Source organism: Solanum dulcamara, chromosome 9 (assembly GCF_947179165.1).
Source record: "Solanum dulcamara chromosome 9, daSolDulc1.2, whole genome shotgun sequence".
In the NCBI taxonomy this organism is placed as follows: domain Eukaryota; kingdom Viridiplantae; phylum Streptophyta; class Magnoliopsida; order Solanales; family Solanaceae; genus Solanum; species Solanum dulcamara.
Window position 1 is genome coordinate 73,309,099 of NC_077245.1, and position 56,537 is coordinate 73,365,635.

At 34.5% G+C, this 56,537-nt stretch overlaps 3 protein-coding genes, 1 long non-coding RNA gene and 1 pseudogene across 9 annotated transcripts in view; 3 read left to right on the top strand and 2 right to left on the bottom strand.

Moving 5' to 3' along the window:
- The window catches only part of LOC129902647 (putative disease resistance protein At3g14460), a 14,974-nt gene extending 8,613 nt beyond the window's left edge, over positions 1-6,361 (top strand). For 3 of the 6 annotated variants that reach the window (XM_055977986.1, XM_055977985.1, XM_055977984.1), the window contains exons 5-7: positions 786-848; positions 1,455-2,907; positions 6,104-6,361. The gene's annotated coding sequence lies outside the window, so the exon portion shown is untranslated. Of the gene's footprint in view, positions 1-731; positions 849-1,454; positions 2,908-6,103 lie in introns of all 6 variants that reach the window. The other 3 variants (XM_055977987.1, XM_055977989.1, XM_055977991.1) reach the window with 3 other exon arrangements.
- A 1,038-nt stretch (positions 6,362-7,399) lies between these two features.
- Positions 7,400-8,800, bottom strand: LOC129902649 (uncharacterized). The gene is made up of 3 exons (XR_008770134.1): positions 8,765-8,800; positions 8,491-8,634; positions 7,400-7,836 (listed from the first exon to the last, which is right to left on the bottom strand). It is a non-coding gene; the product is annotated as an uncharacterized LOC129902649 (long non-coding RNA).
- Positions 8,801-9,344: 544 nt separating this feature from the next.
- LOC129903783 (uncharacterized) lies at positions 9,345-20,883 on the top strand. The gene is made up of 5 exons (XM_055979308.1): positions 9,345-9,422; positions 9,510-12,629; positions 14,697-14,876; positions 15,909-19,858; positions 20,598-20,883. Exons 2-4 carry the CDS (start codon positions 9,519-9,521, stop codon positions 19,827-19,829), a joined length of 7,212 nt encoding a protein of 2,403 aa, XP_055835283.1. The 5' UTR covers positions 9,345-9,422; positions 9,510-9,518; the 3' UTR covers positions 19,830-19,858; positions 20,598-20,883.
- Positions 20,884-31,979: 11,096 nt separating this feature from the next.
- Positions 31,980-44,578, bottom strand: LOC129903785 (carotenoid 9,10(9',10')-cleavage dioxygenase 1-like; annotated as a pseudogene).
- Positions 44,579-50,450: 5,872 nt separating this feature from the next.
- On the top strand, positions 50,451-54,742 carry LOC129902572 (uncharacterized). Its single transcript, XM_055977891.1, has 4 exons — positions 50,451-50,712; positions 52,445-52,558; positions 52,659-52,729; positions 54,310-54,742. Exons 1-4 carry the CDS (start codon positions 50,533-50,535, stop codon positions 54,569-54,571), a joined length of 627 nt encoding a protein of 208 aa, XP_055833866.1. The 5' UTR covers positions 50,451-50,532; the 3' UTR covers positions 54,572-54,742.
- The last annotated feature ends 1,795 nt before the right edge of the window (positions 54,743-56,537 follow it).

A 56,537-nucleotide genomic window follows, 5' to 3' on the forward strand; every position in this document is an offset into this window, starting at 1 on the left:
CTTGGCTCCGGATCCATTTTTGGTGGCATAGCAGTTGACTCATTTGGGAAAAGATTTTTGGTACCGTTGTATTCTAGTTGGGAAGTAGAATATTTGGCATCATGGGATAAGTTATCTGTGAGCATCCGAGTATCCAGTCCCGGCCTCCATTCTGAATTATCGGGGAGCATTCGGGTACCCAGCCCCGACCTCCGCTGACTTGCTAGTATGATAAGCATCCGGGTATCCAGTCCTGGCCTCGATCATATTGATGTGTTACGGTGAGCATCCTGGTACCAGTCCAGGCCTCGATCGCATTGATGTAATATGGCGAGCATCCGGGTACCCAATCCCGACCTTGGCCACTTTGAACATTCAAGCGAGCATTTGGGTCCCAGTCCCAACCTCGACCCCTAAGTCACCACTAGATTGATTGACTCTTAGAGATTCTGGATTTGGAAATGATATAGTACTTCGGCTCCTAACATCTTAGATTCTTGGTTCCTAGCCTTGGTAGTTGTAGCTATTCTGTGTACTCGGCGGGCTTATGGGGGTTCGTCCGGGTTTTTATTTAACTTGCGCACGAGTGTCCTGACTGGGCTTATGGGGACCCAGTTGGGTATAGTTAGTTGTAGTTCTCATAGGTAGTACTCTTTCCCCCTTTTATGCTTATGTTGACTCCTATTTAGGCTATTCCTCTTTTTTATATTGTTTTTACCTTTTTTGCTCAGTCGGCCTATGATGTCTACTAGGTACCTGTTATCTTGGTACTCATACTACACTCTGCATCTACTATCGTGATGCAGGACCGAGCACCAGCTATCGACATGGATAAATTGAGCCTGTTGCAGTCAACTTCGGAGACTAGGGTGAGTGCTTGGCGTTTTTGGATCATTCCTGTCTCCTTCAGCATGGATGACCCGTCTTTTACCTTCTGAGACTAGCCAGTTATATATATATTCAGTCCACTTTCGGGATTTGTACTCGTATTTTATTTTGTAGCAGCTTTGTACTGTGACTTTCAGGTTCTGGGAGGGATCTTTAGTTGTTTAAAACATGTTGTGGTTTACTTCTGCTTATTCATTTTGTTTACATTTATAATTCGATGCTTTTATTTAGTTTCTGACCTCAAACCCATTACTTGAAGTTCCGGGTTGACGAGTTGGCATACCTACTAGAGGATTATAGTAGGTGTCATCATGACCTAAGGAATTGGGTCGTGACGGTTATAGTAGGTGTCATAATGACCTAAGGAATTGGGTCATGACAAGTTGGTATCAGAGCGTCAGGTACATTGGTCTCACTTGTACATAGCTAACGTCTAGTAGAGTCTTGCGGATAGGTGCGGAGACGTCCGTAACTTATCTTCGGGAGGCTACAGGATATCATTAGGAACATTCTCTATGTTGTATCATTTTGTGCAGTGTTGTGTCTTATTGATTTCGTGAAATCTCATTTGTTCCACTTTTTCACAGAAATGGTTCGTACGTGCGGTACCATCGATCGTGATAACGCACCAAGGCTTGGCATGCCTAGAGGTCATCCTCGTGGGACAGGTAGGGGAGCAGCACCAGCTCCCAACCCGGAGATAGAGCCGGAGCTGGTAGAGGAGCATCTGGACGATCTTATTCCTACTCAGCCAGAGGGACCACCACCACCAGCACAGCCTCCAGCTGCACCAGTTATGACCCCAACACTACAGGCAGCGATTGTGCAGCTCCTCACGGCTATTGGAGTTGTACCACAAGCCCCGACCCCAGTATCGAACATACTAGCACCGCAGGATCCGCTCGTTCAACCGGCACCTGAGGTTCAACTGCCTCCACCAATTTTTGTACCCCCTCCAGCAGTTCCAGAAGGTATGATGTCATTACAGGATCAGAAGATATTAGGGGTATTTCAGAGGCTATCGCCCCCGATATTTTCTAGAGCCACTGGCGAGGATGCCATGGAGTTCTTGTCTACCTGTCAAGAGCAGCTCTATTCCTTGGGTCTTGTGGAGTCCAGAGGCGCCGACTTCACTGCTCACCAGTTCAGAGGGGCAGCCAGACAGTGGTGGCGCTCTTATTTGCAGTCCAGACCAACTGAGTCACCACCATTGACATGGGCCTAGTTCTCAGAGGCTTACTTGGCTCGATACATCCCTAGGAGTGTTCGGGACCGACTTTGGGATCAGTTTACTTGGTTGGAGTAGGGCCACATGATGATTGCAGAGTACGAGGCTAGATTTCATCTGCTTTCCCGACATGCCACTATGATTCTACCAACTGAGGAGGAGCGGGTACGATGTTTTGTGCACGGATTGAGACCTTACTTGAGGTTGGGGATCGAGCACCTTGTTTCTGTGGGCCGCTCTTTTCTGGATGTAGTGGATCATGCCCGCACGATCGAAATTATTCATCGCCAGGCCCAAGGAGGCTGCGATAAGAGACTCAGGCATCAGGGTAGCTTCAGTGGGTCCCATTCTAGAGGCCATGATAGTTATGACAGGCCCCGCCAATGATTCTAGTTGGATAGGTACCAACAGGGTCAATCCAACCGGCCGATTCAGGCCGCCTGCCAGCAGTTGAGGGTAGTCAGCCTCATTCGGGGGGTTCCACCGGAGGGCAAAGCTCAAGGGGATTAGGTCCGCTTTTTTCCTACCGTGGACGAGTTATCACGGGTCACTCAGCTTTAGGATATTTTGATTGTGGCTCACTGGAGCACTTGTCTAGGGAGTGTCCCATCCGGGCTAGACCGTTGGTAGTAGCACCACCTCCACCAGGAGGTATAGATCGGGGTCACGGATGAGGCGATGGTCAGTAGGGTATTCGGGGAGGTTCCCGAGGAGGCAGGTCAGGTGGTAGGGTAAATGTTCGTGGGGGAGGCCGACAGGGCCACTTGCTCCGGCGAGGGCAGAGGCTGAGGCATCAGATGATGTTATCACAGGTACTATCCTTATTTGTCAGCAGACTGCTTCAGCTTTATTTGATCTAGGTTCCACATATTCCTATGTGTCTATATATTTTGCTCCATGTTTGGGTATTCCTTATGAGTCACTTGAGGTCCCGTTACATGTTTCGACCCCGGTAAGGGATTCTTTAGTAGTGGATCAGGTTTGTAGATCCTGTGCGGTGACTATTCAGGGGCATGAGACTTGGGCAGATCTTATTTTACTTGATATGCTGGACTTCGATGTTATTCTGGGCATGGATTGGCTATCCCCTCATCATGCGGTTTTGGACTGTTATGCCAAGACCGTTACATTAGCCATGCCTGGTATTCCCCCGATCTTGTGGCAGGGTGTTTATAGTCGCTCACCGACTGGGATCATATCCTTTATGCGGGCCCGACGGCTAGTTGCATCCGGGTGCTTAGCGTACTTAGCTTATGTCCGTGATGTGTCCAGCGAGGCCCCTACTATTGATTCAGTTCCTGTGTTTAGGGAATATACTGATGTCTTCCCTACTGACCTACCTTGTCTACCCCCAGAGAGAGATATTGACTTTGCCATAGATTTAGAGCCGGGAACTAAGCCTATTTCTATACCACCTTATCGTATGGCCCCTGCAGAGCTCAAAGAGCTCAGCGTGTAGCTTGAGGATCTTCTAGGTAAGGGATTTATTCGCCCGAGTGTGTGTCACCGTGGGGTGCGCCCGTCTTATTTGTTAAGAAGAAAGATGGGACTATGCGGATGTGTGTTGATTACAGGCAGTTGAATAAGGTGACGGTGAAAAACCGTTATCCCATGCCCCGTATCGATGATCTGTTCTTGATCAGCGGATATTGATAGACTCGTGCAGGTCCCTTTCAATACCACGGAAAGCATCCCTATTAATCAGGTAAACCTAGGCTAACACTCTTAACTTTAAAACCTACTCTTAACTTTAAAACCTACATAATGCTTTCGGAAACATCAAATCAGTCAAAGACAAATAAAAAGAGCAAAATCAGTCCAAGAAGAATTATGTGCACCGGTAATGATCATAAGCATTGATTGAACTTGTAGTACAATCAAAAAACAAGAGAAGGTGGACAACGACATAAAGCTGATTGCTAAGAAAGTAGGACAAGTGTGTAATTTAACACAACAATCTACAACCAAAACTGCAGGAAGCCAGCTAATATGTTCTCAGCAAGTGAAAAATGCAAGAAACGGGAGGAGAGTAGACATCAACATTTTTATGGATTTCTGTACAATACCATTCTCTCCATCAAATTCAAAACTCAGATAAATCCATTCCTTATTAAGTTTTCAGATCACCCTTTAAAAAAAAAAAACTTGACCTCTTCAAGATTAGACACTAAAAAGTTTCGTTTTTTTGGGATAAGTTGGAAACAACTTGTATTTTGAGGAAAAAAGTTTTTTTTTGGGGTGGATAATATAATAGAGGAGAACTGGCTATATATAATGAAACGAAAGGAGCTACAAAGATTCATTTTATTTTTTTTTGGAAATCTAAGTTAAATGACTATTTATTCATAATACACCTGAAAAAGACAACTCTCTATTACCTCCTTATTGCTAAAGCATCCATTCAGTTTCAGAAGAGGACAATTCTCAACCCCAAAACAAAAATCAAATTTTCCCATTAACCAAAATCCAAATCTAGAAAACACCAAAAAGCATAAGGGTACAAAAAGATAGCACCCCAAGATCTGCAACCACATTTTCTTTTCTTCATTCATGGATAATTTGCAAAGGATAGGTATAAGCTTGCAGCCTAATTTTTTGAATTACATAAAAGAGTTATAAATTCTATTTTGTATCATTATTCATTAGTGACCAGCTTCCTAACAAAGTTGTTGGCGCCACATCTCTGTAGACCCTCTCAAAGCGAGCTTATGAAATATCAGCAAGTTCTTGACACATGCTTGCAGTACATCCACTTCATTTAAAGTACGAATTCAAAACTTTCATCATTAACCGAAAATCCAAATATACAATAGCGCAAGTAAGAAGTATCAAGTGTAAATGAACCACTGAAAGTTTCAGGGTGGCCTCTGTAGGCCAACATTCTACACCACTACACATATCTGCGATAGAGCTATAAATAGGGGGGTCAAAATATGGGTAATCCGTCCAAACTTTTATGGATAGGACTCAAGATAATTTGTATTGAGTTCAATATCAACTCATTCAAGCCCTAACCCATTTTAAAAGAATATTCAATTGAACCCAATTAATCTCCAATTTCAAGCTGTTTTAAGGCTCTTTATTTGCATTGGTGTAAATGTATGTTCTTATATTAAAGGTATGAATTAATATCTAATTTATATTTTTTAGGATTAATCTATCTATTTGTAAATTTTTATTTTTATTTTTTTGAGTTGAAATTTAAATTGTGGTTATAAAAGGTAAATAATAATATGTTAAAATTATTGAGATTAAGCGGGTCAAATTGGGCGGGTCATGACCCAACCCGAATTTTAGCCCAATTGAGCCCAACCCTTTTGGTCCACGTAATGTTGTGAGGTTTTTTATGCATTTAATTATTGTGGTTTGAATGGTTGATATGTTGTTGTGATTGGTATGCAATCCTAAGATCGTGAAATCCATAATCTTGAATTTGCCTTATAAAAAATTGTGCCTTGAATAAAGAAGGCTTGATGAAATATTGTTAATGAAGTGGAATGTAATAATAAAGAATGATAAATTAATTATTTTTGGATCGGGTGTCACGAGTCGACACGGTATATTTGGATCGGGTGTAACGAGCCTACACGGTATATTTGGATCGGATGTCACAAGCTGACACGATATATTTAGATCGGGTGTCAAGAGACGACACAATATTATTGGATCGGGTGTCACGTTCCGTCACGATAATATTAAAGAAAAATAAATTAAATAACTTAATATTATCCAATCTCAAATAACTTATTTCCCAAAAGACTGTGGTGTGCAGGCTTGAATCCTCATGTATACTCTTGATATTATTGACTGATTACGTAATTGTTTCATTGTGTTGTCACTTGATCTTGATCTTGTTGTTTGCCACCTGTTAAGTACTATAGTGGATTTTCTGTTATTAATTTATGCATATTGACTTCTATTTCGAGTCGGCCGATGATACCTACTCAGTACATGTTGCCCTGTACTAACCCCTACATGTATTTTCTTTGTTTTATTTGTGGAGTGCAGCGAGTATTCCATCGACTTCTACTCGACTTCAGATATAGCCGGTGTCCAGCACATCAGGTTCCAGGTTGAGCTATTCGTTCTAGCTCGTGTTGGATTCTCTCAATCATGACATGATGTTCTTAGTTTTTGGACACAAACTGTGTTATTTATTTTATTCTAGCGTTCGATACTTTCAGATTTAGTATTTTTGGATTAGATGTTCTTGATGTGATGACTTTCAGATTTTGGGGAATGATATATAATAGATTTTATTGGCTTTTTTTACTTTCTACTTTATAAGTTTGAGCTTCGCATTATTATCATTGTAGACACGTAATTTTTGACCGAATTTGAGATGTTACACAATTTTTAGTTCTTAAATATTTTTTTTATATCTAAATTAAATGTTTTTGTTTTTTTATCTTATTTTAGTAAGTTTATCCTATACAAAAAAAAAAAAGGAATTTAAAAACTACAAAAATAGAGTCACATTTTAGTGTAAGTTTTATTTATTTTTATTTTTTAAAAATTTTCAAAAGAAAAGAAAGTTTTAAAAATATATATGTTTTATTTAAATTTAGGTTTAATAAATAAGCTGGTTATTTTAATATTTTTTTTGTTTGTCACATTTTTATTTTTGGACTAGTCAGAAGTTAAATTCCAAAGGACATGACTATTCAGAAAGAGTGGTCTATTATTCAAGATAACTGGTAATAGACTTGTTGTATCCCAAAAGAGCACTATCTGTTAGTCCCAAAAGTCAGGCAATCACTCTATTATCTTTTGAGAAAGTAACAATATCACGCCTGTTTAACAAAACTTTGTTAGCAAACCGGAAAAATAGTTACCTAAACTAAAAACACTCTGGAGCAAACACTTCACAGCCTTTCCCTTTGAACACACTAGGATTGCCCTGCTCGCTGAAGCAATTAGTCAAGTTCTAAGCATGTTTCAGATAGCTGGAAATCCTATGTAGTAGATGGATTATAAGACGGGTTGGTTCTTTTGACTACCCAGCTTAATTTCCACATCCACTGCATTCACAGAAAGCTACTTCCATTTTCTCCCGAATTGCAGTTGGGAGGACCACAAAAAAAGAGTGAACAAAAATCATTGCCCACGGGGTAAGTTAGACCAGCCTTTAGCTAGTTCGACATACCACGCATTATAGGAGTCCATTCTCGCAGCAATATATGAAGATTAAAAACACATTTCTGGATATGCAGGAGCCCAAGAAGGTAGTTATTCAACAGCATAAAAGTGCAACCAAACAAATGTGAAATGCTTTAAAAAGAGTAACAACACAACTAGAATATGCTTTAACGGAACAATTTCATAGTTGACCACAGTTTTTCCAACTGATTAGGACTTCTCCATTTTAAAACATAGAACGGAAGATTACATGGGCTATGGAAATTATATAATGTTTCACAAAAAAAAAGAGTTTTAAAAGGTCAAGCTCTGGTACAAAATAACAAAAATGTGACGACAGAAAAGTCACAGAGCCCCCTTACTTTGAACAAACACAAGGGTACAGAACATAACTTACAATCAAGAAAGAAAAGAATCGACCATCTTTCAACTCTCCAATATATCAAATTGGTAAACAAAAAAATAATTAAAAAAAATAAAAAGGAAAACAACTGGATGCAGAAAATTTTCACCAGCTAAGCTCCAGAGTGGGAGACAGGAGTAGTCACGAAGCGTCCGTCCTTGTATTCATGAGCATACTGCTGTGGCAAAGCATGCTCACCCTACAACAGTGTGCATACGTTAAAGCTTTAACTAGTTTCATCTAAAACATGAAATCTGATACTTGAAGTTCACCTTTTTGCTTCATAAGATACAGTTTAATCTCTATTTAAAGAAAGTGAAGAGGCACCGAAAACCATGATCATTTTCCCAGGTTGAAAAGCTAGTCTTGCTTGCTTACGTGAAATCCATTAGGATAAAGCACAAAGGCAAAAATAAAAGGAAAGGAAAATGCGACAAGAATACCATGCATTTTCAGATGGTCAACAGAAACAAACTCTCTACCTTCACAAGGAAGGGTAAGGTTGCGTACACGCCACCCTCCCCAGACCCCACTTGTGGGATTATACTGGGTATGTTGTTATTGTAAAGAATGCATGATCACTTTTAAACTGTAGCTTAGCTTTACCATACAATTGTAGATGGTGTAGTTTCTTTAAAGAACAACACTCAAAACAGAACATAATTATCAGAGATAACAAGCCCCAACAATATACCTACACATGTAACCATTTCTTACAAAATATAAATTCATTTTCACAAGCAGACATGTAAGGAATATTGGCGACATCTGACTTAATGCAAAGCTTCATCCACACTAACAATTAAAATAAAACTGAGGGGGAAAGAGAGAGAGAAAGAGAAGACAAAATTACCCAATCATCATCAGGCCCATCACCAGGAACCAAAACATTGATTTCACTCGACTTAGCTGTGGTAAGAGAACCCTCTAAAGAATCTTTGTTCAAGTATAACTGGCATCCATTTGTATTGTCGATTGAAATTGTAGGAGCCGAACCCTAGCATCCCACATAAAAGGAGGGTTAACATAAGTCTCATGAAAACATAATTATATAATTGTTAATACTCAAATTTTATTCACTTTTCTAGACCATTACGTATAAAGTTTTGAACAATAAATTTTGATACCTGACATTGCACCTCTACACCGTTGCAATTGACAACGGTTCATGTGAACCCATGTATTATTCTTTTTTTATAAAATTTGATGTTTGTTACATTCCGGTTTAATTATGGTAAACAACTACTAGGGAAAACTTTTATCATTTCACCGTAGCTCCTGGTGTTATCAAATTTCCAATTTCTTGACATGTTTCAAGTCTTAAAAAAATCATAGTATTAAAGTATCAAGAAATGAAAATAAAACATTATGAAGAGAAATTCTTCTTGTTGGGTGAAAAGTCATACTCATGGGGAGGAGAAAACAGAATAGTTATGAATATTTTGGTCAAACTTTTAGGTATGTATTTTCAATCTTACATATTGAGGAGGTATCCACTTCAACTTTTGTTGCCTAATTTTCAATGTCCTAAAACCTGGTCCCCGCCCCCCCCCCCCTTTCTACACCCTAAGTACACTTCCTCTCTTGCTTCAATTATTGAATTGAGAAAGTAATGAATGGTCAAGAAACCAGACTCCATTATTGTTTTGTTGGGAAAAAGGACAGTTTTGCTACTTTTTTTTTTCTATAGCTGTCAGCTGTGGACTGTACAATTACAAGTAAGATCACTAGCAAAAGAGAGAGAGAAATCATTCTTCATCACATACTACTCTTAGCATTCAACAGGTAAAATAAAGAAGTTGTTAGTAATTGAAGGAACAAACATTTATCTTCTCAAAAAATCACTTTGTGTTTCCTTGTTTTGATTTGCAGATTTCAAAAATGGATATTGGCTTAGCAGTTGGTGGTTCATTTCTCTCTTCAGCTTTAAATGTTCTCTTTGATAGGCTTGCTCCTAACGGTGATCTGCTCAACATGTTTCAGAAGCATACGAATGATGTTCGGATCTTAGAGAAGCTGAAAATGACTTTGCTTGGTCTTCAAGCTGTGCTAAGTGATGCAGAGAATAAGCAGACATCAAATCAATTTGTGAGACAGTGGCTTAATGAGCTTCGAGATGCTGTGGACTCTGCCGAAAACTTAATTGAAGAAGTCAACTATGAAGCTTTGAGACTTAAGGTGGAAGGTCAACATCAAAATCTTGCAGAAACAAGCAACCAGCAAGTAAGTGACCTCAACCTGTGCTTGAGTGATGATTTCTTTCTTAACATAAAGGAGAAGTTGGAAGACACCATGGAAACATTGGAGGATTTGGAAAAGCAAATTGGCCGCCTTGGCTTAAAAGAGCATTTCGGTTCGACTAAACAAGAAACTAGAACACCTTCAACTTGTTTGGTTGATGATTCTGATATCTTTGGAAGGCAGAATGATATAGAGGAATTGATTGACCGTTTAATGTCTGAAGATGCAAATGGAAAAAATCTGAGTGTAGTTCCTATTGTTGGAATGGGCGGCCTGGGTAAGACAACACTTGCTAAAGCCGTTTACAATCATGAGAAGGTGAAGGAGCATTTTGGTTTGAAAGCTTGGTTTTGTGTTTCTGAGGCATATGATGCTTTCAGAATAACAAAAGGGTTACTTCAAGAAATTGGCTCATTTGACTTAAAGGTTGATGACAATCTTAATCAGCTACAAGTCAAATTGAAGGAAAGCTTAAAAGGAAAAAGATTTCTTGTTGTTCTGGATGATGTGTGGAATGACAACTACAACGAGTGGGATGACTTGAGAAATCTTTTTGTACAAGGAGATATAGGAAGTAAGATCATTGTGACGACACGTAAAGAGAGTGTTGCCTTGATGATGGGAAATGAGCAAATTAGCATGGACAATTTGTCAATTGAAGAATCTTGGTCTTTATTTAAAAGACATGCATTTGAAAACATGGATCCTATGGGACATCCAGAACTTGAAGAGGTCGGAAAACAAATTGCAGCTAAATGCAAAGGACTGCCCTTAGCTCTGAAGACGCTCGCTGGCATGTTACGCTCTAAATCAGAGGTCAAATGGTGGAAACGTATTTTGAGAAGTGAAATATGGGAGCTGCCAGACAACGACATATTGCCTGCGTTGACGTTGAGCTACAATGATCTTCCCTCTCATTTAAAACGATGTTTTTCTTATTGTGCAATATTTCCTAAAGATTATCCATTTAGGAAAGAACAAGTTATTCATCTGTGGATTGCTAATGGTCTCGTACCACATGAAGATGAAATAATTCAAGATTCAGGCAACCAATACTTTCTTGAGTTGAGATCAAGATCATTATTCGAAAGGGTCCCAAATCCTTCTGAAGGGAACATAGGGAAATTCTTGATGCATGACCTTGTCAACGATTTAGCCCAAATTGCATCTTCAAAACTTTGTATCAGGTTGGAAGAGAGCCAAGGATCTCATATGTTGGAAAAAAGTCGGCACTTATCATATTCAATGGGAGATTGTGGTGACTTTGAGAAATTGACACCCCTCTACAAATTGGAGCAGCTGAGGACATTGCTTCCAATCAGTTTCCAATATCCTGGTGCTCCACTTAGCAAGAGGGTGCTGCATAACATACTGCCAAGACTAAGATCTTTGAGGGCATTATCGTTGTCTCATTACTCGATTAGGGAGTTGCCGGATGACTTGTTTATCAAATTAAAGCTCCTCAGATTTTTGGACCTTTCTCGAACATGTATTAAAAAGTTGCCTGATTCCATTTGTGTATTGTATAACTTAGAGACACTTCTCCTGTCATCTTGTGCTGATCTTAAGGAGCTACCTCTGCAGATGGAGAAGTTGATCAATTTGCATCACCTCGACATTAGCAACACTTCTCTCTTGAAGATGCCGCTACATCTAAGCAAGTTGAAAAGTCTCCATGTGCTAGTGGGAGCCAAGTTTCTTCTAAGTGGTTTGAGAATGGAAGATTTGGGTGAAGTAGAGAACTTGTATGGATCTCTATCAGTTCTGGAGTTGCAAAATGTAGTTGATAGAAGGGAAGCTCTGAAGGCAAAGATGAAGGAGAAGAATCATGTTGAGAAGTTGTCTTTGGAGTGGAGTGAAAGTAGTGCCGACAATTCACAAACTGAAAGAGACATACTTGATGAGCTACACCCACACACAAACATAAAAGAACTCCAAATCACCGGATATAGAGGAACAAAATTTCCAAATTGGCTAGCTGATCATTCGTTTCTTAAGCTAGTACAATTGTCTCTTAGCATGTGCATGGACTGTGATTCCTTGCCAGCACTAGGACAGCTTCCTTCTTTGAAAATCCTTTCCATCAGAGAGATGCATCGAATAACAGAGGTGACGGAAGAATTCTATGGCAATTCGTCCTCCAAAAAGCCTTTTAACTCTCTTCAGACGCTTCAATTTGCCGATATGCCAGAGTGGAAGCAATGGCACGCACTCGACTTCCCTAAACTTGAGAACCTTTCAATTGAAAATTGTCCGAAGTTGATGGGGAAGTTGCCTGAAAATCTTTGTTCTCTGATAGAATTAAGTATTTGGAGATGTCGTGAACTCAATTTGGAGACACCTAAACTGTTTACATCCCAACTTGAGAAATTATATATTTTTAGTTGTAACTCTCTTACCTCCTTACCTTTTAGCATACTGCCGAGTAGCTTGACGACAATATGGATATCTGGTTGCCAGAAATTGAAATTGGATGCGCCAGTTGGTGAAATGAGTTATTGTAAGGATGTGTTTCTCCAGGAATTGGAACTGGCAGGATGTGATTCTATAGATGATATATCACTTGAGTTGCTCCCAAGAGCATGCTCTTTGAGGGTAAAGAGTTGCCAGAACCTTACGAGGTTTTTCATTCCTACTGCGACTGAAAGACTTTCTATTCATAATTGTAAGAATGTTGAAATACTTTCGGTGGCATGTGGGGGGACCCAGATGACGTCTTTGATTATTAAGGATTGTTCAAAGCTGAGAGAGGTGAGGTAATATTGATATTGAAGAAACAGTAAATACTGCATCATGGAGAAAGACAAGTAAGAGCACAACTGAATAGCCCATGTTTAGCTTCAAACACTTCCTAAGTATGCAATCAATAAGGTATTCAAATATATATATAGGCACATATTTGCTTGACTAAGTAACCAGAAGATAACAAAAATATAAACATGAAAAACAGAGCCACTCCTGATAAAGAGAAGAAAACAAATATGAAAAACAGAGCGAATCATGATAAACAGAAGGAAACAAAATAACCTGTCAACGATGTCTTTGTCGGAGGCAGAGGGAAGGAAAATAGATTAATGGGATAAAGACATGCTATTGGAGACATTTATATAGATCAGTGAAGAATGTGAAAAGGTTTTGGAAAAACTTAAGAAGATGCGGAAGCATGTTTAAATAAAAGTTTTGAGTTCCCATAAACTCAGAAAAATAATCTAATCATCAAACTTAACATACAGAAATATCCTAGGAACTGAAAGTCACCGTACCAAAATTCTAAAACTAATAAGTCTAGAAAATGGAGTGCAATCCTCAAAGAAATTATTAAAAGTTAACAAATGTTTGAACACCCAAGTCCCGAACGAAGGACTATGATAAATGAGAGAGTCCACGACAACGTGAAAGAATGGCTCACCCTTGGACTCGAACAAGATTACTCCTCTAGGCGAGGTCTCTCCGCAGCCGGCTGAATGTACCCTGCACTCAACAAAGACAGAGAAAGTGTAGTATTAGTACACAAAATCAATCGTGTACTGGTAGGATCACGCGGCTAGACAGTAAGCGGACCATGGACAAGTAAACTCGACATAATAAGCACATGTATACAGAATAACTTAACCAGTGTCATCTCAAACAATGTTCAGCAAGATCACAGTTCAACAATCTCAAAATCATATAACTTCACATAAAGGTCCTTTCATGGGACCTACAACCACTTAACTTGTGTTGGAACGTGACACCCGATCTAAGATTTGTGTCAGAACGTGACACCCGATTCAAATATGTGTCGGAACGTGACACCCGAATCAATTTATGTGTCGAAACTGACACCCGATCTCAATATACAAAACAGCCACAATTACATTCAATATTCAACATCGTGTTACCAAGAACAATTTTATCATAAAACAGACCAGCAAGTGATTATTTCACATAAAATCTAGCATGTTTCCCTATTCATATACACATATGCATACCATGAAGGAATTTAACAAGTACATGAAACACATATGGAAAACAAAACCATCACCTACCTCGAATTCGAGCTTCAACACCTTAAAGTGCAAGAGCTTTCCCTTTCCGGGTTCGTTCCTCTTGTTCTTGGTGTAAAAACAGTAAATATGTACAAAGGATCAACAAAATGACCTAACTTTCATGAAAATAACACAATTTTCATCCTATGCCAAGCCCATGATCCTAATCCCACCCTAGGGCTATTTTCCACCTTTACCCATAGACCAAACCCTCCCACAATGATGACCCATCCTATTTAATAAGTATTAAGAATCGAAGAATGAGTTTAGGGAGTAAACCGTTTCTGGGTTTTTCTTGTCTAAATTCGGGACTGTCCCTCTCTGGCGGGACCCATCTCGCCCTAACAGCCCTGCTCTAGCAGGATATGCAGAAACAGTGAGCTCGTATTTTGATCTCCAAGACTCCATTTCACAACACACCCCCTTCCAAAGACGTATTGAAATATACCCTTTACGCTAAGTCCAATTCCAAGAGTTTTACTCGCCCGAATGCGATTTCGTGAAGCCGTAAATGCTCCGTATCGTCTTGGATATCAGCTTACCCAATAAAATTAGAGATTATATACCCACCATTCACAAGGTCACCCTATGACTCACCTGACTCAGAATTCGTCCAAGTCTGGCCTAGGCTAATTTTTTTCAAAGTTACTACCCCAAGCTTTCTGGCTTAAAATCCTTTCTCATTGGCCTATTCATAACGACGAGGACAGATCATTATAATAGATACCAATTTGCCGATCACTTGTCCCCGAGTGACTAACTAGGGAAAAAAAGGCTAAGGTAGATATAGAATAGTACCTGTTTTGACGAACAGTTGAGTATACTTGTCTCGCATGTCCTTCTCAGTCTCCCAAGTAGCCTCCTCCACCGAACAATGTTTCCATTGCACTTTAACCATATTGATCTCTTTAGTCCTCAACTTCCGGACATCACGATCAAAGATTGCAACTGGCTCTTACTCATAGTGAAGGTGCTTGTCTAACAACTTCCGGACATCACGATTAGGTTCTTGTTGTTTGAGTTATATGTTTTTTAAAATACTCTTCATTTGTGTCTTTCTTCACTAAAACATGTGCTTCAGTTTGCTCTTTCTTCTCCTTTTGCCTTTTAAGACTGATCTGTAATATGTAATATGCCTACATGAACATTTTATGGGAGTAATCGTCTTCGTCATAATGGAAGGCACCTTTCCTCTCGTGCTCTGCTATCCTGTGAAAATTGATATATGTATGTGTGTTGCAACTTATCAATTAGCAATTATAGAGATTGTTGACGATAATTGATCTGAGAATCTACTGCTTCGTTATTGGTGGTTCAATTTCTTCGAGAGTTGTCATATTACCCTCTTTTTTTTCTAAAAAGATTTTTGGTTTTCTCTGCTTCTTACATGTTATGTGTTCTTCTGGAACCAATCATCCTCATTTTACACTTTCTGCAATTTCTTGTTAGTTTGTTTTGCTGTCGTGGAGAACATGTATTTTGATATCTATGTTATTTTTCTTGATTTTAAAGAACAATAAAACGGTGGATCTAAATAGGGACCTTCAACATAGAAAAATAGAAACAGATCTTGTTACTATTTTATAGGATATAAAAGTTGTTTAGGATATACTCTCTCTCAAGTAAAGATAGAAAAAATAATACTTTAGAGAAAAGGAAAACAGAACACATTCCAATTCTAAAAATTCTAAAATGTATTCATGATATGTTATGCCCAATTAAGCACTACATAAAGCAAAAGTAATGAATAGACATAAAGCAAAAGATACCTTCCTCTATTGCCTCAATTATTCAATTAGTCGTTGTTTATTCGAGTCAATACTTTTTGAAAAGAGAAAAGAGGACAGCTTTGCTTCTTGTAGACTCTAGCTAAAACATAATTGTTATTCTTGTTTGCAAATTACTCTTAGCATTCAACAGGTAAAGTAAAGTTGTTAGTAATTGAAGATAGAAACATTCATCTTCTCATAATCATTTTGGGTTTCCTTGTTTTGCTCTGCAGATTTCAGAAATGGAGATTGGCTTAGCAGTTGGTGGTGCATTTCTCTCTTCAGCTTTGAATGTTCTCTTTGATAGGCTTGCTCCTAAGGGTGATCTGCTCAACATGTTTCAGAAGCATACGAATGATGTTCGGATCTTAAAGAAGCTGAGAATGACTTTGCTTGGTCTTCAAGCTGTGCTAAGTGATGCAGAGTATAAGCAGACATCAAATCAATTTGTGAGACAGTGGCTTAATGAGCTTCGAGATGCTGTGGACTCTGCTGAAAACTTAATTGAAGAAGTCAACTATGAAGCTTTGAGACTTAAGGTGGAAGGTCAGCATCAAAATCTTGCAGAAACAAGCATCCAGCAAGTAAGTGACCTCAACCTGTGCTTGGGTGATGATTTCTATCTTAACATAAAGGAGAAGTTGGAAGACACTATTGAAACATTGAAGGATTTGCAAGAGCAAATTGGTCACCTTGGCTTAAAGATGCATTTTGGTTCGACTAAACAAGAAACTAGGACACCTTCAACTTCTTTGGTTGATGAATTTGATATATTTGGTAGGCAGAGAGAAATAGAGGATTTGATTGACCGTTTACTGTCTGAAGATGCAAATGGAAAAAATCTGAGTGTAGTTCCTATTGTTGGAATGGGGGGCGTGGGTAAGACAACACTTGCTAAAGCCGTTTACAATGATGAGAAGGTGATGGACCATTTTGATTTGAAAGCTTGGTTTTGTGTTTCTGAGGCATATGATGCTTTCAGAATAACAAAAGGGTTACTTCAAGAAATTGGCTCATTTGACTTAAAGGATGACAACAATCTTAATAAGCTACAGGTCAAATTGAAGGAAAGCCTGAAGGGAAAGAAGTTTCTTGTTGTCCTTGATGATGTGTGGAATGACAACTACAACGAGTGGGATGACTTGAGAAATCTTTTTGTACAAGGAGATATAGGAAGTAAGATCATTGTGACGACACGTAAAGAGAGTGTTGCCCTGATGATGGGTAATGAGCAAATTAGCATGGACAATTTGTCAATTGAAGAATCTTGGTCTTTATTTAAAAGACATGCATTTGAAAACATGGATCCTATGGGACATCCAGAACTTGAAGAGGTCGGAAAACAAATTGCAGCTAAATGCAAAGGACTGCCCTTAGCTCTGAAGACGCTGGCTGGCATGTTACGCTCTAAAACAGAGGTCAAATGGTGGAAACGTATTTTGAGAAGTGAAATATGGGAGCTGCCAGACAACGACATATTGCCAGCGTTGACGTTGAGCTACAATGATCTTCCCTCTCATTTAAAACGATGTTTTTCTTATTGTGCAATATTTCCTAAAGATTATCCATTCAGGAAAGAACAAGTTATTCATCTGTGGATTGCTAATGGTCTCGTACCACAGGAAGATGAAATAATTCAAGATTCAGGCAACCAATACTTTCTCGAGTTGAGATCAAGATCATTATTCGAAAGGGTCCCAAATCCTTCTAAAGGGAACATAGAGAAATTCTTGATGCATGACCTTGTCAACGATTTAGCCCAAATTGCATCTTCAAAACTTTGTATCAGGTTGGAAGAGAGCCAAGGACCTCATATGTTGGAAAAAAGTCGGCACTTATCATATTCAATGGGATACTGCGGTGACTTTGAGAAATTGACACCCCTCTACAAATTGGGGCAGCTGAGGACATTGCTTCCAATCCGTTTCCAATATCCTTGTCCACTTAGCAAGAGGGTGCTGCATAACATACTGCCAAGACTAAGATCCTTGAGGGCATTATCGTTGTCTCATTACAAGATTAGGGAGTTGCCGGATGACTTGTTTATCAAATTAAAGCTCCTCAGATTTTTGGACCTTTCTCAGACAAGGATTGAAAAGTTGCCTAATTCCATTTGTGTATTGTATAACTTAGAGACACTTCTCCTGTCATCGTGTGGCTATCTTGAGGAGCTACCTCTGCAGATGGAGAAGTTGATCAACTTGCATCACCTCGACATTAGCGACACTCATCGCTTGAAGATGCCGCTATATCTGAGCAAGTTGAAAAGCCTCCAAGTACTAGTGGGAGCTAAGTTTCTTCTAAGTGGTTTGAGAATGGAAGATTTGGGTGAAGTAGAGCACTTGAATGGATCTCTATCACTTCTGGAGTTGCAAAATGTAGTTGATAGAAGGGAAGCTCTGAAGGCAAAGATGAAGGAGAAGAATCATGTTGAGAAGTTGTCTTTGGAGTGGAGTGAAAGTAGTGCCGACAATTCACAAACTGAAAGAGACATACTTGATGAGCTACACCCACACACAAACATAAAAGAACTCCAAATCACCGGATATAGAGGAACAAAATTTCCAAATTGGCTAGCTGATCATTCGTTTCTTAAGCTAGTACAATTGTCTCTTAGAAAGTGCATGGACTGTGATTCCTTGCCAGCACTAGGACAGCTTCCTTCTTTGAAAATCCTTTCCATCAGAAGGATGCATCGAATAACAGAGGTGACGGAAGAATTCTACGGCAGTTCATTCTCCAGAAAGCCTTTTAAGTCTCTTGAGAAGCTTGAATTTGAAGATATGCCGGAGTGGAAGCAATGGCACGCACTCGACTTCCCTAAACTTGAGAACCTTTCAATTGACAATTGTCCGAAGTTGATGGGGAAGTTGCCTGAAAATCTTTGTTCTCTGATACAATTAAGAATTTCAAGATGTCCTGAACTCAATTTGGAGACACCTAAACTGTTTACATCCCAACTTGAGAAATTATCTATTTTTAATTGTAACTCTCTTACCTCCTTACCTTTTAGCATACTGCCGAGTAGCTTGAAGAGAATAAGGATATCTGGTTGCCAGAAATTGAAATTGGATGCGCCAGTTGGTGAGATGAGTTATTGTAAGGATGTGTTTCTCCAGGAATTGGAACTGGAAGGATGTGATTCTATAGATGATATATCACTTGAGTTGCTCCCAAGAGCACGCGAATTGACTGTACGTTGCCAGAACCTTACTAGGTTTTTGATTCCTACTGCGACTGAAGAACTTTCTATTTGTAATTGTAAGAATGTTGAAATACTTTCGGTGGCATGTGGTGGGACCCAGATAACGTCTTTGTATGTTCAGGGTTGTTCAACGCTGAAGTGGCTGCCAGAACGTATGCAGGAACTCCTTCCATCTCTTAAAACACTGCGTCTTTGGAATTGTCCAGAAATAGAGTCCTTTCCTGAAGAAGGATTGCCCTGCAATTTACAAGCTCTTACTATCAGGAATTGCAAGAAACTGGTGAACGGCCGAAAGCAGTGGCGTTTACAAAGACTCTCCTGTCTCAAAAAGTTAGAAATCAATCATAATGGCAGTGACGAAGAGATTCTTGCTGGTGAGAATTGGGAGTTGCCTTCCTCTATTCAAAGCTTAACCATAGACAATCTGAAAACATTTAGCATCCAAGTTCTCAAAAGCCTCACCTCTCTTGAATATCTATGTATTCATTCCCCGCACCTCACTTTGCTTCAAAGTTTCCAGTCACTTTCCGAATCAGCACTGCCTTCCTCCCTCTCTAAGCTGACCATTGTAAATTGCCCTAATCTCCAATCACTTTCCGAATTAGCACTGCCTTCCTCCCTCTCTCAGCTCACCATTGTAAATTGCCCTAATCTCCAATCACTTTTAGAATCAGCACAGCCCTCCTCCCTCTCTAAGCTGATCATTGAGGATTGCCCTAATCTCCGATCACTTTCTGAATCAGCACTGCCCTCTTCCCTCTCTCAGCTGACCATCCGTAGTTGCCCTAATCTCCAATCCCTTCCAGTAAAAGGGATGCCCTCTTCCCTCTCTCAATTATGTATTTTCAACTGCCCATTGCTCAAACCACTACTAGAATATGAAAAGGGGGAATACTGGCCAAATATTGCTCAAATTCCCACCATACTGATCGATTGGGTATACATGTGATGATTAAAATGAATGGCTCTCCAACAGATGTAAGTTATTCTTTTCCATCATAAGCTTTTTATTTTTGCTTACTTCACTTTGCGTTTTTGTAAATTCTTTTCCTTTAAAAAATCTTAAAATTATCTGAACCTGATTTATCTTTATTGTAATTGTTTTGTATTTTTCCTTAAAACCTAGAACCTGAATTTAGTTATAGCTAAAAAACTAAATTACAATATAGCTGCAAAAAATAGTTTTAATTTTTTTTTATATTTTTTCATTCACATTTTTTTTATTTCTCATATATTTACACTAAAGAATGAAAAAATAAAAATAACATATGAATTAGAAATCAAATAATGATAATTAAAAAAATTCACATGTATGGATATATATTTTTTTACTTTCTCAAAAAAAAAATCCCCATACATGAATTTTTTTAAAAATAAAAAATTTAAAAATTATTTTTTTCACTTCCTTAAGTTGAAAAGGTATATATATATATGTGAGCTATTTTTATAATGGTGGGGGTATATGTGAACAATTTTTATAACGGTGGAGGTATGTGTGACTCATTTGCGTAGCGGCAAGAGTATTTATGAGTCACTTTATAACGGGGTATATTAGGCCCTTTTCCCTTTTATCTATTTATGATGAATTCCCATAATATATTTATTTGAATTTAAAGAAGTTTTAGGAAATAAGTAAAGTTCCTTTGTCAGAATTAGATGTTATAGACTTGCTTCTAATTGTTATGCGTTATATAATTGCATATTTCTTGGATGGCAGGTATTGGATTGGTTTAATCGAAAGTTTTTAGTTCTTGTAAGCATCAAACATCCCATGTCAAGAATGAAACTTTGCTTAATAGTAGAATGAAGATATCTTGTCACTATAGAAAATCTTTTAAATAAATCTATGCTGATACATTGTATTTTTACTATCCTTCCTACGTTTGGACACATTTAATTGTGCCACAACATGGATAACTAAAGTTTGTCAATTGGTTGCTAAATTGAATATATCGGAAATAATCTCTCTGCCTAGTGAGGTAAGATTTACGTACACCTATCTTCTTCGTATATACCCCCACATGTGGAACTATAATGGGTATGTTGTATAATTGCACATAGAAAGGCAACAAAGCTAATATGACACAAACTAGGGCAACTTTAGTAGATAACTATGGTGCATGTGAACTCATGGTCTTTTGTAAATCAATAGTATAATTATTTTCTTAAAGTACACATGATAAAAAATAATTTTGAAAGTGCATTGATAAGGGTAAATATGTAATTTTATTATTTTAATCCATGTATAATTAATATTTTCACCTTCTACCCCATATAAAATTATATATAAATTTCCTCATAAATTATGTGTATTAATTATGTAGAATTGCTAAATCAAACACCGTATAAAATAATACATAAATAATTTTTATACAATATTTGAAACTTACCAACCAAATATTGTATAAAATTAATATATTAAACCAAAACAATATATAAAATTAATACATAAATAACCCAATTATTCTTGTATTAAATTGGTCTGCTTTGTTTGGGTTCCTAGGATGTCCAATAAGGTGTATTAAGGAAACAATTATCAAATTACACACCTTATATTTTTATATTTTTAATTATTCTCTACCATTTATAAAAATTTCAAAAATTTCTCTTCTGATACATACGAATGACGTTAATACATCACGATTTGACATATAAGTCATTTTCATGATGCATCGCTAGTTGATACAAATCAAACACGCAATGTATCAGTAAAACATAAGTTTTACTGTTATTTTTATTGTGTTCATGATATATTAGGTGTTATAAGCTGATTCATAAGTTTTATTGATATTACAATGTTTGGTTTGTATCAACTAGCGATGTATCATGAAAATGACTTATATATCAAATTGCGATGTATCAGCGGCATTCGTATCTATCAGAATTTGGAAAAAAAAAAGGAAGTTCAGGTAATTACCAAAAAAGTTGGGATAAATTGTAATTGGCTTTTCACTATGGATTTAAGTAAAATTACCTTTCTTTATAGGAAAAATCACTCCACACATCTATTTAAGGGTTAATATTACAACATATATTTGTAATTTTTTTAAAAAAATTACTACTTATAAAGTTTAAATTACAAGTATTAATAGATCAATTTTAATTTATAAATTAGTTGATTATATTTTATTAAATAATTAAATAATAATATACTTTTTCTTAAATATAATGTTTAATAAATGACCATATATATCAATCCTTTATTTTCTCCATTTAGTTGGACCCTATTTTGGTTGTTATCAATCTCCTAATTAATATCCTATTTAAGCAATAAAATTTTGATATTTTAATTAGCTCGGAATCAAAAATCGAGAACCAAACTGATCATCTGAATATCAAAGTTTAAAGAATCAGTAAAAAAATATTATTGATATAAATGGTAAATATTTTCTTATAATACCGAGAATAATTTATAAAACACATATAATACAAGTTTTTTTTCATGAATAATATATTTATCACACACTTTAACACACTTATAATACATCGTGTCAATTTCTTACCAAACATGTATATAATACATCATGTTAATTTCTTACCAAACATGCATAATATATTTTAAAACATTTATAATGCATTTATAATGCTATGTCGAAAAAAGATGGATTAAAATAAATTCAACTTTTTAGAGAAAAAAACAATTTTAGAAAAGAAGAGTCGCCAATTAAGTTTTTTTAAAGAAATTAAGAAAACTTAATTTAAAAGACCCTAACAGATTTAAGTTTTAAAAATTCAGAGAAAAAGGTACGAGGTTCTCATTTCCACTTTGAGAATGTGTTAAGCATTCAAAGTGGCCGCTAACGCGCGGTTATCCGATGATTTGAAAAATTAGTTGACTAACTTTTGAAAATATTAATTTAAAAGGAAACGAAGACTTTAAAATTATTATTTTTTTTAGAAAAAATGATCAAACTTAAACATTGAAAATAATATACATGTGTATAAAAAAAGGGCAGCCCGATGCACTTAAGCTCCCGCTATGCGCAGGGTCCGGGGAAGGGCCCGACCACAAGGGTCTATTGTACGCAGCCTTACCTTGCATTTCTGCCAGAAGTTGTTTCCAAGTAAAAATTTATCAAATGACTAAGTAAAGGTAGAAAATTATTTAAAGAGTAAATTAACATGAATTGATTTATCTTTAGGAGAATCTAATTAAGTTAAAATAAATAAAAATTAATATCTAAAAAAGTATAAATAACATAAGTAAATAAATTATTACAATCTGAATCAATATAACTAAACAATAAATAACACATGCAAATATAGCCCGACACTTAGTTTTTGTACGTCTGAACTAAGTTGTTGGGTCATCTGCATTTTGGGCCTTAAGCACAATTTCAATGTATATTGCAGTTGTATATACACTGTATATCGGACTGTATATATATTGTATACAGTGTATACAGTATTATTTCTGTATATCAAACTGTACACACACAATATACCACCTGTTTTTTCCATGTATCTGTTGTATCACTATGTATCAGACTGTATATATATAGTATATAAGCGTATACAATATTGTTTTCTGACATATCGAACTGTATAGATACTGTATATCAGTGTATACGACACTGTTTTCCACCTTTATTCCATGTATACAACCCAATATCAATATTCAAACCATGTATATTAGCTTCCTTTTCATATATCAACTTTCCAGCAATTCGAGCAAGATGATGGGAGACTCAAAACTCAATGATATGCAAGGATGAAATTCAAAGATGGACTCGAATTGATATCACATGTACCAAAATAAAATTACATAAGCATTTACTCATTTTAAGCTAAACCAAGGAATATAACATGATATTTTAAGCTATCAAATTGATGGACATCCTAGAAGTGACTAACAACATGCATATATATAGACAAAGGAAATAAAATAAGAAATATATTCAGTAACTAAAGAACACAGATTTAATATATACGCTATACTAACTCAAATTTTAAAGAAAGAATTAAATCAATTAGGCCATGAAAGTTCTAATTAAATAACGACTTTAAGCATATTTTTGTTATCTAAATCATGTTAAAAGAAGAAATTGAAAACATGAAAATCTATATTGTCAAAGAAAACTACTTGAAAAAATAATGAACAAAATTAAAAGTTTTCATGAAATAATCCTAGCAAATGATAGCTAATTAATCCTAACACATGCTAACTATAAGAAATTTCTATCATTAATATAATTATTCTTAATACATGCTAACTAACAAAAATAAGACTACAAATCAACTAAATATAAAACATGAATTAATTAAATAAAATAAAGTTGAGAAAAGATTTTACCTTTTTTCGGGCAATGAGACTGAAGACGACGTGCGGAAGACAATTTCACCACCACCCAAGAGCTTGATGGAACTCCAATCCACAAAAAGAAAAATTGAAAATTTAGAGTCGAACTTTCGTGGGTTTGATGTTATAAAAACACTGTTCTTAGTCTAAATTTCGATTTCAATCTCGTATTTTCCTAGAAGAAAAATATAGATTGAAAGATAAAAATTTTCACAACTTTTACAAATTCTTCATCAATTTTCGATGTGGGAGAATGGTTTTTTTTAGAAAAAACTAAAAATTTTAAAAATACAAATTATAATTAAACTAACATAACTAACTTTGTATTTAGTAAAAAATAAAATCTTTTGATAATTTTCGAATAACCACATAAATAGTAATCAAAGATATAGTTATATAGAAATATGTATATTATATTAAAATTTATAAAAAGATAAAAATAGTTAAGAATAACATGAAAATATCTTTGTTTTTATAAAAGCTAATTATTTAAAAAATGTTTGAAATTTAAAGAAACTCGATAGCTAAGTTGCATTGTGGAGGGTCAAAATTGGTTGTCAACATATATAATTCATTTTTAATATATAACAGATTTATCATAGTGTTGTTATGTATTGCTATAAATGATAATCAATAATTATTTATTAAAAATTACTCACCTAAATAATCTTTCCTTCTTTTTTTTGGTCTTCAGCGTTTTTTTAGTAGTGTATGTCACGATCCAACCCTGTAGGCCGTGATGGGTGCCTGAACTGGACACTCGCGTGTACCCTTGCTAACTATAAGTAAACATGTCTCCTCTTTGAGTCATAACGTACCAACAGGCAAGACAATATATAAGCCGACAAGGCTATCGTAACATATAGGCAAAACCTTACACGCATACATATACAACCCACATACATGTCTACAAACCTCTAAGAGTACGAATAGTAACATAAGGCGGGACAGGGCCCCCACCGTACCCACAATCAAATAAATATATACATAAAAGGTTTAGTACCAAAATTCGGCTCCGATTCAATGGAGCTTCTTCCAAATTTACTGAGTGGAATTCTAAAATGGCGGATCCCCAAAGAGTGCGTCTGTACCTACGGGCATGAAACGCAACTCCCCTAAAAGAGGGGATCAGTACAACATATGTACTGAGTATGTAAAGTATAAAACATCAAAAGAATGGCACAACTAACATAAGGATGCAGGGGCAAGTATAACATTCAACAAACCACTGTACCTACATCTCATAAAGTAAAGTCATACATACTATCATCGCATACTATACCCGGCCCGTTCGGGGACCCGGTGTAACAACCATATCACTCTGTTATCATAAGCATCTATGTGCTATTAGTGCTATCTCATATAATAATGCCGAGGAACGTACGACCCGATCCATTTATCATATAATAATGCCGAGGATTGTTCGGCCCGATCCATATATCATATAATAATACCGAGGAACATTCAGCCCGATCCGTATATCATATAGTAATATCGAGGAACGTTTGGCTCGATCCGTATATCATATAGTAATATCGAGGAACGTTCGGCTCGATCCGTATATCATATAGTAATACCGAGGAGCGTTCGTCCCGATCCGTATATCATATAGTAATACTGAGAAACGTTCGGCCCGATCCGTATATCATATAGTAATACCGAGGAACGTTCGGCCCGATCCGTATATCATATAGTAATACCGAGGAACGTTCGGCCCGATCCGTATATCACATAGTAATACCGAGGAACGTTCGGCCCGATCTGTATATCATATAGTAATACCGAGGAACGTTCGGCCCGATTCGTATATCATATAGTAATATTATAGCCAGCCCGGGACTCGGTGAAAATTTATCACGGTATACACGAGTGGAGTAGTGAGTAACCCTATGCAATTTACACCCTCATTGGAGACTTGTTGGACTAATCAAAATGAACTATTACTCAAAAATTAAGACAATAGCCATAACAAGTACCTTTGGAGTATCCTTATGTTTTGCATTAAAGTAGCCCTTTTGGAGTCATCTACTCGTATCAAGGCGTAATAAAATATCTTTTGGAATTCAAGAAAATGACCATCTTAGTGGACTTGAGAATGAGGCTTCATTGGGATCACCCATACTTCATCTATTTATTTCATAAAGTTCATGCCAAAAAAGAAGAAGATTAACTTTACCTACTTACTACTTTCCAAGGTATAGAAAAACTTGAGAAGCCATAGTTCAATTATTGGAAGAGTTCTAGCTTAAAGGAGTGAATAGGAGTCATGCTTTATACCACAACCTAAATTATACCAACTTAGGATGGTTGGATACTTTCACATGAATCGAGGCAAAAGGACTTAAGTTCTAAGAAATTAAACAAGTTAGCCATCTTAGTGTACTTAAGAATAAGAGCTTCTTGACAACTTTGTGCATTCTTCGTCCGTGACTTTCTATGGGCCATGCCAAAAAAAGAAAGAGAATAAGCTTTACATACCCTCTACTTTCCCTCATAAATCCATTATATACATATGTGCCGTGGAACGTACGGCCCGATCCTTAGGTAGTAACACATATCATACTTGGCCCATTAAGGGACTCGGTACCATAAACATTTCATCATAACATCATAACTTATGTCAAAGACATATCAAAAGCAAAGAAGGATAGCTTTACTTAATTATGCCAAAACATGCCAAGAGAAAGAAGGAAACTTCACATACTTACTACTCTTCATCGTATAGAAGCCTTGAGAGGCAATAACTCAACTAGTATAGGAATTCTACCATTGAGAAGTGAATAAGACTTATGAGTCATACTTGGAGTTCTACGAATGAAATTATCCCCACATTTCATATATCAATCACTTAAAGCTAAGACATGCCAAAAGAAGAAAAGGATAGCTTCACATACCTTTTTCGGAATTAATAGAAATCCGGCTTGCCTTGATACCTCCTTAACCTATTGACATGAAAATAATACTAAGATTAATAGCCTTTCACTTTCCAATAGCCCACTCCACAACCAAATACTAATAGGAGTCATTTCCTTATCTATTACCCCCGACTAGTTTGTTACTAGTTCCGATGCTACAGAAAATCGGGCAGCATTTCCCCTACAACTTCAACATTCCCGAGATTCCAACTCGGCCACAATATCAACAACCATACCAATAACAAAAACTAGCAACATATTTATAATTTAATCACTTCAACCTTACACAATACAAGCTCCAAACTATGATACAAAAATAGAGTTTCTAGTTTCCATTTTGCAAAACATTTAACCATACGAAGCGGGGGTCGTGTGGATGCAACCAACAGCTCCCCCACCTCCTTTAGAACAATTTTAGGCCCTGCAACACACCACCACACGACTAGCAGCAGCCCCCCCACGCACAACGCCTCATTTCGACTACAATTTAACTACGACGACTTCAATTTAGATTGTTGCTTTCGCTGAGCATATCCACAATTTTTTTATACTTTCAGCAGTATAAAAGGTACCTAATACACTTCAAAATAACCTCATAAAGTCCAAATTTAAAGGAGAACCCTTACCTTACCCGAAATTGGTCAAAACTAGCCAAAATTGTGCCTCGGAAACCTCCTTAGCGCAGCTGAAACTTCGGGGCTGCTTGGTAACATTTTGGGCTGCTCCAAACCATAATTTTTCATTACTAACATCTTTATAACATCGTGGTTCACCCTAGATAATTAATTCACGGAACAAAATCGGAGACTCACCTTTGTTTCTCCCAAATTCGGGCTCCCTCTCTCTCTAGCTTCAAGTTTCTCCCCTTTCTTTTCTCTAGATTTTTCTTGAAGCTTCTTGTTGATAAAGAGACTTAATGGATAAAGATGACTTAAAATTCATCAATATATATAGTAAACTTTATCTAAATCCCATAATGAAAAATTCTAATTACTATACATCCCTCATTGTATCAAAATTACCCGATATCCCCTTTTTTTCAACTTTTCTGATACATTAGTTTTGTATCTGATACATCAATTATCTAATGAGTAATTAATGAAGATCATCTATTTATAGATAATATCTTAATATAAGGGATGATTGGTTCTTTAAATCAATTACTAATCTAATTAATGGGATTAATTTGGTTAAAAAAATAACGGTTGTGAAGTTGAAGATTCAAGCCAAAAAAACAGAGCATAAATTCAAACCAACTTCGATTTCAATTTTTTTCCAGTTTTGGTGATACATAAGTTATGTATCTGATACATCAATTGTTAAAAAAATCAATTGTTATGTCCATGAAGATTCAAGCCAAAAAACAGAGCGTCGCCTCGAATGGAAAAAACAGAGCATCAATTCATACCGAATTTGATTTCAGTTATTTTTTCACTTTTGCTGATACATAAGTTATGTATCTGATACATAACTTTAGCTATAGAATAGTTAATGCACATCAGCTATTTATGAATAAAAGATTGGCTCTTTATATCAATTACTGATCTATTAAAGAAGGCGACAGTTATGTGCGTAAATTTTAAAAATTAATGTATCGGAATCATTAAATATTGAGAAATGAGAATCTGATACATGTGCATGATGTATCATAATAAATAAAACTTGATTCATTTATCAGAATTCACAAAATATGACACTTATGAATATTATACTCGATACAAGTTTGATACAGTAGAAATATAAAACATAAACTTTGATTTTATATTCGATTTTGACACCAGAGAAAAACATAGTAAATCTGATGTATGGAAATATTAAAACATATTAAATCTGATACATTACAATTTATGTATCAGATACATTAAAAGAATCAGAATCACCTAAAATGTTTACTATAAAAAAAAAACTACTGGACATCAATCAGTTCTCCTTGGTTTGGAGAGATGTCTCTCCTAGTTTTTTTTGGATCGTCGTTATCGCTAACACAACCATCCATGGCCTTCTGACAACAATATCTCCACCTATTGATGATTCAAAATCATCAAGAAAATTAGCCCTATATGCCGTTCTGAATCTCAATGGGTGGGACGGGATCTTCTTGATGACGTATTTCATTTCCTGCATTGACATGAAAATGGTTAAATACAACTTGAACTTTATACATAAATACGATGTATCATATGCATTAAAATATCTGATGCATGAGATGAGAATCTGATACATACAGAAGATGTATCAAAAACAATTATATATTATATTCTGATACATAAATGTAGAAGTATCAGAATCATTAAAACTTGAAACATCAAAAAATGACACTTACACATGATGTATCAAAAATAGTAAATCTCCAAAAAATTGCATTTGAAAAAAACATTATGTATCTGATACATAAATGTATATGTATCAGAATCATTAAAACTTGAAAATAACAAATACTAAGACTTAAAGATGATGTATCAGAAATAATAATTCTCAAAAAATTGCATATGAAACAGACATTATGTATCTGATACATAAATGTAGATGTATCAGAATCATTAAACTTGAAATAACAGAAACTAAGACTTAAACATAATGTATCAGAAATAGTAAATCTCAAATAATTGCATTTGAAAAAGACATTATGTATCTGATACATAAATGATACGTATCAGCTTCGTTAAAACTTGAAACAACAGAAACTGACACTTAAACATGATGTATCAGAAATAGAAAATCTCCAAAAAAATACATTTCAAAAAGACATTATGTATCTGATACATAAATGTATATGTATCAGAATCATTAAAAATTAAAACAATAGAAACTGACACTTAAACATGATGTATCAGAAATAGAAAATCTCCAAAAAAATACATTTGAAAAAGACATTATGTATCTGATACATAAATGTATATATATCAGAATCATTAAAATTAAAACAACAGAAACTGACACTTAAACATGATGTATCAGAAATATAAAATCTCCAAAAAAAATTCCTTTTAAAAATACATTATGAATCTGATACATAAATGATATGTATCAGAATCATTAAAACCTTCACAAAATTTTCATTCTAAAACAAAAAACTTAATTGAACACATACCTTTGGGAGATTAGGGCGTGTTGTAACCCCTTCAATCTTGTTGTCTATTTCTTTGGGTGCATGTTTAACTGTAGCTTTCGACTTCAATTTCTCACGTAGCTTATTCATCAGTGTTGGATCGTTACGATGTTTGGATCTAACTTCGTCGTAATCTTCCCAAGACGAATCAGAACCAGGAGAAACAAGAATTCGTTGATTTTTAGTGGACTGTTTGAGACCATGAACGGATTCCATTGAAGGGATGAGAAACAAAAACAGAAAGATTTACAGAAGAAAACAAATGATAAAAATTTAGAAGATTTTTCAAAGATTTTCAGAAGAAATCAAAATATACAAATTTTAGGAGAAATCAGATTGAATGAGGATGAAGTAAAATTCCATATAAGGAAAGATTGAAATATACCTTATTTGGAACCTTGAAATTGATTAACAGTTGAAGAGTAACAAATTAACTATAGCAAATTAGGGCAAGAATAAAGGAATAGGCGGATGTATCAGAGAGGTATAGAGAGAGAAAGGAAAAAGAGGGAATTTGGAAATTTTTTGGTGTATATGGGAATAAAAGTAAATATATTAGGGGAATATGTGTAAAAGGGTAATTTTACCATATATTATATATATATAGAGAGAGAGAGGCTACTTAATTAATGGGTTAAGTTTCCAAGACTTGGGCCCTTTCCTTGTGTTGGGCCTCTCTTGTTTTTCTTCTTTTTTTTTTCAAGCTCACTCACTTAGTTCCTATTTTTTTTTTTGTAATTCATGAAACATTTTTTTTTTGAAATTCCAATTTTGCCTTTAGCCTCTTCCAATATTTCCGAATTCTAAAATTTTCATAACCAACTTATGTGTAAGACAAGGTCAAGACATAGCATGGTCCTTAACTCGTTACAATTATCCCAAAATGTCCAAATGAGCAAAATACGGGTTATAACAGTGTATTTATAATTAATTGAATCGCATAAATGCTCCATGAAATCCATATGGCACTCTACTTGGTAAAATAATTATAGCAACAGCCTCACTTTCAAAATTTTTTGTATCAACTATATAAACCTGCAAGATTGAAATTTTATGCATATCAGAATAAACTTAAATTCCAAATTAATCAATCAACCCTCAAATTTTAAAATCGACATAACAAAAAAAAAGTATTATTTCAAAACTCACTGACTTGACTAATTTAAATTCATGTTTTATATAGAAAGTCTATTATGGGGTTCATTGTATGTCATTTGTAAACATCTCATATAATTATCACAAATACATGTAAAAGATTAAGAGGACACACAAATCGAAAAAAAATATGATAGTTATACTATGATTAACTTACTTGAGATTGATTTGTATTTTTATTGTGTGTGAATGTCACTATCCAACCATCATCTTCATCAACACCATTAAGTTTTGGAACAAATATAGCTCCACTACAAAAAATGTTTTTTGAAAAAATGTGATATTCTACCTTAATTAAATCCTCTCCATCTTCTTTGTCATCCTAATAATTAATCAAAATTTAAAATGAATATTAATTAGATAAATAAATATTACACTTTTAGAAAAATTCAACATAATATTATTGTCACAAATTTATAAGTAGCAACTACCTTAGAAATTTCAACTCTTCTTTCTTCAAAATGAAGTTTGGCTAGCCCTCCAAATTTAGCAAATCCTCCTGATAAATTCTTTTCTAAATACAAGGTCATGAGGTCTAGTTAGTAACATGAAAATATTTATTTTATTGCTAAATAATAAATATTTATCGTTAATTCTATTTAATATTTATCGTTTAATCCGTCACCCAAATTCAACTACTATGAGATCCGGTCTTGATATAATCGATCTACGAGCTCTACATGCCCTCACCACCACCTTTTACACACACACACAAAAAAAAAAGGAATCAAATTAATTAAATAATTTTACTAGTTTCATGATCATATAAATTTGAAATTAAATCAAGTTTTTTAAAAACATGTTAAAATACCTCATCATTATCTTCAAAACAAATTATATTGTGAAATACACAGCATGGTTCAATTTCAAACCATTTAATGGAATTAGCATCACCATAATGAGGCATTATTCCAATTCTTGCATATCCATCTTTATCATATTTTATTAATCTGCAAAAATCAGAAGTATAAATATGCATTAATCAAGGATTTAATAAAAAAAAGTATTTCATTAAATTTAGTTATCACAAATATTTTTTTCATAATATAACATGTTTGAAATACTTACTGCTCTCCAATAATAAGTCTACTTAGGTCAATAGTTAGCGGAAAATCGATAATTAATTGTAAAATATTAGAATAACATTAGCATATATATATATATATATATATATATATATATATATATATATATATATATAACTGGATTTAAGTTCATACATATATACTAAACTATAAATATTTACACTATCAGTACAATGTAATTGGTTATAATGAATTTTTACTTTATTTTTCAAGTTATCATATAAAGTTTTATAGAAAAAAATTACCTATTAGTGTAGTCCATTTTATTTGATATATATTATTAGTCACACATAAAACTTAAATGCATAATAATTACCTCTTTGTAATTCCAATTTCATGGCAAATGATACACCTATTAAATTTGACATCCACCTTTTGAAGCATTTGTTTTCCATCAGCTGAAAATAGGTATTAAGTGAATTTAAAAATAAATTAGGAAACTAAATAAACTTTCAAAATGGAAAATAACATACCTGAAATGATTCCTAGCTCAAGACAAGGCTTTAATGGATTAATTCCTATTATAACAAGTTCACCCGTATTTGATACTCTCTGTTGACACATAATATAATTAAGTTTTGTTCAAATTCAAAGAAAAAAACATTTAAAAAAAATTCATTCATTTGATCTACAAAAAGAAGGGATAATTATTAATTACGACTCTAAACATTTCGGTCAACTAATTTATAAAATACGTACAAAATGTTCCGATTGGGTATACTATACAGTAAATACATAATGTACAATGTAATTAAGTAACAAAAAATATATCTTTTCTAATAGTCTAAACTTTCTAGATTAAACAATCACACACTCTAAGAATTTTTGCATAAAATATTCATTCTAAAAGATTTATTGTTTAAACTTTTTAAAAATGCTGACAGATGCGCACATGTCAAATCCTTCATAAACAATATATTTTTTAGGACCCAATATAAGTTTTGTGATGAGTTATTACCTTTAGATGGGCTGTGAATGATTGACTCCAAGCTCCATTAACAGTCCAATTACCCAAAGTTTCTAGTGTTTGTATGTTTATCTCTTGAGGCATATGATTTTCAGCAATTAAATAGTACTTCTTTGAGTGCTCAAACACATTTGTATTGCTTATATATTTGTGTAATAGCTACAAGACAAGGATACATATATGTTACTCGAATTCTTCAAAAATTATAGTATTATATTGAATCCTTCAAAAATGTACCATCTTTAGTGTATCTTATTCGTACTCGATAATATTAATTTTGAAGAGTCTGATCAACATAGGCTTAAACTATGTTAACAATACGACCATTTCTTTACATTAAAAGTATTTATTTGAGAACATCCTAACACAAACATAATGTTAGATACCTTCCGCCCTTGACCAGATGTCTCAATTTGGAGCTTTGAATATGAAATATATACCCTACCCTTAACCTAATGTGTTAATTAGCTATGAGTTCACACGAATCTGTTGGCGCGCACTGCATGGTCTATTCGGGGGTGGCACTCCCAACATATTTTTTTTCATATCCATGGTTTGAACCTGAAACCTCTAGTTAAGGGTGAAGCAGTCCACCACTGCACCACAACCCATGTTGGTAACTCAGTTGTTATTATATATTAACATGATGTCTCTATAGAACCACAAACTTCAAATACTGAATATGTCTCACATAAAAGGTCTCAGGTTGAAGCTCTGTATTGAATAAAATAATACAACAACAACAACCCAGTGAAATCCCACAACATGGGGTCTGGGGAGTATTGAATAAAATAATATAAATAGAAAATGTTTCCCTTTTAATAAGCCTTACACAATGGATTAGTCATGACCCTATGCAGATACTGAATATCGAATTAAAAAAAATATACTAGATGAATAAAAGTTGGATGAAAGAGTTATAGTTTAAGACATACCACATTTAAAACGGAAGCCATTAAAACAACAAGAGCATCCCCTTCAATATTAGGAAGAAAACCTGGTTTCTTTAGATTCTTTTCCATGTTGAATGTGTATGCTTGTACATATTTGTTTTTGTACAATATATTCCATTTGTTGACCTTTCCTTTTTCTTTTGTGAAGTACAAAGCATGAAGCATTCCTTCACCTTCAATCCATAGATGACTTAATTTTCCAAATATTGACTTGGTTGGTTTTAATCATCCAAAGAGAGGGTTTGATCCGGCCAGACGTAGATTCAGAATTTAAAATTTGATCGATTCAATTTTTACTGAAATAATAACTTACACTTTTTGAAATTATGATGTAAAAATTTAAGATATATTTTTACGCTGTGTTAAAAATATAACATTGAATTCAGTTAAACCTATTAATTATATGGTACATAGGTATTTGCCTACAAATGACACTAATTAAGGTTTGTTTGTTTGTCACGCCCCGGGAGGGTACCCTAGACATAACCGGCACTCAGAAACCATCTCTGGCTCCCAAGCGAACCACATAGCCTGATCACACATCTGTTCATTCATTTATTCAGCGAAAAGTTTAAAAATAAAGAGTAATTTAGCGGGAAACTCAAATTACCCATTCAACTCAAAGAATAAAGGTCATGGGCCGACAGATCAACTAAAATATTTGTCATTTAAAAATAGTTTGACAAGAAATACTCAATCGACTCATCACTATCTAGTCTATGAAGCCTTTATCACTACTATCTAATTGGTGCCAATGACATGTTCATGGCTACCTCAAATCAAAATGAAAAGGGCTAACTCGATGCAAGAATACACAGACGGTGTCCTCCGAATGTAGGGGAGGACTCACCAATACGCTGAGTGCGAATAGATCCCCAATGATGCTCCTATTGACGATCTCTTAAACCTGTCTCTGCATCATGAAACGATGCAGGTCCAAATGGACGTCAGTACGTGGAATGTACTGGTATGTAAAATGGCAGAATGAAACATACCTCAAGGAAGAATAACATCGGTCCACATATCTCAAATCAGAAAGATAAGAGGGACTCAAATAAAGCATCGTAAATCTAAAGTAAGGCTACAGTTTAGACAGAGACCAATCATATACCATACAATCCAATCCAATTATGTATAATACAGTTCAATCAAATCATTTACAATTCGATCCCTTTCAATCATGTACAATCCGATTGTATACACTCAACTCAACAATCAACTCAATAATCAAATCCAATCTAGTCACATACCATTCTATTCAATCCAATCACAATTCATCTACTCCAATCCGACCATATACAATCTACTCAACAATCAGCTCAAAGGACTTTACTCAGTAAATATGCAAATTAAATTATGCAACGTTTTACAATTCAACTCAAAGGACTCAACTCGATAAATATGTAACAACTCACTCAAGTGTCCTAAGTCTAACAAGAAATAGTTTAGATAGGACTAACTCATAAGCATATAGCAACTCAACTCAACTCAACTGACTCAGAGTACTATCAAGACCTAAATGAGAGTTTCTCTTAACCGACAACCATCACTTATGAGCCAGTGAAAGTACAACAAACCGACGTTGTTGCCGCGTCCGTTCATACTTTGCCAAGGTATGAACGAATCAACCAATCATGGATCCAATCCAACCAGGTCCTATAATGTTAGGACAAATCTCTTGGGGAAGCATCCGACTTTAACGGTTCCATCCCCCCTACATTTGGCGATGCAGTTATTGGGTTCGAGTACGGACTATACTCTTGCCCAATTCGGTGCTCGATACTCCTCCCATGACTCCATGCTCATAAAACTCCTCCAATCATCTCAAACAAGCCCTCACGGCTAGTTTCATGTAGAACATTGCCACCTCATCAACTCTGTTCTCATTTCAACTCAATTAACTCATAATGACAAGTCTCATTGGACCTTCTTTCAAATCGACTCATCTCAAATCATCAAACTCTTCTCTTTAAAAATTTATACAATCTCAACTCAATGAATGCAGAAAAGATTATGTACATTAAAATATAATTCAACTCCTCAACTCAAACTCAAAATAGATACTTTAATGTAAAAATACTCAACTCATTTAAAGGCTCCTCATACTCAACTCATACTTAAACTCCTTTCTAAATCAAAGAGGAAACTAATAATTCTTTAGACTCAAAATAGTGTATGAGTAGTTTATGCAAAAAAGTTCACAAATAATTTATTTAAAACTCCTTCTCAAAAGATCCTTTATTTCCAAAATACTCATAAGACTCCAATCAACTCAGATTATGCAGATCACATATCACGTAATCACATTAGACTCCAATCCGCTCCATCACATAACATCCTCATCAATACAACTCTTCATCAATCATTCTACACATATTAAATAAGCACCATTCACGTCATCACTCACATCGTCATCAAAACATCATCATCACATCATCATCATATATTATCATTTACATCATCATCAAACATTATCATCACATCATTGTCAAGTATTATTTTCACATCAATTATCAAACATCTACTCCAAAAATCCTTATTTTTGTCCTATGTTCATTTTATAGAAGCAAAAGGGACATTCTTAACTAACCAATTCATTCTTTTCATTCCAATCAATACATATATATACACATAACTATCCATCTCAACCTCAAGACATTTATGACAAGAAATCTCATCTTGGGTTCATGTGAATGAAACATGAACCCATACTCTCAGCAAAACTCAACTCAAGAATATCGTCAATACCTATAAATCTATATACAAAGATACATTTGTAGTTAATAATATGAAAAATACTATTTAGCAACTCAAGTCATTAAAATCATCAATCAACCATTTGTATCTAAAAACATTCCATAGTTTAGGGAAAACTTTCAAGAAAACCTTTCTAAAAGGTTCAACTCTTTCACAACTCCTAACCAACACATCTGTGGGCATATGGAAGAACTCAATCCATATTTTAGGTTAGCCTTACATACCTTGTTTGAATACTTTGAAGAAAACCTTGTGTTGGGTCTCCAAGGGAGAACTAAAATCTTGAAGCTCTTGGACCATTCTTCTTGTTGGAAATGGAGAAGAAGAAGAAGAGAAAGAGAGAGAAGATCCTAGGGCTTTTAGAGAGAGAGTGAGGGATTGAAAATGATCCCAAAATGTGTTAGGGCTGATACATATATAATTTGGGTAAGTTCCCAAATTACCCCTCCTCAAAAGTTCTGAAAATAGGCTAAAAATGCACCTGGCGCGATAGTGGCACGTCGCGCCCTTGCAGCGTCAGGCTGATTACGCCTAAAACCTGCACACCTCGTAGTGGCGCGCCGCGCCAAGGACCAAACTACTGAGGCACATTCTTGGCGCCATAGTGGCGCGTCGCGCCCTTATAGCACCAAGGCCAATATTTTCTGGGTTCTGAAAATTGGCTCGAAAAACCCTGCACACCTTTTAGTGGCGCGCCGCGCCAGAGCCCAAACTACTGAGGCATGTTTCTGGCGCGATAGTGGCGCATCGCGCCACTGCGGCGCCAAGCCCAGTTTTCCAGCAATTGCAACCCAGGCCTGAAAATCTCTACTGTGCTAGTTTATCTTAGGATCGCCATACCTTTCGACTCCAAACTCCAAAATTTACATTCTTGGTGGCGTTGGAAAGAAGACTCGACGACCATTAATTTAATAGGTCGTGGGCTACCCAGATCGTCATATATCAAAAGATAGGATCGTTAGAAGTCAACCCCTCATGCAAACTCCTCCTCAAACTTAGCCACGACGAACCTTTTGGCTTGATTTGGTCCTAGGGGTCCATCATGACCCCACATCACCTCTAACGCTCTTTAATTACTTAGGAACTCATCCTAACTCATGTGAAAAATTTTAAGTCCTCCGATCCGAGTCTACACTCACGTGAAGAAATGTTCGAATCTTAGCGAAAAAAATTCCGGGGTGTCACATTGTTACGAAGAAAAATACTTTTTTTTTAGAAAAACAAAATTCCTTAAAAATCAAGAAAATAACTTTCAATTGATGAGAGTACAAGAGAGTAAAAAAAGGTTTCATAAGTTGCATTATATATTGATGAATGTTCGCTGTTCAATTTTATATTTTTAAAGTTCGATTTCGACAATTGAAAAGAACTATCAATTATCAAACTTTTAATGCTCCGTTCGATGCTAATATATCAAACTTCCATATGGGTAAATTTCAATATGATAATTCGATAATATCGTTTTGAAATTGAAGTTGGTTGTTCATAAAATATATGTTAAAAAAAATATGAAAAGATAATACACACAAAAGGGAAAAATGGAGTCTTGTACAGGATATGAATATCTCAAATTAAATATTCAAAAGATGGGGCATTGGAATTGTCAACAGCTTAAAATTGATTAAAATTCAAATAGATAAGGCAGGCTGCAAAGATATATTAAGAGTGTGGACAGAATATTGCATGAAAATCAGAATACATACACTAACATATTTTGATATACTATAGTATCGAATATCAAATGCGTATATTTTTTTAAATTTTATTCCTGAATATTGTATGAATTTTTTTTAACAAATATCAACTTGTTAATTTAATCAATTTTTTGGTGATTTTAGTTCAACGCGCTCTAATTAATGGTCTCCTCCCTACCTTCAAACACCACAACCCGCTACACTAATCCATACCAACCCCAAACCGTGGCACGTTCACTCCGTGCAGAAACTAAATTTTTTTACTAAATGTGTTCAAAATATGAATGTCACACTCCGGGAGGGTACCCTAGACGTGACCGGCACTCGAAGACCATTGTTGGTCCCCAAGCGAACCACCTAGTCCAATCACATATCCGTTCATTCAATCAATCAGCTGAAGGTTTAAAATAAAGAAATAATTTAGTAGGCAACTCAAATCATCAATCTAACTCAAGGAAGAAAGGTCATGGGCCAACAAATCAAACTCCACTTTGTGTTATTAAATAGTCTGACAAGAACAATTCAAGAAAATAAAATACTCAATTGACCCATCACTATCTAGTCTATGAAGCCTCTATCATTACTATCTAATTGGTGTCAATGACAGGTTCATGGCTACCTCAAATCAGAATGAAAAGACTAAACTCAACGCGAGAATAACATAAGTGGTGTCCTCCGAATGTAGGGGAGGACTCACCAATAAGCTGAGTGTGAACAGATCCTCAACGGTGTGCCTATTGATGATCTCTTAAACATGTCTCTGCATCATGAAACGATGCAGGTCCAAATGGACGTCAGTACGTGGAATGTACGAGTATGTAATATGGCTGAATGAAACACGTGTCAAGATAAAACAATACCGACTCAAATATCACAAGTCATAAAGATAAGAGATACTCAATCAAGGTGTCATAAGTCTAAAATAAGAACACAGTTTAGAGAGAGACCAATCATATACAATCTAATCCAATCCAATCATATGCAATCCAATTCAATCATATACAATCCGATCCAATCCAATCATATACGATCCGATCTAATCCAATCATATACGATCCGATCCAATCCAATCATATACGATCCAATCCAATCCACTCATATACGATCCGATCCAATCCTATTCAATCGTTTACAATCCAATCACATACCATCCAATCCAATCATATACAATCAACTCAACAATAAACTCAAAGGACTCAACTCAATAGATATGCAAATTAGAATTTAGCAATGTTTTACAATCCAACTCAATCATTTACAATCTCAATCAAACCAATCATACCATGCACAATTCATTCAATTTGAGAGTTTCTCTAACCGACAACAATCCCACCACCTATAAGTAGGTGATGTACAATGAGCCACGTCATTGCCACGTCCTTCCATACCTTGCCAGGGCATGAACGAATCAAACAATCATGGATTCCATCAATTAGTCAAGTCCTATCATTTCAGGACAATAAAATGGGAAACATCCGACTTTAACGGTCCAATCCCATGGGAAACATCCGACTTTAACGGTCCAATCCCTTTCTACGTTGGCGGCGTAGTTTATGGGATTCGAATATGGACTATACTCTTACCCAATTCGGTGCTCAATGCTCCTCCCAAGACTCAATATGCACATATCTATCAAGTGAGTAAAATACTCAAAATACTCATTTAGTCTCTTAGGACTTAGTTTCAAATCAACTCATTTAGTCTCATTGGACTCTTTTCAAAACTCAATCATTCTGGTCTCATTGGACCTTCTTTCACAATAAACTCATCTCAATCATCAAACTCCTCTTTTAAAAATTTGATACCATCTCAACTCAATGAATGCAGAAAATATTAGATGCATTTAAAACATAATTTCAACTCCTCAACTCAAACTCAAAATATATATTTTTATGTAAAAATACTCAACTCGTTTATACTCAAAATACTCATGTTCAAAAATGATAATTTAGAGACTTCTCAAACTCAACTCATGCTTAAACTCTTTTTAAATCAAAGATGAAAATAATCATTCTTTAAACTCAAAATAGTGTATAAATAGTTTATGCAAAAATGTTCACAAATCATTTATTTAAAACTCTTTCTCAAACAATCATTTATACTCATGTGACTCCAATCAAATCAAATTATGCAAATCACATATCATATAGTCACATTAGACTCCAATTTATTTCATCTCAAAACATCATCATCAACATAACCTCTTAATCAATCATTTTTCCTTAGTTAAATAAACATCATTCACCTCATCATCGAACATCATCATTCACATCATCATCAAACATCATCATTCACATCATCATCAAACATCTTACACCAAATTTTTTATTTAATTCTATGTTTAATTTATAGGGACAAAAGGACATTTTAGCTCTACCAAGGTTTTGTTCCTTTTTATACCATTCACATTTATAACTATCCCAATTCATTTTTTTCATTCCAATCAATACATATACCCAAAAACCATCAATCTCAACCTCAAGACAATTATGACAAAAATCAATCTCAACCTCTTTATTATCACATTCCACTTCATTAATATTACCGTGTCGAAATATGACACCCGATCCAATAATATAGTGTCGGCTCGTGACACCCAATCCAAATATATCGTGTTGACTCGTGGCACCCGATCCAAATATATCATGTCGGCTCGTGACACCCGATCCAAATATATCGTGTCGGCTCGTGACACCCAATCCAAATATATCGTGTTGACTCGTGGCACCCAATCCAAATATATCATGTCGGCTCGTGACACCCGATCCAAATATATCGTGTCGGCTCGTGACACCCGATTCAAATATATTGTGTCGGCTCGTGACACCTGATTCCATAATATTAATAATATATCATTCTTTATTATCACATTCCACTTCATTAATATTACCGTGTCGGAACATGACACCCGATCCAATAATATAGTATCGGCTCGTGACACCCAATCCAAATATATCGTGTTGGCTCGTGGCACCCAATCCAAATATATCGTGTCGGCTCGTGGCACCCGATCTAAATATATCGTGTCGGCTCGTGACACCCGATCCAAATATATCGTGCCAGCTTGTGACACCCTATTCCATAGTATTAATAATTTATCATTCTTTATTATCACATTCCACTTCATTAACAATATTTTGTCAAGTCTTCTTTATTCAGGACATCACTTTTGATAAGGCAAGTTTAAGATTATGGATTTTACGGTCTTGAGATTGTAGACTAATCACAACAACATTTCAACCATCTAAACCACAACAATTAAATGCATAAAAAAATTCACAATATTACTCAACGACTATCAATCACTATTAAGAGTCTATCTATGATATTAGAATAAACTATAACCTACCTCAATTGAAGAATCGAAGTCAAACAAGTTAATCCACCAATACCTTTTCTTTATTCGATGCCTCAGAACGTTTTCAATCTATCAAATATATAATATTCATAAGTACACGAGTCTGTAGACACTCATATTACTATATATCTAGCCTAGACTCAATAATCTATCCAAATCCATAATCAGATTCCTAAATTTTGATACCAATTAATATCTCAAGTCTCATATTCATAAATCTTAAGCAAAGATTAGTTTCAATTCTTTCAAATAATATAACTCTAATGATATTTACATAATACAATATCCTTATTACTTAATTATCTATCTCAATATATTAAAACTTGAATTATAAAGTAATAACTATATAAGGAAAATTCCGAAATTAATGAAGAGCAATATGGACATGACGTCAACTCCTGCAACCAACAATTTGCAGTCAATTCACAATCCTATATCCCTTAATCATTGCAACGATTATTATGGAATCATTGGCCATCATTAGCCAATGATGCAATTAACGTTAACCACCTTCACCCACGATCGATATATTCTGAGTTCGAATTACACTGAAATGGAGGTACGAAAATACTATAAATCCTCTAAAATGAAAAAAAACAAACAATAACCACGGTGCCCCCACTTATCCCAATTTTCACAATAATCATACATACACGTATGCCAATTTCCAACAATCCTCCACTATATTCTTTATATTAAAATACTACTATTCTTTATCACATATACAGGTTATAATTTAATGGAGAATTGGAGGTGAAATCCTCACCTGATCGTTCCTTCTGTCGCCTCACTTTCCAACAGGTAGTAAATATCCTTTAACTTATTTTAATAATATGAGACAAATAGTATAAAGTATTAAATAAATTATAAATTTAGCCATTAATTAAATTAAATATATAAAATTATTTTTCAATTAAATAATCATAGTTATCGAATAGTTTAAAATATTCATTAAAAATTTACAGAATAAGTCTTTTATGGAAAAAAAAAGTACTAATACTCAAAACAACTTACCGGATAGTTACAAATATTAAATATATTATACCCTACAATAAACATAATTTTGCAGGTAACTAGCTAGTTTCACTTATTATAAGCTGCATGCAGTTATTTTTTTTTAGATGATTTGATAGTGTTAAAAAAATTATATTTTAAACACTTTCTTACCGTTTCTTACGTAAACACCCTCTGGAAATCATTTGGAATTTCCCCTTGAATTACAGTCACTCCTACAGTTCTCCAATCTCTTCAACAGGTGCGAAATTATTCTGTCAATTATTTGTTGGTGAAAATACACAAAGTTATGAACTAAAATATGTACCAAAATAGGATTGCAACGATGTGACTTTTTTTTTCAGGATTAAAAAAAAAGCCATCTAACGTATTAAAGGTACGTTAAGACACCATTCGATGCAAGATAGTCAAAACGCGTTTTGAACGCGTAGTCAACAAAACGCATTTTGAACGCGTAGTCAAAAATGGAACAAAACGCGTTTTGAACGCGTAGTCAATAAGGGAGGTGCAATACGCGGATTTTACGCATTTCTAGTTTTCTATAAATAGAGGACCTCTTGCCCTCATTTAGATCGTCCCACAAAATACAATCCAAAAGAGTAAGAACACAAAGAGAGTTATACACCAAGATAAATATTGTAGTCTTGAGTGTCCTCTTTAGTGAGTTGTTTCTTTTACAAGAAAGAAGTGTTAATTGTTGTAGTCTCCTTGTATTTGAGATTAGTATACTCCATATTTTAATAGTGAGATCCTTCTACCCCATGGTTTTTTCCCATCTATCTGTTAGAGGGGTTTCTACGTAAAATTTTTGTGTCCAATTTATTTTCATATTTATTGTCATATCAAACTTTAGTTATGGTGCTTTCTCCCCCCAACATTTGATACTATACTATAAAAACAAAATTAATTAAAGAGGTCAACACAATAAAAAATCGAATAAGAATTCAAATTACCTCGAAAGAAAATACCTGAGATGGAGATAAAGGTTGATCCACAAATTAAAAGGTCAAACCTACAAAATTGTCCAATAATTTGGAAATAGTTTCCTTCATAACTTTTGGAACATCCATTATCAAGGGAAAATGTTCCAAATTTGTCAAAAATGGCTGTTAATATAAATGAAGCAAGTTATGAGATTGTGCCAAAGATTCAAAATTGCACCAAATGTAATTTGTGCACGAATTTCAAGAAAAAAGAAAGATATTTGAAATTAATGGTATGAAATCAGTCAATTTCCAATCGACATGTGATTTTCAATGAAAAGTTAGTTAGAAATTTACCTTCAAATTAGATGAGACTGAGGCTTTCAAGTCTTTAAAATTTAAATTTTGGTATAACAGGCCTTTGCAAGCAGCAATAATTAACTTGACATGTATAACTACAAGCAGCCATTAATATTTTAAAAAATCTTCTTTTATTTATCTCTTCACTTTTTTTTTTGTATTATTGAAAACCTGAATAAGAAGGTAGGATGTTGTTTTGATGCGCGAGAATTGGATGAATTTATAGTTAGTGTGACCACAAAGCATTATTATAGTTTCCCCACCAAGTAGCTGCTCCCGTGATATAATTTATTGCTAGTCTTTTTGGGGGGTTTCCCACCTTATAGGGTTCGGTATCTGCATCTAGACTCGATTAATTCATATTCATGCTTAAATTCACGTGTATGCTCAATGGCAGGATGAACACATGAAGTAGTACTCAAAGAGATTATATATACATAAAAAATAATTTTAATATTGTATATACATATAATTTTTCAGAAAAAGAGAGCTGAATGAACTCCTTAGCGTCCTCTAACTCTGCTTGTGTGCACGCTTTTGAATAAATCAGTTTTCAAAATTGTAATGCAGTCATAGGGACTTTGAGAGTTTTGTTTAGGACGATAATTTATGAGACACAAGTGTTAACACTTGTGTTAACCTCCTTTTATTCTGAGTGAATTTGGTGAGTGAATTTGGTGAGTTTATTTCTCTCGATATTGTGTATTCCCTTTTATATAGTGGATTGCTCATGTTCTCTAGAGGATGTAGGTCGTTGACTGAACCACGTTAAATATTTGTGTTTCTTTTGGTATATTTCTCATTTGTCTTCTTACTCATGGTCTATCCAAGTTTGCTTTATTATCTTTCACATGACACTTAATTATTTCGGCCCTAACACATATGAAGGTTTATAAATTAAACTTACCATGAAAGTAAAAGATGGATGAATACATGATACTTGATATCTTAATTTTTTTTCTCCATCGAATCGTTGATCATATATCTAAAGTATGACGTTCGTATCGAAATAAATTAAAAAATCCCTATTTAGCTTAGCCAGTCTCAACTAATTAAGTAAGGCTTGATACATGTGTCATAACAGAAAATCTAAAGTAACTTTCATATAACTAGATAATTATTGTACATAATTATTAAAAGTCATAAAGCCTAGTTCTGCGATGTACGAAAAATCGATAAATTCCACGGGGTGGTGGGAAGGATCGCTAGCTCCTTGTATCGTTCTAATTTCATTTGCACCTATGAATGTGTTTGGTATGAAGGTGTCATGCCTCGGGAGGGTACCCTAGACGTTATCGACACTTAGAAGCCATTACTGGCTCCCAAGCGAACCACTTGGCCTGATCACACATTCATTCATTCAGCGGAAGATTTAGTTTAAGAGAAAAATAAATCTTAGTGGGCTAACTCAATCAACAATCTCAATCATTCTAATCAGAAACATAGTTTGAAAGAAAACTAATCAAGAGTTAAAGACATCAAAACAAATCCATCACTATCTAGTCTATGAAGCCTCTATCTCTACTATCTAGATGATGTCAATGACAGATTCATGGCTACCTCAAAAGAACTACTCATAAGCAATTGAAAAAAAAATGAATATGTTCCCTCCGAAATCAAGGAGGTCTCACCATTATCAGGAAAGAAATAAATCTTCAATGAAGCGTCTGTTGATGATCTCTAATACCTGTCCCTACATTATAAAATGATGCATGCCCAAATGAACGTCAGTTCATGGAATGTACGAGTATGTAATATGACAAAATAAAACAACAATACATCAAAGGTACTCAAGATAGAATGAAATTCACCCAACTCAATATAATATGCAAGTATAAAATATAACAATGCTTTAAGATGGGCTCAGTAATATAGAACTTGTTCAAAACATGCCATATACTTTCATGCATAATCTGGGAGTCTCTCTTAACCGACAACAATCCCACTACCTATAAGTAGGTGATGTACAACGAAATGACATCGTTACCACATCCATCCAATACTTGCCAAGGTAAAGGACAAATCAATCAATTTTGGATCCACAATCAATCAAGTCCTATCTTGTCAGGACAATAAAAAGGGAAACATCCGATTTAACAGTTCAATCCTCTCCTACGCTGGCTACGTAGTTATTGAGTTTTACTCTCACTCAATTCAGTGCTCGATACTACTCACAAAACTCAATATGCTCATGCAAGTTAAACCAATCAGTTCAATCAAAACTTTCAACTAGTCTCATTAGACTCTCATCAAAACTCGATCCCATCTCAATCATTATACCTTTTCAAATTAACTCAATCCAATCCACTCATTTAGATTAAATACTCAACTCTCTTAAATCTCTTTAAAACATGCAATCTTGACTCAAATAATGCATAGTGAAATCACGATTAAAATAGTTAAAATCTTAAAGACTCTTTCAATTCAACTCTGGCTCGACTCATTCTCAAATCATCAAGTTCTTTCCAAAAATATATTTTCAAAATCAATCCCAACTAATCTGTCTCAAAACCATCATTTATGCTCAAAATATTCATGTTCAATATAATAATTAAAAGACTTCTGGGACTCAACTCATGCTTGACTCAGTCTCATGCAGGACATTTACCATTCATACTTTCAAGCTCAATCAATGCATAAAATCAAATATAATCTTCAATTAAGGTTCATGTGAATGAAGAAATGAACATGCATCCAGATCAAATACTCAACCCATTAACATCATCAATACGTATTTAATTAAGTTCTAGGAACTCAATAGGACAATAGATAACTCAATAATTCATGAATTTAAGAAACTCAAAAACTCCAACTCAACTCAACTCAAATCAATAAAGATGAAGGGGCACGTGGACAGACTCAGTCCAACGTTGTGTTAGCCTTACATACCTTAAAAGCTCCACAAATCTTGATGAGAAATCTTAACTTGAAGAAGAACAATCAAAAGACCCTTTTCTTGAAATTCTTGGATTTGTTTTCTTGGAAACCCTATGGTTAGGATTTAAGATTTCTCTTAGTGATTCATGTATATATGAAGAAATTTGGGTTGGAAAGCTTGAAATCTATGAAGAAGAACTTACCTTGATGAAGAACCTTGAAAGAGAACCCTAACTTGATGTTTTCTTGAAAATTCTTTAGCGTTAAAGTTTAGGAGTGAATGAGAAGGGTTTTTAATGAGGAAAAACTGATTTCTACACGTTTAGGGACATTATAATAACCCCCAAAGGGTTATAGGACAAAAATATCCTTAAAAAATAAAAGGGGCGTCAGTAGAGTTCGTATCCTCGCCGCATCGCGGAGCCATCGCGGACTTCTTCCAGGATGGAGTGTCTCCAGTACAACGGCCATAACTTTTTATTTCGAACTCCAAATGAGGAAAACTTGGCGGATTTGAAAAGAGGACACGTAGATATTTAATTTGACTGGTCATGTTCCACCTAACTCTTAATATTATGAGAGATTTGTTCATTTAAAGTTGACCCTTATAAGATCTTACACGAAAGCTTAATCGGTAAATGATCTTTGAACTCAACTTAGTACTAAAGGTTCTTTATGAACCTAATTCACCTCTAATATACTTCAAATACTTAGGAATTGATCCTATAACATATATACAATTAAGAGTCATCGGGTTCAGACCTATACGCATAAAACGAATAGCTCGAGTCTTAGCTTAATTTTTTTTCCAGGATATAACAGAAGGAAAATATTTTTGACGAAAAATAATTTTCTAGAAAATGGTCTCCATTATCAGTTATGGGAACTAGTTAAATATTGTATAGAGATTGTGTTTGTTAGGAAGTTTGAAGTTTGTTATGATTTGGTCCATTCTCATTCTTATCTCATTCCCTTTTTTTTCTTTCTATAAGATTTGGTTCAAGAAGCAAGACTGAATGTCTCGTCTTAGAGTTAATAAATGGACGAATCACTAATTAAATTTGAACAAATATAAATCTTAATTGAATTAATAAATGAATCATGACTCAAGCCTTTCAAAATTTAATCCATTAGCATGAGTGGGTTATAGATTTATAGTATGGGGGGGGGGGGGGTCCAAAGAAAAAGAGACGTGCCATGTTTTTAAGGTAGGCACAATCAATGGCATACACATAATTTATAAAACACAATTATATGTCTGATATTGTCAGAAGACCGATGAGACTTACCAGAAGTGAAGTACAGAAGAGCGCTCCCTTCGCCTTCTTTTTTCAAAATGAAAAAGTAAACTACCTTAGTAAGCTAGCTTTCTTTTTTTCTTCTCTTAACTTAAGAATTAAGTAAAAACAAGTTGATGCACCTGATACGACTAAAAAAGAGAGCAATGGTTCGAAACCCCAAGAAATTGACCAGGAGAGGATCATCGGGAATGGACTAAGGGCCCTTGACTTCTCAAACTGAACTAAGACTATCCAACTAGAGTATAGCCGGAAGGGATCATTTGAATAATGTGAAGATACAGACGAAGCAGCTAAAGTCGGACTCATCGTACTTTCTTTGACTACTCTTGAGATATAATGGAAAGATTTTTTTATGGTAGAGAGTGGGGAGTGAAAAGATCAATACAACAGAGAAGGACTGCATGAATCGTAATCCACTTATTTACTATTATATTTTTCCAAAAAGTAAAATAAACAAAGGCAAAAGAAAGAGAAAATATCACTAAACTTCTTAAAGCTCCTAAAATGTAAAAAAATAAATAATCAAGCTATTTTTGGATTCGAATGCACGTTCTCCACGCGGACAATTAATACACTAAACCAACTGAACTATGCACATATTTATATTAGGATTTGTCACTTTACAACATATTTCTGAATTTTTCTACTATCTTTTACTTATATATACGTATTTAGCAATTTTTTCAATAAAGTAATGTTACGTGACACTCCTCGAACCTTAGTAGATCCGTCCCTGGCAGAATAGCTAAGAAACTAAGTAATTACTAACGTTGGTGGGCATATACTGTTATAATATATTTTAAAAGAAGTGGGATATTAAGTGTCTCATACTTGGAATTTTGACTATTATCAAAATGAGTTGTGGCGGAAAAATTAGGATCTCCACACTTTTAGTAGATGAGTAGGTTTTTGGATATGTAATTTTATTTTGTGATATAAAATTATGAGATGAAATTAACGTTTGGCCATATGGTTTCATCTCATGATTTGAAATCATGAGATGAAATTTCAATTTTTTTTTAAAAAATTGATTTGAAAATTTCATATCATAATTTAATATTTTTTAAATATAAAAAATGATCCACAAGTTAATATTTTTGTAAAAAAGATCATCATTTTATATCTACATAATCTTTTGCGAGAATACCAAATTCACGAAATATAAATATGATGATATAATTACTAATGATATTGACCAAGAAACGACTTATATTAAAGAATTGTACACTACAATAGATGTTCAATTTTTTTTTTATTGAACTAAAATTTGATCAATAAATGTTGTGCTTTCTTAGAATAGCTTTGTAATGCTATATTATACTTTTGTTATGAATTTTTGCTTATTTGTATGATTGTATAAAAAATTGAGGCAATTTTGATCGTTTTAACAACTTATAGAAATTTTATGTTTATAAGCCAAAAATACAACTTAAAAATTCAAATTGCATGTTTAAACAAAACTTCAATTCTATCTTATATGATTTCACATCATAATTCTAACATGTCGAAATGAGCCCTTAATCACATATGTTGGAGCTCTGAAAATAGAAAATCTCTTATTAAGAGTCGCCCCGTAAAAATGACCCTTACAAAACATAATTTCACTTTAATAAGATTTCAATATAAATATTGGACACAATTGTGAAACCAAAAAATAAAAAAAGAAGGAATTTTTTAATAATTGTCACATGCCTAAAAGTAGTCAAAAATCACTACTTTCTCATTTCACTTTCTTTATCTCACTGTTAAATCTATTATTAGCAATTTTACACGGATACAATGTTTTTACTGTGACAAAGGAATAGTGTGATAGGTTAGATGATATCAATGAACCATTAAGAAAAAAAATCAAGAAAATATTGTGTTGCTCTAAGGGAGTCTAGATATGGCTACAGAGACCAAATCTAGTGTAGTGAAAGTGAAGCCCAGTAGTAATCATCAAGTTGGGTCATCTTCAAAACCCAAAATTGATTCATCTGTCATCAAGAAAAAGGTTATTCAGATCTCATCTAAGCAATCTGGAGATTCAAAGGGTAAATCTGCCATTAATGTTTCTAAAACTGAGGTACCCCATTAGCTAAGGATGAGAATTTTTTGCTCTAATTTGAGATCCATTTAGTTTTTATGTTGGTATAAGATTGAGGTTACATCTGAGAAAAAGATCAGATTTTTATGCTTCATATTTTGATATTTTTGATAATTTGAGGTAAAAGATCATCCTTTTATGCTTCATATTTGATATTCTTGAAAAATTAAGGTGCCAATATGCAAACGATTCTTGCTTTTTGATAAATTTTGATCAATTTGGGATCCATTTAGTTCTAATATTGGTAAATAATTTGTCTGTTTGAGTATAAAATTGAGGTTACATCTGCAAAAAAAGATCATGTTTTTATGCTTTGTATTTTGATATTCTTGGAAAATTGAGGTGCCCATTGGCTAAAGATTCTTGCTTTTTGATAAATTTTGCTCTAGTTGAGATCCATTTAGTTTTAATGTTGGTAAAGGATTGTGGTTACATCTGCAAAAAGATCAGATTTTTATGCTTCATATTTTGATATTCTTAAAAAATTAAGGGCCCATTTGCAAAAGATCCTTGTTTTTTGATAAATTTTGCTCTAATTGAGATCCATTTAGTTATAATATTGGTAAATAATTTGTCTATCGGTGAAAGCTTGAGGTTACATCTGCAAAAAGATTATATTTTTTATGCTTCATATTTTGATGTTCTTGAAAATTTGAGGTAAAAGATCATCTTTTTATGCTCAAATTTGATATTCTTGAAAAATTGAACTGCCCATATGCAAAAGATCCTTGCTTTTTGATAAATTCTGCTCAAATTGAGATCCATTTAGTTCTAATATTGCTAAATAATTTGTCCTTTTGGTATAAGATTGAGGTTACATCTGCAAAAAACATCTTTTTATGCTTCATATTTTGATGTTCTTGAAAAGTTGAGGATAAAGATCATCCTTTTTATGCTCAAAATTTGATATTCTTGAAAAATTGAGGTGCCCATCTGCAAGAAGATCATTGGTTTTTACAGTCAATCAATTATGTCTCAATCTTAAATTAGTATTGATCTGTAATATGAATGTTTTGTATAAATTCTGTTCTATTCGAGATCCATTTCATTGTAATATTTGTAAATAATTTGTCTATTGGTTAAAGATTGAGGTAACATCTCCAAAAGATCGTCTTTTTTGGTTCAAATTTTGATATTCTTGAGGTAACATTTGCAAAAGATTATCATGTTTTCTTGTGCCTCAGATATTGATATTACTAGTATTCCCTTTTCCTTAGGAGTAATTAAAGATTTCCCTTTTAACTCTCTTTATCGTCTCTAACACTGAGGTACTTCATTTAAAAGAAATATCATTACTTTTCTTGGTTTTCAAACTTTTGATATTCTAGAGTAGTTAAAAGATTCTTCATTTCCTGTCTTTGTTTGTCTGGTTTCTTGGAAGTGTAAAATTTCTTGTTGATTTGTTTTTCGTGTTGAATTGGATATTGTATCTTGTGTGAACAGGGCTAAACTAAGATGCATGTGTGGCTTAGTAACCATATTATGTTTAGGCCATGATATTTAATGTTTTCTTAACACCAATTACCTTTAAATTGATAATTTAGAGCATAACAATATATCTATATCTCAATTTGTTTGTTTGAGTTTTCTCATCCAACCCCACCTACTCTTACAATTATTTAGTTGTATAGAAATTGATGACCTGAAGCTTATTCTGCTTCAATGCATATGACCTTAATTAGTTCTTTGAATCCCTATTGTCCAAGTAAAGGTGAAAGGAAAAACAACCTCAACTTCATCCAAGATCGTCACAAAAACCCAAACCAAAACTAGAGTGAAGAAAGTGTATTCCTTGGCTGGCCAGAAGTTTGATGTTCCTGAAGAGGTAATATACTACTTTTGTTCTTCATGATCTGTTTAATGATTAATTTCAATGGAAATACGGACTACTCCACTCTTTTAATATTGTCTATTCTCTTCAACAGCGAGAACCGTTGAGGTTATTCTATGAATCATTGTTAAAGCAGATACCTACAAGTGAAATGGCAGAGTTTTGGTGAGGGTTCTTGACATTTATCTCTGGATCTTTTACTTATAAAAGGAACAACAAACTTGTCTTAGCTACCTTACGTCTGTCAGTTATATGTAGAAATACACTTGTATAGACTTTTAAATCAATTAAACAAACTAGTTTTGTTGGTATTCCTAGTTTAGCTAACTATTTCGGGAGGGAGTTAATAAAATAGAAATTTCTATTCCTTAAGGCGGGATTACTCAGCAAGGAAAATAAAATTGATATAGAGCATCTAGTTTTCATGTATTGTTTTCTGGTGTTTGACCACTTTCCTCAGTAAGAGTTTTCCTGAATTTTTGTCCAATTCTTTTGAAGATCTTCACAATCCTGAATGTGAAGAAGTAGCAGTGTGGTTCTTCATTTCTCAATATTGTTAACTGCTCTTATATCTGCCTTAGTCACTTTCCCTGTACGAGACTCCACGACAGGAGTGGGTCCTGCTTGGTGGCTTTAAGTTCTCACACTACAAGCAAAATCTTTCTTTTTCTTTTTGATAAACATGGTGTCCGTGCCAACTTACGTGCACGTTACACTAATTCTACGAGGTACCTGCTACTTTCACCAGTATAGGTGCGGGGTAACTTTGTCCACCAAGGTTTGGCAGGAGTGAAATATTTGTCTTGTTATGAAACTATTACCAATTACCTCTTTCATATCAGAATATCATGTAGAAGACATAGAATTGGAATGAGGTTTGTTTTGCAATGAAAGAAGATTAATATTTTATTTGTGATCTTCAATAGATGCTTGAATTTCTTGCACTCCTCCAAAATGACTGCCTTTTTGTGTATATCCGCCTGCTGCTCATTAGTGTTGTTACATCCGCTGAAAGTTTTTGCTTGCTGACCGATTCTCTGATGAAGCACTCAGCATAGCAGACGCCAGACTGGATTCTTGTTTTTTTCCATTTTCAGACATGTACTCGCAATAGATTTGAAATGTAGCTTCTTCTGCTCGAATTGCAAATTTTCGAGAATTCTTCTTATCCATTTTACTTCACGAGTTGATTTCCATAGCTGAATTGTTCTCTCGTTTGGTTCAACTGAGGAAATGTAACAGTCTTTTGTTTCCTCGCACACCTAAAAACAATATTTTTTCCAAGATACAAAATATAGCTAAATGTGCTCTTTATATCCAACTAGCTAGCTTCCCCCCCCCCCCCCCCCTTTTATGTAAGTCTAAGATGCTTTATTTTGCTTGAAGGTACCGTAGAATGCATTTTTGCAAAGAAATAAAATGAACTTTGTTTGGTTCCTCCATGAATTTAGAAAGAATATTTATAGACTCAGTAATGTCAGGCCTTGTGTGTGCGAGATTGGAGATTTTGAGTATTAGGAAGATGGAAAATTTTAAAAACGCTTTGTTGTGTTAAATGAGTAATCATGAAGGCCCATGGTCTAGGTTGGTGACTTCTATTGTACTTTAGAGGGCTGTCTGCCTAAGGTTTGGTTGAATTTGGACGAGTTGAAAATGGATTGAATATATATTACTAGTACTGTTTTTATTGTTCTTTTATTCTTTCGAGTTTTCAGATACAGTTGAAATAAGACTTGTAAATGCAGGTTGATGGAGCATGGTCTGTTATCCCCCGAGAGATCAAAGAAGGCATTCGAGAAAAAGCAGAGAAAGCAGAAGCAAATTCGCATGGGGACTCCTATTAAATCTCCTCCTCCACGACCATTCATAAGCAAAGCCGAGAGCTCAAAAAAGCAACAGCAAGTATCAAAGAACGGCGATATAAAGGCGAAGAAACGACTAAAAAGTGATAGTAGTGATGACGATGATGATGATTTCATTCTGAGCCCAAAGAGAAGAAAAGGGTAAAACAAAAGCTCTGCATTTGCAAGAATGATAGACTGGAGGAGCCATTCTTGATTTTCTGTTATTATTGAAAATGAAAAAATAAAATAAATATTTATAGTTTACCAATTGTACAATGGAAGTACAGTTGTTATAGAAACACAGTTTTCTGTATAATGTAATACTCTTTGCTTAGTTTTTTCTCTTTCAAGGATTAGAAGATGAATACAAAAATTCTGTGTTTTTTCAAAGCCTTTTTGGTCATTTTGATTAGTAAGGATGACTTAGACACAACTAATATTGTATTGGACACTTTTTTTGGGGGGGTTTTCCATTCGGTCTCTGGTACCCTTATTAGATATCGACTAAATTCAGATTTCGCGCAGGAAAGTTCCACATTTGAGGGTAAAGCGCTCCCTAACAAAGGCGATTCCGTATCCTGGGAATTCGAACTCGAGACTTCTGATTAAGGATGAAATTGCTACAACGTTTGAATATGTATTTTTGCTTGAAGCATTTGGTATTCGAAATTTATCAGTCTGAGTAATTCAAATTCGTATCAAGTAGATTCACTAAGAACGGCAGGTAATTCAATATGGTATTTTAAATTTCCTTGAGAAAGAAATTAAATGCTAAATTATGTGCTAGTATGTATGGAGTTTAAAAGTAATCACTATTAATCATTTTAGTCCTATACACACATTTACAAGTGATAACAACTTTTTTTCATAGTTTATATTAAGGGATATTTCGATTACGTGATGTATATGATCGATTAAAATAGCATAATAGAAAAAAATGAAATGAACTAGTCAATTGGAAAAAAGAAAAATAAGCAAAGACTTAGTATAACAGGGTCTGTTAGCTTCATTTTCTCAACTGAGATCTCACTCACCTGCCTTTTAACTTCCATCAGATTGGTTTCTTCGATTACATAAAACTTGGATTAGAATTGCAGCACGCTTTCCGTTGGTCAACAACCAACTAAATCTAGACTTCTTCACTACTCCTACAGGCTTGACGCCGATGATTATGATTCTGGTGAGTTGATTGGTTTATTAGTATCTGTTGTTTCCTTTGCTTCAGTTAGCATATTAATTTGTTGTTGCTACCTGTTCTCTTATTAGTTGTTTTTTTCATAACTTCTTGTTTTTGTGTTTTCTTTACATGTTTGATTTTTTTATATGCTTACTTGAACCGATGATTTATCGAAAACAGTCTCTCTACCTTCATAAGGTAGGGGTAAGACTGCGTACAAACCACCCTCCCTAGACCCCACTTGTGAGATAGAACTACGCATGTTGTTGTTGTCTCATGGTTTCATTGCCTTTTTACTTTGATACATCTTTTTAAACATAGCATATCTTCAATTATAAAGAAAGAAAAATGGCAGAATTATCCATTTTTAACAAAATTAATCGGATGGGGTGGTGGCTATTATGTCCTTTTTGTGCTGGTGTATCTAATTGTTTGACATGATAACATCAATGGGGTCTGGGGATAGTAGGATATATGCAGACCTTACCTGTATCTTTACGGGATGAAGAAGTTGGTTCTGATAGACCCTCAACTCAAAAAAAACTTAAGGGCACGATGACAAGGATAGTATTTGTCTATTTATTATTAAAAATAAGTTATGTTTTCAGCATGGCTTCTTGCTTTTGTATTTTCTTTACATGCCATCTTGATATTTTTATATTTTTATTTGAGCCGATGGTTTATTTGGAAACAATCTCTCTACCTTCATAAGATAGGAGTAAGGCTGATACGTTCACACCACCATTGCTAGATCTCACTTGTGGAATTACAATATGTATGTTGTTGCCGTTTTACTTTGATACATGTTTTGAACATAGCATATCTTCAATTAGAAAGAAAGATCAAAATGGCAGAATTATCCCTTTTTTACCAAAATATATCTGATGGGATGGTGTCTATAATGTCCTTTAATTTGTGGCTATCTAATCGTTTGGCATGATAATACACTACA

Excerpts from the sequence above, each read along its gene's own strand:
- LOC129902572 (XM_055977891.1), top strand. The coding sequence starts at position 50,533 with ATGGCTACAGAGACCAAATCTAGTGTAGTGAAAGTGAAGCCCAGTAGT. Across the intron at positions 50,713-52,444 it reads TTAATGTTTCTAAAACTGAG|GTGAAAGGAAAAACAACCTC; the intron begins GTACCCCATTAG and ends GTCCAAGTAAAG. Across the intron at positions 52,730-54,309 it reads AGTGAAATGGCAGAGTTTTG|GTTGATGGAGCATGGTCTGT; the intron begins GTGAGGGTTCTT and ends TTGTAAATGCAG.
- LOC129903783 (XM_055979308.1), top strand. The coding sequence starts at position 9,519 with ATGGATATTGGCTTAGCAGTTGGTGGTTCATTTCTCTCTTCAGCTTTA. Across the intron at positions 12,630-14,696 it reads ATTGTTCAAAGCTGAGAGAG|AATAGTACCTGTTTTGACGA; the intron begins GTGAGGTAATAT and ends AGGTAGATATAG. Across the intron at positions 14,877-15,908 it reads GGCTCTTACTCATAGTGAAG|ATTTCAGAAATGGAGATTGG; the intron begins GTGCTTGTCTAA and ends TTTGCTCTGCAG.